Source organism: Miscanthus floridulus, chromosome 1 (assembly GCF_019320115.1).
Source record: "Miscanthus floridulus cultivar M001 chromosome 1, ASM1932011v1, whole genome shotgun sequence".
Taxonomy (NCBI): Eukaryota; Viridiplantae; Streptophyta; class Magnoliopsida; order Poales; family Poaceae; genus Miscanthus; species Miscanthus floridulus.
In genome coordinates this window covers 150,295,459-150,367,547 of record NC_089580.1, presented here as the reverse complement: position 1 = coordinate 150,367,547, position 72,089 = coordinate 150,295,459, and the positions used below count along the sequence as shown (strand labels likewise).

Here is a 72,089-nt window from a genome sequence, read left to right as displayed (position 1 = left end):
CTGCCTAATGTTGCCGACACTGACATCATAGGAGCCTTCTAGTCTGGGACCACCTATGAGTTCCTAGTTCACAAGCTAGGACATAAGGGCCTACGAACCACCAACGAGCTCCTCGACATCGCCACCAGCCATGCCTCGGGCGAGGAGGCGGTTGGGGTGATTTTTGAACCCCTCAAAGGCAAGGTGAAGCGGGACAAGGATGTTGGTGAAGGCGCCTCCAACTATCCCTACAAGAAGAAGAACAAGCAGTGACACAAGGGCAAGCTCGTGGCCATCGCCGATCGTAAGGGGGTCAGAAGCCCACCGAGGGTACCCCGAACCACTTCAAGAAGCTACTCGAATGGCCATGCCTGAACCATGCCTTCTCCATCAAGCATCTATACAAGGACTACGGCCTCATGAAGCAGTTCTTGTCTGGAGGCTCCAACAAGGGGGAGCATAGGGGGACCCCAAGCTAGTCGTAGATGACGCCAAGGGGAAGGACGGTGGCTTTCTGACACTAGATGGCTGCCTCATGATCTTTGGAGGGTCAGGGGCCTATGACTCCAAGCACCGCCAGAAGCTTGCGTGCCATGAGGTCTATACGGTTGAACCAGTCGTGTCCTCCTTCCTCTGATGGTCGGAGTCCGCCATAACCTTTGATCGAATCGACCACCCAAAAAGCGTCCTACAATCGGGATGATATCCGCTCATGGTCGACCCAATTATCGACACGAAGCGGCTCACCAAGGTACTGATGGATGGAGGCAGCGGCCTCAACATCATGTACACTAAAATGCTCAATGCCATGGACATCGACCGAGCACGCGTCCAGCCGACCAGGGTGCCTTTCCATAGGATCATGCCTAGAAAGTAGGTCATGCCACTTGGGCAGATCGATCTGCCCATCACCTTTGGGGATCCATCCAATTATAGGATGGAGACCCTTACCTTTGAGGTGGTCAAGTTCCATGGAACCTACCACGCTATCCTAGGACATCCATGCTACGCGAAGTTTATGGTCGTCCCCAACTACACCTATCTAAAGCTAAAGATGCTGGGTCCACGTGGGGTCATCACCATCAACACCTCCTTCCGGCGCACCTATGAGTGCGAGGTCGAGTGCTACAAGCATGTTGCGGTAATTGTCGCCATCCAAAGAGCTCGTGGCCATCAGGAAGGAGGTCGCCGAAGAAGCACCCGACCCTAAGCGGTCGGTCAGGTCTTTTGAACCTGTAGAGGGCGCCAAGGAGGTCCTCATAGACCCCAGCGGCTCCAAGGGAAAAGAGTGGTGCGCATTGGCACCATGCTTTCCTCCGAATAGGAAAGTGCGCTCGTTGACTTCCTTCGCGCCAACAGAGACATCTTCACGTGCAAACCCTCAGACATGCTAGGCATTCTGAGAAAAGTCACCGAGCATACCTTAAAGATCAGGCTAGACTCTAAGCCGATGAAGCAACGTCTGCATCACTTCGATGAGGAGAAATGCAGGGCCATCAGCAAGGAGATTGTGAAGCTTTTGGCGACCGGGTTCATCAAGGAAGTATACCATCCCGAGTGGTTAGCCAATACCGTTCTTGTATGAAAAAAGAGTGGGAAATGGAGAATGTGTGTTGACTAGACCGGTCTCAACAAAGCGTGTCCAAAGGATCCGTTTCCTTTGCCACGCATAGACCAAGTAGTCGACTCAACCTTAGGGTGCGAAACCCTTTGCTTCCTTAATGCGTACTCTGGGTACCATCAAATCGCAATGAAAGAGTTCGACCAGCTCGTGACATCTTTCATCACCCCATTCTGATCATTCTGCTACGTCACAATGCCATTTGGCCAAAAGAACACGGGGGCTACGTACCAACGCTACATGCTCAAGTGTTTTAGGGATCTCATCGGGTAGACTATTGAGGCCTACGTGGATGACATCGTGGTCAAGTCCAAATGGGCTGACCAAGTCGTAGACAACCAAGAGTAGACCTTCACAAAACTCCGAGCAAACGACATTAAGCTCAACCCCGAGAAGTGTGTTTTTGGGGTCCCAAGGGGTATGCTGCTAGGTTTTATTGTTTTTGAGCAAGGCATCGAAGCCAACCGAGAGATGATCTCAGCCATCATGAGGATAGGCCCAATTTAGAACATAAAGGGGGTACAGTGAGTTATAGGGTGCCTCGCCACGCCCAGACGCTTTATCTCACACCTTGGCGAACGAGGTCTCTCCCTCTATCGGCTCCTGAAGAAGGCCAACCATTTTGAATAGACGCCCAAGGCCTAGGAGGCACTTGACATGGCCAAGCAGCTTCTGATAAAGGCCCCGATCTTGCCCCCCCCCCCCCGATCGATGTGGAACCGCTTCTGCTCTACATCACGGCCTCCACGCAACTGGTCAGCGCCACCCTAGTGGTAGAGTGAGAAGAAGAGGAACATGCCCTCAAAGTGCAATGTCCCATATACTACATTAGCAAGGTCTTGTCCAATTCTAAGACCCACTACACCCAAATCTAGAAGCTCATATATGTCGTCCTCATCGCCAAAAGGAAGTTGTGTCACTACTTTGAGTCACATCCAATGACGGTCGTGACGTCCTTCCCTCTCGGTGAGGTCGTCCAAAATAGGGATGCCACAAGAAGAATCACCAAGTGGGCACTCGAGTTGATGGGTCAAGGCATTTCATATGCCCCCCGAACGGCCATCAAGTCCCAAGTGCTAGCTGATTTCATTGCAGAGTGGACCGAGGTCCAAATGCCGCCAGTAGTCATCTACCAGGAGTACTAGACGATGTACTTCGATGTTTTGTTGATGAAGAAATACACTGATGTGGTGCTTGTCTTCTTTTTGCCCTCGGGGTATGCATGAGATACATGGTTCGCATCCATTCCCCTCCTCCAACAATGTGGCCAAATATGAGGCGCTCATCAATGGCCTGTGCATCACCATCGAGTTGGGTATCCGATGCCTTGACGTCTGTGGGGGTATTAACCCCTATACCCTTACGGCTAGGCTTGGGCCAGCCCAGACCAGGGGGTCCGGCCCACTAGAAGACGACGTGTGGCCCAGCCAATCTACTCGGAGTCCCGCATAAGGAATCAAGGCAGACTTGGAGATCAAGCAAGATCCTGGTCGGTTAGAATAGGAATCCTTATCCGGCCACCTATGGCAATTGTAACTGGTTAGGATTAGTTTTCAGATCTGTAACTCTGCCCCCTAGACTATATAAGGTGGGCAGGGGACCCCTATCAAAAACATCTCTCATTGACATATAGCAATACAATCAGACATAGGACGTAGGTATTACGCCTTCACGGTGGCCTAACCTAGATAAAACCTCATGTCTGTCTTGCATTACCATCTTGTTTGTAGCTTGTGCATCTGTCTGCCGATAATCTACTACCTTGGGCATACCCCTAGGTAGACTGCCGACCATATTTCGTCGACAGTGGCACGCCAGGTAGGGGTGTGCGTACTGCTCCCTAGAAGAACAAGATGGTCATCATCCCCGGTTCCATGGCTATGCCGAATGGCCTCATGTTCACCATCGGCCAGATCACCTGGACCACTGGCTCCGACAACTTCATCGCCATGACCATGGAGGAGGCGCGGATCCAATCTGCATCGACCACTGCTTCACCGGCATCAGCTATGGCTCCGACCACGTTGGATCTAGCTCTAGCTACACCAGCATCATCTTTAGCCACGCCGACAACCCATCGTTCGCTTCCTCACTACAAAGGGAGGCAGATCGACAACACCGACCTGCTCGACTCCATCGATCGGGTCAGCACCAAGCTTGCTGAAACCCTAGCTCTGGTAGATTTGATACAAAATCAACCTGCCGAGCAGGTAACCACTATCCACAATAGATCTACCCGACCAGCTCAGGCTAGTCATCCTGCATGACTCGGTACGGATCTCGTGGTCACGTCTACTCCTGAAGGGTGCTCCGTTCATCGTCGATCAGCCCCCGCAATGGGTCTCCGGCTCTCCGAGTGCGAAGCCTTGATGGAGAATTACCAGGCTCAGCCCTACGACCTACACAACTTTGTCAACATGGTTCGGATTGAGGAGTATCAAGAAGGATCGGTCCACACAGTTTAAGAGGGCGGCTCAACCTCCCCGTTCGGCATCGCATCCAATGGCTCTGTCCACACTGAGCTCCAGCATCGTGATAATGAAGAAGTTGAATACGATCTGGATATCCTAGACCACTCCCCGGGGCTCCCACGATTCCCATCCTTCCCACCAAGGTGAGGAGGCTTGATCAATGTCATCAGCAATGACGAACCACCGGCAGTTGGCGAAATAGAACAAGAAAGGCTAGCACGCGAAGCACACAATATTGACCGGTTTAATCGCAGACAAGCCAAAGCCGAGGCAGAAGAGGAGGCACAACGCATAAGGTTCCAGCCATGTGACCTCAACAATGCCTTTGATAGGGTAGGGGAAAAGCATGTCTTCAGGACTCCAAGCCCTAATGTAGCTATTGTTATGGCAACAATGCAACGACTACCCAATACCCCAGAAACCCAGGCAATTCGTGATGATGTACAAGCCTACCTGACGGCTGCTATGGCCTAGACCACAGAGATTGCAAACCAAGCCCGGGCTCCATCTGTCTTAGTCGAATCAAGCCACAGTCACCAGTACTCAAGTCGCCCATAGTCACCCAACCAACATGGCTCGCGCAACAACGACCCACCAGACAACCGTCACGGTGGTCAAGATGGTGGTCGGGACGACAACCGCCATGACTACCGGGATGACAACCGCCGTGACTACCGGGACAACAACCACCGCGACAACCGCAACAATCGCCGTGATAACCACGGTTGCAGGGTCAACCAGGGTGGCAATCGGGATCGCCGTGATGGCAATAATGATCTCCGCCATTCCCTCGGAGAACGCAATCTGTGCGATCGCATTAACCAAAGATCCAACGATCGTGCATCCCATGAAAGCTATCGTCATATGGAATATGATACTACCCAAGGCCCTCCGGGTTTGAAGCAGTTCACTCCTCACCTTCACCAAGTCATATGGCCCAAAAACTTCAAGCTCGAAAAACTCTAGAAGTACGATGGCAAGGAGAACCCCGAGTTATCGGTCATGCTCTATGAAACCACATGTAGATCAGCCATGGCTAACGAGCACATCATATCTAATTACTTCCCAGTCGCCGTCGGCCATGCAGGCCACCAATGGCTGGTCAGCTTGCCGGCGAACTACTTTGATTCTTGGCAAGAGCTCAAGCAAGCATTCATCGACAACTTCATTGCTACTTGCGAACAACCCAGCAACAAATATGATCTATAGCGGATTCAAGATCGCAAAGATGAGCCACTGCGCGAGTACGTCCGACGCTTCTTAGAGATGCGCATCAAGGTCCCATCAATCTCCGACAATGAGGCAATCGAAGCTTTCATCACTAGTCTCCGATTCCACGATGCCCTAAGGGACAAGCTCCTCCGCAAAAGACCTGAATCGGTCACAGCGCTCCTAGCCACTGCTAAAAAATATGTGGATGCCGATGATGCTAAAAAGGTAATCATCGAAGAAGCAGCAAGGGTTCCACGCTCCGACCACCTCCCACACCGTGACGACTACCGCGGCAATCATGGTCAGAATGACAATTTTTATCGCCGCAACCAGCACAACGATTCCCGCGACCACCGCGACCAGCGTAATCAGCGGCGTAATCGCCGTGACGATTACAGGGGCAAGCATGCTCGGGAAGATGACGGCGAAGTCAACACCGTTAAAAAAAGTGGCGGACGTCGCAACTATGAAGAAGACTACGCCAAAGCATTGAAAGGACCCTGCCAGCTCCATCCCAAGTCAAACCATACCATGGAAAATTGCTGTGTTCTCAAACCTATCTACACACGCCAACAGGCTCCGGATACATCCAACAAGCCTAACGACGCAGGGGAGCAGCGTAACGAGGACAATGATGATGAAGACATAGATCCCCGTCACAAGTACATCAAGCCAACTGACCATGTCCACACCATCATTGGGGGCAGAGTGTCCACCAAGACCAAATGAGAACGCAAGCTGCTCGCCCGCGCTTGCTTGAATGTGGCCAATGCCGACAACCTCATCGCCGATCCGCGGCTCCCTCCTTGGTCTCACCGCGAGATCTCCTTTAGCAGAAAGGACCAATGGGCTACAATACCTAAGCCAGGGCATTTTCCTTTGGTTCTCGACCCTTGTATCAATAAGGTTCAGTTCGACAGAGTGCTGATTGACGGCGGCAGTTCCATCGATATACTATTCAAGAATAGTTTGCCAGCCCTGAAGATAACCTAGGCTGATCTCAAGCCATACGAGGCACAGTTCTGGGGTGTTCTCCCCGGACAGAGCTCTACACCTCTTAGGCAGATCACGCTACCTGTGCAATTTGGTACCCCAGACCACTTCCGCACCGACTACATCAACTTCGTGGTCACCGACTTCGAAGGCACCTACCATGCTATCCTTGGTCGACCAGCGCTCACCAAGTTCATGGCCATACCTCACTACAGGTATTTGGTGCTCAAGATGCCTACTGAGAAGGGGTTCTAACTCTCAAGGGCAACGTATACGCAGCTTACACCTGCGAGGATGATAGCTTCAAAATAGCAGAGGCTCATGACCTCTCTATTCGCATGGCCAAGACCACGCTCGATGCCAAGAAGACCCCAGCCGATCACCTAGAGATCCCAGAGCTCGAGGCCCCACGCAAGAACATCAAGTCCAAAGAGCACAAAGAGATCCAGCTGGTCGACGATGATCCCAGCAAAATGGCCCTTATCGGGGCCAACCTAGATCCTAAATAGGAAGACGCGCTCGTTAGGTTCTTGAGAAGCAACGTGGGTGTGTTCGCATGGAAACCCGCTGACATGCCCGGTGTACCTTGGAACTTGATCAAGCACTCCTTAAATGTCGATGGCAAGGCCAAACCCATCAAGCAGAAGCTACGACGGTTCGCTCGCGACAAAAAGGAGGCTATTAGGGTAGAAGTTACACAGCTTTTAGCAGCCGGATTTATCAAGGAAGTGTATCATCTAGAGTGGTTAGCCAACCTGATTCTTGTACGCAAAAAGAATAAGGAATGGAGAATGTGCATTGATTACACTGATCTCAACAAACACTGCCCTAAAGACCCCTTTGGCTTACCTCACATAAACGAGGTCATAGATTCAACTGCCGGTTGCGAGATGCTTTCCTTTCTCAATTGCTACTCTGGTTATTACCAGATCGCTCTCAAAAAAGGATGACCAGATCAAGACATCCTTCATCACACCCTTCGGCGCCTACTGCTACATGACCATGTCATTCGGGAACAAGAACACTGGGGCTACCTACCAACGTGCCATATAGGCCTGCCCAAAAGACAAGATAAAAGACGACCTCGTCGAGGCTTATGTTGATGACGTAGTTGTCAAAACCAAGGAAGCATATACCCTTGTCGACAACCTAGAATGCACCTTTGCAGCTCTTAACACATTCCAATGGAAATTAAACCCAAAGAAGTGCATCTTTGGTGTTCCATCTGGTATACTGCTCGGCAACGTCGTTAGTCATGACGGCATATGCCCTAACCTAGAGAAAGTAAAAGCTATCTTGGACATGAAGCCACTCAAAAAGGTGAAGGATGTTCAGAAGCTTACCGGATGCATGGCTGCCCTTAGTCATTTCATATCTAGATTAGGCAAAAAAGGACTACCTTTTTTCCAACTGCTCAAAGCATCCGAGAAGTTTGAGTGGTCGAAGGAAGCAGACGCTGCCTTTACACAGTTGAAACAATTCCTTACATCACCTCCGGTTCTCACTGCTCCCAGAGAAGATGAAACCCTCCTGCTTTACATTGCGGTAACTAATCGAGTGGTCTCCACTGGCATAGTGGTCGAGCACGATGAGCCCAGCCACGTCTACAAGGTACAGCAACCAATCTATTTCATCAGTGAGGTGCTCAATGAATCCAAGACCAGGTACCCATAGATTCAGAAACTGATCTACGCCATACTGATTACATCCCGAAAGTTGAAACACTACTTCGACGGATATTGTGTGGTGGTCATGACCGAGTACCCTCTGGGAGACATCATTCACAACAAGGATGCAAATGGGCGCATCGTCAAATAGGCAATGGAGCTATGCCCTTTCTCCTTGGAATTTGCAAGCCGTACTACAATAAAGTCTTAGGCACTTGTCGATTTCATTGTCGAGTGGACAGACTTAAGCACACCTGCCTCTCAGGGGCCCACCAAGTATTGGAAGATGTACTTTGACAGCTCTCTCAACATCGATGGCGCAGGAGCAGGAGTCCTTTTCGTATCACCATCCAAGGAGCAGCTCCGATATGTCCTCAGGATTTATTTCCCGGCGTCTAATAACGCCGCCGAGTACGAAGCATGCCTACACGGTCTGCGCATCATGGTTGAGCTCGGTGTCAAACGTCTCTATGTCTACGGAGACTCGGCTCTGGTCATCAACCAACTCAATAAGGACTAGGATACGACCAGCGAAAAGATGGACGCATATTGCAAAGCGATCAGAAAGCTGGAAGGCAAGTTCTATGGCATCGAGTACACACATGTGGTCTAGAACAAAAATCAAGCAGCAGATGCGCTATCAAAGTTAGGATCATCCCAAGCCAAAGTCCCACATGGCATATTTATTCAAGACCTGCTCATGCCCTCCATCAAAGAAGAAGATCCCGCGGTCGACAAGTCTCCAGACCAGCCATTGGTGGCTACAGTTCTGGCGTCAAACACCACAAAACCACTTCCAACCACTAAGGAGACCGACTAGAGAGTACCTTTCATCAAGTACCTAATAGATGGTAGTGGTTACACCGATCGGACAGAAAACGAACGCCTAATGTGTCGCAGTAAGTAGTATCTGCTCGTCGATGGCAAATTGTGGTGCAAGAATGCGAAGGAGGAAATCTTGATGAAGTGTATAACCCAGGAGGATGGTGAACGTCTCCTAGACAAAATCCACTCTGGCTCCTGTGGCAACCACACGGCCTCGAGAACGCTGGTTGGCAAGGCTTTCTGAGCAGGGTTCTATTGGCCGTCAGCCGTAGCCAATGCAGAGAAGCTAGTCCGCTATTGTGAAGGTTGTCAGTTCTTCGCCAAGAGAATCCACATACCAGCACACGAGATTTAGACTATACCAGCCTCTTGGCCCTTCGCATGCTGGGGACTAGATATGATCGGCCCTTTCAAACTGACCCCTGGGAAATTTACATGCGTCATTGTGCTGATCGACAAATTCTCCAAGTGGATAGAGTACATGCTCCTAGTCACGGCATCTTCAGAAAAGGCTGTCGCGTTCCTCGACCAGGTCATCCACCGCTTCGGCATACCCAACAGCATCATCACCAATCTGGTTACTCAGTTCACCGGGAATGCTTTTTGGGACTTCTGCGATGAAAGGAGCATAGTAGTAAAATACGTCTCGGTGGCACACCCTAGAGCTAATGGATAGGTCGAGCGGGCAAATGGTATGATCCTGGACGCACTTAAGAAGAGGATGTAAAGAGAAAATGACAAAGCTCTTGGAAGATGGCTCAAAGAGTTACCAGCCGTGGTCTGGGGTCTCAGAACCTAGCCCAGTTGTAATACCGGCGTATCACCATACTTTATGGTTTATGGCGCTGAGGCAGTACTTCCAGCAGATATAGCCTTCAGATCAGCATGGGTAGAGAACTTTGATGAAGACAAGGACAATGAAGTACGGGAGCTAGAAGTAAATAGTGCAGAAGAGAAGCGGCTCGACTCTTACGTATGTATAGCCAAATACCTTGCTGTTTTGCGCAGGTACTACAACAAGAACATCAAGGAGCGGTTCTTCATGGTTGGGGACCTAGTCCTGAAGTGGAAGACGAATTAGGTAGGCTTCCACAAACTCGCAACCCCATGGGAAGGACCCTTCATGATCAAGGAGGTTACACGCCCTACATCTTACAGGTTAGCTCACCTAGATGGCATAGACATACCCAATTCTTGGCACATCGACAAGCTTAGGCATTTCTATGCTTAGCTACTAAGATATGTACCCCTCTTGTACTATTGATTTATTTCAATAAAGCTATTATGATTTCTCCAACCACTCTAATGTGTCATTTCAAAGTCTATTGTTATTCTAACTCTACCAGTTAAAACCGACCATCATTCCTTCTCGGGTTTTCAGAGCAGGCCCTGTCTCTGGTTCCTCCCAACGCGTGCATGGGATCCGCTCTCTACGCTACGGGTGATCGGCAGGTGCTCTCTGGTTTGACTTGTGTGTTTCTACGTGTGCGTAAGCTACGCACCTCACACTCTGACCGCAAGACAAACCAGGGCCATACAAACCTTTTAGGATGACGTGTCGACTAAACTGGTACAACTAAACAGAACACCAACACGTTCTAACTTAGTTACATCAACACGATATCTGAGCTTAAACACGTTTTCTACAAAACAAACAAGCTCATGTTGATATACAGTTACGTTATTACAAACTTGCCTGAAAAGGTCCAAGTTTACAATAACACAACTACATCTTCTTCTACAGCTATAGCCTACACTAATGGCTGGTCGGGGCACGCGGCACCTGCTGCTCGCTGGGCCTGACATCATGCTCGGGTCTCGGGGACTCTAGCATTGATCGAGCTGAAGAAGATGGCCCCACCAATGCTTGGCTGGTCGAGACTGTAGGCTTCGCTGGTTGGCTTGAAAATAAAGGCGCTCCCAGCTGACTTGTTGATGGCTTTCCTTGAACAGGTGGTGTCGCACCTCCACATAGGTTAATGTTGCCAATTATTTTCGTCGACAAGTCCAGCTGGGTCATCGTAGCTCCTTGGCCTTGTCTGGATCTACCTCCTTCGGGTATCCAGCCTCTAGGCGCTTGAGATCGATCAGGGGGTAGTGAGCACATACCATGCTCAGCACATGTGTGCCTGCGTACTCTCCTGCCTCCTTCATGAACTCTTGGAACCATCCCCATGCCTTTTGGCATCTCTCGATCAATCCCAGCTATGGCGTCCTTGGCACATCTTCTGCTAGAGCCAGATCAATGAGGTTAAGGACCGGCAAAATGCCCTTTGCTACCTCCTAGCACTGGCTTTTCTAGGTGTCACGGTCCTTGGTGATCTCTTGGCATTGCGCCTTCTAGCCGTCATGGTCTTTAATCATGGCCTCCAGATGCTTCTTTGCATTGACTTTTATAACTGCAAACCGTACACGCTATTAAAATGTCAGACCACGCCAAACTACGATAGGCAACAAAAATGAGCAAAGGCGGTTGGACAACTTACCTTTCAGCTCCTCTATCATCTTGGTCGTGTGGTCTCAGAGCTACGACTAGTCTTGCGCCAGTTTTCTATTATTCTTGTTTAGGTGATCACACTCCACGATCGCACGACTGTTCTCCTCTCGAAGACGGATCACTTCAGCTTCTAAGCCTACACTACAGTTGTTACTACCAACAATGCAACAGCACTTGTCAGTAGTCGATATGATAAAATGGCTACTTACTTGTTCTTTCCCGCTCTTTATTACTGAGCTGGATGACTAGGTTCTGGTTCTGGGACTCTTGCAATGTCTTTTCATGATTGGCCACTTCAAGTTGCTAGCGCAAGCATTCCACCTCCGCCGTCAGCTCCTTGTTGCTTGCAGCGATCCCCTTGATCTGGTCGAAGCATTTCTTGCGGTACCTTGCGGTCTTCATTAAGTCCTGTGTGCAGATAGCTAAGTAAGACAACTACGACTAGACATCAAGACCAGGGGGTGAAGCAAAGCTTACCTGCACCTCTATCACAAGCCGTTTCGCCGCCTGTTCAACTTTCTTGGTTTCTTCGACCTCCGGGATTTCCTCATGGACAACCCATTGGTCGTTCCGCCAACGCGACACAAACACATGTTGTCGCTTGTCTTGCGGATGGCCTAGGACCTCCTCCACCTCGTCCTCTTTAGGCTCTTCTTTGGGTCCTGGTGCTGGCCCGGCGTTAGCAGCATCTGTGATCACCACAGCCTTCCCATGAGCTGCAGCGTCGGTAGATGTGGTCTGTGCTCTCACCTCTAGCCGCTTCACCTCGGTCTGCTCTGTTACCCTCAATGCTGAGGCATTGCCCTTAGTAGGTTTAGTGCTCGGAGCACTCTTGCCCGGCTCGGCTGGTCCCTCGACCACCTGCTCGAGGACTGTTGTCTGACTGCTTGATTGCTGAGGCCCCAACGGATCTTCTACTATGGGTTCCTTGGTGGTTGGCTGCTGGGCAGCCTGCTCGGCACTTATTGGTGGCGCCATGCCACTTCCAGCTAGTTGGTCTGGACTTTCGGTGGACGTCGAGCTAGTACATTTGAGATAAGTTTAGAAGGCAATCATATTAAATGCAAATTGCTAATTTATATCAAGATTACAAATACTTACATGTTGGAAGCACGGAATGATGTTGCGAAGGCACGTCTCTTCGGCCGTACTTGCTCCACGTGCTGTGCGGATGACTCCTGGTCTCCCTCTACATCCAGCACTGTCGCTGGGCCTTGGTGCTCGACTCCTCCACCGCTTGTCCTTCGTGCTACAGTGGTCGGTGGCATGCTCGGTTGAGTTGTCGCTCCCGTCGCCGGTCGCGTTCCTTGCTCAGATACTCCCGAGGTCGACCCGGCTGCATCCTTCACCGCCGTCAGCGATGTGGATCCCACAGGCATGGAGGACCCACCTTGCTTCATCGACTCTAGTTGCTTCCTCCTTTTTTGAGGGACAAGCTGAAAGGCGTCTGCATCTTCTCCCTCCTCTGCGCCATCGTCCGGCCAGGCAAAAATCGCCTGCCGATGCTTGCCGGCCAGATTCTCCTCCGGGTCCCCCTCGGGCTCATTGATATTTAGCGCCCCCCGGTGAGCAGGGTGGTTACTAATCTCTTCTTTGACTATTTGGGGGCAGCCGGCCGCTTACCAGCGGCTTTGGCCGCTCCCTCCTCTCTAGCTCCAAGCACCGCCTAGTCGACGTCCTCGTCCTTGATCTCGACGCTGGTCTAGGTGGTGAGATCAGCTCCTTGTGGCCACTCTACTCTAGGTAGTGGTGACACAAACATTATCGCTCTATCCCAACCATTAACCTAGGTAACAAAAGGGAGTGAACACAGTAAGTTTCCACTTATCCTACCACAATATAAGACTATGGCTACAAGGCAAGACGAGTTACCTTTGGGGGAGGTCGGGCAAGCTTGAAAGCATGCTCGATGTCGCTCAATCTGGCATAATTTGGATCGGCTAAGTTAAATAGCTCGCCAATTCTGGCTTTGACTTTGATTTTGTCAAGCACCCCCTGCCTTGTCCTCGTCGGGTCCGCGCTCCCTTGATACTCATAGCCAGGATGTACCCTCCTCTGGCAGGGCTGGATCCGTCGGCTGATGAAGCTCCTAACCACGCTCGGACCATCCAGTTTTTTCCACGGGATCATTCCAAATATTTCTAGAATCTGTTCTAGATGCTCAGGCTTCTCCGACCAGCTTGTTTTCTTCTCCAGAATGTAGCCCATGTCGCACAGCATGATCGTGTTTGGCTCTTCGTGGATGTAGAACCATTTCTTGTACCAGTCATTGAGCGACGTGTTCCATGGGCAGTGCAGGTACTGGGCTTTCATGCCGTCATGGAGGTTGAGGTACACACCCCTGGCTATCTTTGAACCACCGCTTCCTTTCTTCTGCAGACAGAAAAGATGGCGGAAAAAATCAAAATGGGGCTAGAAGCCATCATATGCTTCACAGAGATGTATGAAAGTGGCGACAAGGTGGATCAAGTTGGGATGTAGATTGCAAATCCCAATCTCGTAGTAAAGACAGAGCCCCTGAAGAAACGGATGTACCGGAACCCTAAATCCCCGTTTAAAGAAATCCTCGAACACCATGATCTCACTTGGTTGTGGATTGGGGTACCCCTCACCCTCTGTGGGGGTATTAACCCCTATACCCTTACGGCTAGGCTTGGGCCGGCCCGGATCAGGGGGTCTAGCCCACTAGAAGATGACGCGTGGCCCGGGCAATCTGTTCGGAATCCTGCGCAAGGAATCAAGGCAAATTTGGAGGTCAAGCAAGATCCTGGTCGGTTAGAATAGGAATCCTTATCTGGCCACCTATGGCAATTGTAACTGGCTAGGATTAGTTTCTAGATCTGTAACCCTGCCCCCGAACTATATAAGGCGGGCAGGGGATCCCTCTAAAAAACATCTCTCATTAACATATAGCAATACAATCAGACGCAGGACGTAGGTATTACACCTTTATGGTGGCCAAACCTGGATAAAACCTCATGTCTGTCTTGTGTCACCATCTTGTTTGTAGCTTGCGCATCTATCTGCCGACAATCTACTACCTTGGGCATACCCCTAGGTAGACTACCGACCATATTTCGTCGACAGTGGCGCACCAGGTAGGGGGTATGCGTACTGCTCTCTAGGCAAACAAGATGGTCATCATCCCCGGTTCCATGGCTATGCCGAACAACCTCACGTTCACCATCGGCCAGATCACCTGGACCACTGGCTCCGACGACTTCATCGCCATGACCCCGGAGGAGGTGCAGGTTCAATCTGCGCCGACCACTGCTTCACCTGCATCGGCTACGGCTTCGACCACGGTGGATCTGGCTCCGACCACGGTGGATCTGGCTCCGACCACGGTGGATGTGGCATAACCTCCTAAGAAATTGGGCCCATGTGCACCTATCATTGTCTTAACAGACCTCAGATAGTGTACACGAGTTCCCAACAACTTAACAGGTCTGTCAGGTGTCCTCGGAAAACCTGAATCATCCACGAATCTTTTCGAATAGGATCCCAATCACAGACATTGCAGATTACAACAGTTTATTCAAAAATATATAGCAGAGTAAAAGATAGCGGAAGTCTTAAGATAACATAATTTACAAACCAGTTGTTTCAAACTTACAATACCATAAGTGTCATACAACCATAGTAGCGGGATAATATTACATTAACATTATTTATTTCACACAAACTAGTGCCTTGTCCAAAGGCCATTCATCATTCCTCATCGTCATTGACTTCAAACACAGAGATGCAGCAGGGACCAAAACAAGCCTGCGCATGCAACTCACCTGCAACAAGGGTTAACAAACCCTGAGTACAAAAGTACTCAATAAGACTGACCCGACAAAAAAGGGATTGAAGGACTTTAGAGATGCAGGTGTTGGGTCAAGGTAAAGATGTAGCAAGATTCAAAAGTTCTTTGCCAAAAGCTTACTATTCTTGATCCTATTTTCACGTTTTACCCCTAAGTCTTCTTAGTTCATTATCTCAAACTAAGTGTTCATATCCCATGTTCCATTCCTTCTCATTCCATTCCTTTTCTCAAGTTTTAGTAATTCACCAGTCCTGCATTGCTTCTGTAATGAATCGAGTCTCCATATCCGCAGAGCACCGGCAATTCAAATTGATTCCTTATCACACAACATATGTAGAACCTAATCTTGCATATATCAACCTCGCTACCAGATCCTCCTATACTAAGTCGTCTCCACGCCACCCGAGAGCACAGCACACCTCAAATCTAGCCACATTCCAGCCACGAGGGTACACGCTACTCCCGCCATCTCTCCACTCCTAGTGCGTGGGCATTCGTCTTAGTATCGGATTAGCCGAAGTAGGCTTACCGGAGTATGTGACCAGTACTACAAAGTGTCTTGTTCAGAAGATCCACAATGAGTGGCCTTTAAGCGACATAGTCGGCAACATTACCCAACATTCAAGATAAGTCACCCGACTAGTCTCTAGTTCATTCTACCTTCTTTCTTTCTTTGGCCAGTATGTCATCTTTGATGGTACTGAAACTTTTACTTTGAAAGCCTACCATAAAGCATACTAAGCATTCTACGCTTTTGTAAAAGAAATCATCTTCAAGGATGGTAAACAATTAACAAGGTAGGCAATGCATCAAGTAGGTAACATTTGAATAAATCAACTTAATGCACTAGGTAACATAGGTGATAAACTTTTCAAAGTAAACAAGGTAAGGATTTAATGCATAAACCAGGGCTTGCCTTCGTTGACGATCTCGGGTTCCGGATTAGTACCACAATTATCGAATCCCATGACAACCGGGGATTCTTCCACAACTTGCTCAACTAGAATCGTTTCACTCTCGGATTCTACACAAAATAATAACATATGCTTCAACATGATGATAATGTAAACATGATGCTTTCATGGTGCATGAAATATAACAACACCTTGAATACAACTTTCCTTCACGGTACAGTTGCAACCCAACAAAACCAACTTGCTATTCTACCCTCGAGAACCACACAAGTGACTTGACCAAATCGATCTTGAAACCCTACTGGTCACAAAACATGACCAAAACAAGATCAAACACTAATCTAACACTTAGCGTTTGCTTTTATCCATTTTTGAATTAATTTGGAAATCAGCCCAAAAATGAACTTGTTCCAAATGACCTCAAAATTTTATGTAAGCTTCCTCATGACAAATTAGTGTACCTAAACAAATTTCATAATTTTTGGAGTTATACAGTGGCCTACAAAAATCATGGAAATTACATTTATCAATTAATTGACTGAATTATTAAACATTAAAAATTTATTCAAATTTCGAGTTTCATATTTTTAAACCATAATATAACATGTACAGAAGCTACACATAAATTTTCAGAATTTTTGGAGCTACAATTATTTTCTTATAAATTTCCAAAGTTATTGCACTATTCATAATTCAGAAAATATCAAAACCTCACTATTCTCTCTCTCTCTCTCTCTCTCTCTCACTGACGACCCGGCCCCGCTGTCAGTGACACAGACAAGGCACACGACGGCCTCTCGATATCAGGTTGTGCTAATACTGGTGCAGTTGTTAGCAACTTCTTTAATGTCTAAAAGGCCTTCTCATACTCTGTTGACCATACAAACTTAGTTTGATTTTTTAGCAGTCCAGTAATTGGCTTCGCAATTCTGGAGAAGTCAGGGATGAACCGACGATAATACCCTTCCAACCACAGAAAACTACGAACTTGATGAATAGTGGTAGGTGCTTTCCAGTTAAGGACTTCTTCTACCTTGCTCGGATCAACAGCTATACCTTCAGCAGATAACACATGACCCAAAAATTGTACTTCCTCTAACCAAAATGCACATTTACTAAATTTGGCATATAATTGGTGGTCTCTTAATCTTTGTAGAACAATGTGGAGATGTTCTGCATGTTCCTCTTTGCTCTTAGAATAGATAAGAATATCATCAATGAACACCATTATAAAGTTATCTAGCTCAGGCATGAAAACTGAGTTCATCAGGTACATGAAATGAGCTGGGGCATTGGTCAGCCCAAAAGACATGACTAGATACTCATATAGACCATATCGGGTAGTAAACGCTGTCTTCGGCACATCTTCTCATCTGATCTTAATCTGGTGATAGCCTGATCTCAAGTCTATCTTCGAAAACACCTTAGCTCCCGCAAGTTGATCAAAAAGCAAATCAATTCAGGGTAAGGGGTAATTTGTTCTTTATGGTGACTTCATTTAACGGCCGATAGTCAACACATAACCTTAAGGTTTGGTCCTTCTTCTTCATGAAGATAGCAGGGCATCCCCAAAGTGATGAACTAGGTTGAATGAAACCCTTGTCTAACAACTCTTGTAGTTGCATTTTTAATTTTGCTAGTTCTTTGGGTGGCATCCTATATGCTCTTCTGGACACAAGTGCCATTCCTGGTTTTAGATCAATTCTAAACTCTACATCTCGGTCTGGTGGCAGACCAGGCAGATCATTGGGGAAGACATCCGTAAATTCACATACCACAGGAATGTTCTCGGCTTCTTCAACAGTAGTTGCACAGACTGTTCCAACTGTACTCTTAGGAAAGGGAAGTTGAATGAGAAGTTGGGTTTTGCTGCCAGGTACATTTACTCTTATGGTTCTACGTAGAACATCTATGATAGCCCCATGTTGGGTTAACCAGTTCATACCAAGGATCACATCTATATCTTGATCCTTTAATATCAGCATGTTGGTAGGGAACTCATGTCCTTCCAAATCAATAGGTACATGCTGAACTAGCTCCCTTGTACAGATTCATCCCTCGGGCGACTGTATATGATATGGTTCTTTTGTTTCCCCAATGGGTATCCCATGCTTCACAACAAATGTACGATTGATGAATATATGGGATGCACCAGAATCAAATAAGGTAATTGCAGGATGCTTAGCAATGGGAAACATACCAATCATCACTGGTTCTCCTTCTGGAATAGCTTCCACCGGAGTATAGAAGACCCTTCCAGTTTTCTTCTCAGCCTAACCCTTCTGACTGTTCTGAGCATTGCCCTTGTACTGATTCTGAGCTTGAGTAACAGGGGCTTTAGGTGCATCAGGATTGTTCTTCCTGGGATATGGACATTCTCGGGAAAAATGTCCGGGTTTACCACAATTATAACATGGATAATTGTGATTCTAGGGAGTAGCAGTGCGGTTTGCATTATTTGTATTTTTTTGCTGCTGCGGTGCTTGATGAGGATAGGGCGTATTAGTTGCAGGGCGAATAAAGATTTGCTCCCTGCTTTGGCCTTGTTGTGGGCAGAATAGTGCACAGCAATGATTCTGAGGATGATAGACAATCTTTTGACGCTTCCCACTCGATGATCCGGAAGCAGATATTCTCTTTTTCTTCGCCTCCTTGTGTCAACGGTAATTCTCTTCCAAAGCGATAGCAATGTTGACCATTTCATGATAAGTTGTGTTACCACAAGTTGCCATCATGGTCTGAAGTTTGGTGTTCAGGCCTCTCATGAAATGATTCTTCTTCTTCCTGTCAGTATTCACATACTCTATAGCATACTATGACAGGTGATTGAAGCGCCCAACATAGTGCATCACCAGGTGCTCCCCTTGCTTAAGAGCCAAAAACTCTTCTAACTTCATAGTCATCACACCATCTGGAATATAGTGTGCCCTGAAGGCATCCTTAAACTCCATCCAAGTGATTTGGTGACCAACAGGCTATATAGCTACCAAATTTGCCCACCAGGCACCAGCAGCTCCTCGGAGTTGCTGTGCCGCAAACCTTGGTTTCTAAATCTTGGTACAGTGAATCAGCTCAAACTTTTGCTCTATTGTCCTAAGCCAATTGTCAGCTTCTAAAGGCTCTTCTGCCTTAGAGAATACAGGCGGATGTGTGTCAGTAAAATCAACATAGGTTGACTCATCATTTCCATTATTACGGTGGCCGCGATTAGGGTGTGGTGCCTATGATTCTGAGCCAATTCACTTAACAACCTAGCATTTTCTGCCATTGCATTGACGAGTGCGGCTATGGCATCTACCATAGTCGGAGGCATTGGTGGAGGATTTGGGATATCATCATTGTCATGCGAGCAACTAGCACTAGCTCGGGTGATAGGACGAGGCATCTATTAGAGAGACACGTTGATTTACATTATTCTTTATTGAAAGCAGTTAAAAGGCTTCATGCTACAAAGGGTTACTTATTTAAATTACATGTCTTGTATCCCACAAGACAACCCTAGTTTACTAGGAAAGCAGTAAAGTAACTATTACTACTCCAAGCTCTCAGTCATCGGCGTTTGTGCCCATACCGGATGAAACCTCATCTTCATCTGAGAAGTACACTAACTCCTCAGGATCCTCCTCCTCTTCTTCATTCTTGACTTCTCCTGGATCCACAATCATTTCTTCATCTATCACTTCACCATCCCCATGAGGAGGATGAAGTTGAGCGTACAGCATGTGGACATTCTCATGAAGAATGGCATTGTCCATCTCCAGGTCTTCTACGTAGAACTCCAACTCATGGACGCGTTCATTGGCCGCATCCTCTCGTGTCCAGGCTTCATTCTATAGCTCCATGGTCATAGTGATGCCCCTTTGCATTTCTGCTAGCTTCTCTTGATCTTTGGCATGAGCTCGACAAAGAGTGTTGAGTTCCTTGGTAAGGTTCTCGATGTTGGCGGGATTGCTTGAAGATCCTTCATCTCCTAGGGTCTTGGAACTTCCTTCACCAAGCTCATGGTTTCGTGGTGCCAACTGGTGATGAGGGACCCCGTGAGGTCTGGTGGACTTGCGTGCGGTTATCTTGGTGTTTGCCATAGCCTATAGAAGTTAGGGTAGGACTATGAGGATAGCTTGAGGATAATGGAGGTTAGCAAGAATGGGATTGACATTACTTACCCAACCACTTTTAAGGGGAATTATTATGCAAGGTGTTCAAACATGATGCATGAATCGATCTTACGAATCTAGGTACAAAAGATTTATATAATCAAAAGTACTAGATTTTTAGTACATAGGACAAACCTAACCATATTATCCGCCATGAACTTTCAAATAAGATAGGATTGAGACTAGATCAAAGGTAAGAAGAAAGAAATTTGAATTTTAAAATATCAAGTTTACTTTCTTTGATCCAAATCAATTTGAAGGTTTTCCAAAGTAACCTACAATGATCTTAGATAGGAACTGCTCTAATACCAGCTGTGGCAGAACCTCCTAAGAAATCAGGCCCATGTGCACCTATCGTTGTCTTAATAGACCTCGGATAGCATACACGAGTTCCCAACAACTTAACAGGTCTGTCGGGTGTCCTCGGAAAAACCGAATCATCCACAAATCTTTTCGAACAGGATCCCAATCACAGACATTGCAGATTACAATAGTTTATTCAAAAATATATAGCAGAGTAAAAGATAGCGGAAGTCTTAAGATAACATAATTTACAAACCAGTTGTTTCAAACTTACAATACCATAAGTGTCATACAACCATAGTAGCGGGATAATATTACATTAACATTATTTATTTCACACAAACTAGTGCCTTATCCAAAGGCCATTCATCATTCCTCATCATCATTGACTTCAAACACAGAGATGCAGCAGGGACCAAAACAAGCCTGCGCATGCAACTCACCTGCAACAAGGGTTAACAAACCCTGAGTACAAAAGTACTCAACAAGACTGACCCAACGAAAAAGGGGTTGAAGGACTTTAGAGATGCAGGTGTTGGGTCAAGGTAAAGATGTAGCAAGATTCAAAAGTTCTTTGCCAAAAGCTTACTATTCTTGATCCTATTTTCACGTTTTACCCCTAAGTCTTCATAGTTCATTATCTCAAACTAAGTGTTCATATCCCATGTTCCATTCCTTCTCATTCCATTCCTTTTCTCAAGTTTTAGTAATTCACCAGTCCTGCATTGCTTCTATAATGAATCGAGTCTCCATATCCACAGAGCACTGGCAATTCAAATTGATTCCTTATCACACAACATATGTAGAACCTAATCTTGCATATATCAACCTCGCTACCAGATCCTCCTATACTAAGTCGTCTCCATGCCACCCGAGAGCACAGCACACCTCAAATCTTGCCACATTCCAGCCATGAGGGTACACGCTACTCTCGCCATCTCTCCACTCCCAGTGCGTGGGCATTCATCTTAGTATCGGATTAGCCAAAGTTGGCTTACCGGAGTATGTGACCAGTACTACAAAGTGTCTTGTTCAGAAGATCCACAATGAGTGGCCTTTAAGCGACATAGTCGGCAACATTACCCAACATTCAAGATAAGTCACCCGACTAGTCTCTAGTTCATTCTACCTTCTTTCTTTCTTTGGCCAGTGTGTCATCTTTGATGGCATCAAAACTTTTACTTTGAAAGCCTACCATAAAGCATACTAAGCATTCTACGCTTTTGTAAAAGAAATCATCTTCAAGGATGGTAAACAATTAACAAGGTAGGCAATGCATCAAGTAGGTAACATTTGAATAAATCAACTTAATGCACTAGGTAACATAGGTGATAAACTTTTCAAAGTAAACAAGGTAAGGGTTTAATGCATAAACCAGGGCTTGCCTTCGTTGACGATCTCGGGTTCCGGATCAGTACCACAATTATCGAATCCCGTGACAACCGGGGATTCTTCCACAACTTGCTCAACTAGAATCGTTTCACTCTCGGATTCTACACAAAATAATAACATATGCTTCAACATGATGATAATGTAAACATGATGCTTTTATGGTGCATGAAATATAACAACACCTTGAATACAACTTTCCTTCACGGTACGGTTGCAAGCCAACAAAACCAACTTGCTATTCTACCCTCGAGAACCACACAAGTGACTTGACCAAATCGATCTTGAAACCCTACTGGTCACAAAACATGACCAAAACAAGATCAAACACTAATCTAACACTTAGTGTTTGCTTTTATCCATTTTTGAATTAATTTGGAAATCAGCCCAAAAATGAACTTGTTCCAAATGACCTCAAAATTTTATGTAATCTTCCTCATGACAAATTAGTGTACCTAAACAAATTTAATAATTTTTGGAGTTATACAGTGGCCTACAAAAATCATGGAAATTACATTTATCAATTAATTGACTGAATTATTAAACATTAAAAATTTATTCAAATTTCAAGTTTCATATTTTTAAACCATAATAGAACATGTACAGAAGCTACACATAAATTTTTAGAATTTTTGGAGCTATAATTATTTTCTTATAAATTTCCAAAGTTACTGCACTATTCACAATTCAGAAAATATCAAAACCTCACTATTCTCTCTCTCTCTCTCTCTCTCACTGACGACCCGGCCCCGCTGTCAGTGACACAGACAAGGCACACGACGGCCTCTCGATATCAGGTTGTGCTAATACTGGTGCAGTTGTTAGCAACTTCTTCAATGTCTAAAAGGCCTTCTCACACTCTGTTGACCATACAAACTTAGTTTGATTTTTTAGCAGTCCAGTAATTGGCTTCGCAATTCTAGAGAAGTCAGGGATGAACCGACGATAATACCCTTCCAACCCCAGAAAACTACAAACTTGATGAACAGTGGTAGGTGCTTTCTAGTTAAGGACTTCTTCTACCTTGCTCGAATCAACAGCTATACCTTCAGCAGATAACACATGACCCAAAAATTGTACTTCCTCTAACCAAAATGCACATTTACTGAATTTGGCATATAATTGGTGGTCTCTTAATCTTTGTAGAACAATGTGGAGATGTTCCGCATGTTCCTCTTTGCTCTTAGAATAGATAAGAATGTCATCAATGAACACCACTATAAACTTATCTAGCTCGGGCATGAAAACTGAGTTCATCAGGTACATGAAATGAGCTGGGGCATTGGTCAGCCCAAAAGACATGACTAGATACTCATATAGGCCATATCGGGTAGTAAACGCTGTCTTTGGCACATCTTCTCATCTAATCTTAATCTGGTGATAGCCTGATCTCAAGTCTATCTTCGAGAACACCTTAGCTCCCGCAAGTTGATCAAAAAGCAAATCAATTTAGGGTAAGGGGTATTTGTTCTTTATGGTGACTTCATTTAATGGCCGATAGTCAACACATAACCTTAAGGTTTGGTCCTTCTTCTTCACGAAGATAGCAGGGCATCCCCAAGGTGATGAACTAGGTTGAATGAAACCCTTGTCTAACAACTCTTGTAGTTGCATTTTTAATTTTGCTAGTTCTTTGGGTGGCATCCTATATGCTCTTCTGGACACAAGTGTCGTTCCTGGTTTTAGATCAATTCTAAACTCTACATCTTGGTCTGGTGGCAGACCAGGCAGATCATTGGGAAGACATCCGTAAATTCACATACCACAGGAATGTTCTCGGCTTCTTCAATAGTAGTTGCACAGACTGTTCCAACTGTACTCTTAGGAAAGGGAAGTTGAATGAGAAGTTGGGTTTTGCTGCCAGGTACATTTACTCTTATGGTTCTATGTAGAACATCTATGATAGCCCCATGTTGGGTTAACTAGTTCATACCAAGGATCACATCTATATCTTGATCCTTTAATATCAGCATGTTGGTAGGGAACTCATGTCCTCCCAAATCAATAGGTACATGCTGAACTAGCTCCCTTGTACAGATTCATCCCTCGGGCGACTGTATATGATATGGTTCTTTTGTTTCCCCAATGGGTATCCCATGCTTCACAACAAATGTACGATTGATGAATGTATGGGATGCACCAGAATCAAATAAGGTAATTGCAGGATGCTTAGCAATGGGAAACATACCAATCATCACTGGTTCTCCTTCTGGAATAGCTTCCACCTGAGTATAGAAGACCCTTCCAGTTTTCTTCTCAGCCTAACCCTTCTGACTATTCTGAGCATTGCCCTTGTACTGATTCTGAGCTTGAGTAACAGGGGCTTTAGGTGCATCAGGATTGTTCTTCCTAGGATACGGACATTCTCGGGAAAAATGTCTGGGTTTACCACAATTATAACATCGATAATTGTGATTCTATGGAGTAGGAGTGCGGTTTGCATTATTTGTATTTTTTTGCTGCTGCGGTGCTTGATGAGGATAGGGCGTATTAGTTGCAGGGCGAATAAAGATTTGCTCCCTGCTTTGGCCTTGTTGTGGGCAGAATAGTGCACAGCAATGATTCTAAGGATGATAGACAATCTTTTAACGCTTCCCACTCGATGATCCGGAAGCAGATATTCTCTTTTTCTTCGCCTCCATGTGTCAACGGTAATTCTCTTCTGAAGCGATAGCAATGTTGACCGTTTCATGATAAGTTGTGTTACCACAAGTTGCCATCATGGTCTGAAGTTTGGTGTTCAGGCCTCTCATGAAATGATTCTTCTTCTTCCTGTCAGTATTCACATACTCTATAGCATACTGTGACAGGTGATTGAAGCGCCCAACATAGTGCATCACCAGGTGCTCCCCTTGCTTAAGAGCCAAAAACTCTTCTAACTTCATGGTCATCACACCATCTGGAATGTAGTATGCCCTGAAGGCATCCTTAAACTCCATCCAGGTGATTTGGTGACCAGCAGGCTGTATAGCTACCAAATTTGCCCACCAGGCACCAGCAGCTCCTCGGAGTTGCTGTGCTGCAAACCTTGGTTTCTAAATCTCGGTACAGTGAATCAGCTCAAACTGTTGCTCTATTGTCCTAAGCCAATCGTCAGCTTCTAAAGGCTCTTTTGCCTTAGAGAACATAGGCGGACGTGTGTCAGTAAAATCAATATAGGTTGACTCATCATTTCCATTATTACGGTGGCCGCGATTAGGGTGTGGTGCCTGTGATTCTGAGCCAATTCACTTAACAACCTAGCATTTTCTGCCATTGCATTGACGAGTGCGGCTATGGCATCTACCATAGTCGGAGGCATTGGTGGAGGATTTGGGATATCATCATTGTCATGTGAGCAACTAGCACTAGCTCGGGTGATAGGACCAGGCATCTGTTAGAGAGACACGTTGATTTACATTATTCTTTATTGAAAGCAGTTAAAAGGCTTCATGCTACAAAGGGTTACTTATTTAAATTACATGTCTTGTATCCCACAAGACAACCCTGGTTTACTAGGAAAGCAGTAAAGTAACTATTACTACTCCAAGCTCTCAGTCATCGGCGTTTGTGCCCATACCGGACGAAACCTCATCTTCATCTGAGAAGTACACTAACTCCTCAGGATCCTCCTCCTCTTCTTCATTCTCAACTTCTCCTGGATCCACAATCATTTCTTCATCTATCACTTCACCATCCCCATGAGGAGGATGAAGTTGAGCGTACAGCATGTGGACATTCTCATGAAGAATGGCATTGTCCATCTCTAGGTCTTCTACGTAGAACTCCAACTCATGGACGCGTTCATTGGCCGCATCCTCTCGTGTCCAAGCTTCATTCTGTAGCTCCATGGTCATGGTGATGACCCTTTGCATTTCTGCTAGCTTCTCTTGATCTTTGGCATGAGCTCGACGAAGAGTGTTGAGATCCTTGGTAAGGTTCTCGATGTTGGTGGGATTGCTTGAAGATCCTTCATCTCCTAGGGTCTTGGAACTTCCTTCACCAAGCTCATGGTTTCATGGTGCCAACTGATGACGAGGGACCCCGTGAGGTCCGGTGGACTTGCGTGCGGTTATCTTGGTCTTTGCCATAGCCTATAGAAGTTAGGGTAGGACTATGAGGATAGCTTGAGGATAATGGAGGTTAGCAAGAATGGGATTGACATTACTTACCCAACCACTTTTAAGGGAAATTATTATGCAAGGTGTTCAAACATGATGCATGAATCGATCTTATGAATTTAGGTACAAAAGATTTATATAATCAAAAGTACTAGATTTTTAGTACATAGGACAAACCTAACCATATTATCCACCATGAACTTTCAAATAAGATAGGATTGAGACTAGATCAAAGGTAAGAAGAAAGAAATTTGAATTTTAAAATATCAAGTTTACTTTCTTTGAGCCAAATCAATTTGAAGGTTTTCCAAAGTAACCAACAATGATCTTAGATAGGAACTGCTCTAATACCAGCTATGGCAGAACCTCCTAAGAAATCAGGCCCGTGTGCACCTATCGTTGTCTTAATAGACCTCGGATAGCATACACGAGTTCCCAACAACTTAACAGGTCTGTCGGGTGTCCTCGGAAAAACCGAATCATCCACAAATCTTTTTGAACAGGATCCCAATCACAGACATTGCAGATTACAATAGTTTATTCAAAAATATATAGCAGAGTAAAAGATAGCGGAAGTTTTAAGATAACATAATTTACAAACCAGTTGTTTCAAACTTATAATACCATAAGTGTCATACAACCATAGTAGCGGGATAATATTACATTAACATTATTTATTTCACACAAACTAGTGCCTTGTCCAAAGGCCATTCATCATTCCTCATCGTCATTGACTTCAAACACAGAGATGCAGCAGGGACCAAAACAAGCCTGCGCATGCAACTCACCTGCAACAAGGGTTAACAAACCCTGAGTACAAAAGTACTCAACAAGACTGACCCGACAAAAAAGGGGTTGAAGGACTTTAGAGATGCAGGTGTTGGGTCAAGGTAAAGATGTAGCAAGATTCAAAAGTTCTTTGCCAAAAGCTTACTATTCTTGATCCTATTTTCACGTTTTACCCCTAAGTCTTCTAAGTTCATTATCTCAAACTAAGTGTTCATATCCCATGTTCCATTCCTTCTCATTCCATTCCTTTTCTCAAGTTTTAGTAATTCACCAGTCCTGCATTGCTTCTGTAATGAATCGAGTCTCCATATCCGTAGAGCACCGGCAATTCAAATTGATTCCTTATCACACAACATATGTAGAACCTAATCTTGCATATATCAACCTCGCTACCAGATCCTCCTATACTAAGCCGTCTCCACGCCACCCGAGAGCACAGCACACCTCAAATCTGGCCACATTCCAGCCACGAGGGTACACGCTACTCCCGCCATCTCTCCACCTCCAGTGCGTGGGCATTCGTCTTAGTATCGGATTAGCCGAAGTAGGCTTACCGGAGTATGTGACCAGTACTACAAAGTGTCTTGTTCAGAAGATCCACAATGAGTGGCCTTTAAGCGACATAGTCGGCAACATTACCCAACATTCAAGATAAGTCACCCGACTAGTCTCTAGTTCATTCTACCTTCTTTCTTTCTTTGGCCAGTATGTCATCTTTGATGGTATCAAAACTTTTACTTTGAAAGCCTACCATAAAGCATACTAAGCATTCTACGCTTTTGTAAAAGAAATCATCTTCAAGGATGGTAAACAATTAACAAGGTAGGCAATGCATCAAGTAGGTAACATTTGAATAAATCAACTTAATGCACTAGGTAACATAGGTGATAAACTTTTCAAAGTAAACAAGGTAATGGTTTAATGCATAAACCAGGGCTTGCCTTCGTTGACGATCTCGGGTTCCGGATCAGTACCACAATTATCGAATCCCGTGGCAATCGGGGATTCTTCCACAACTTGCTCAACTAGAATCGTTTCACTCTTGGATTCTACACAAAATAATAACATATGCTTCAACATGATGATAATGTAAACATGATGCTTTCATGGTGCATGAAATATAACAACACCTTGAATACAACTTTTCTTCACGGTACAGTTGCAAGCCAACAAAACCAACTTGCTATTCTACCCTCGAGAACCACACAAGTGACTTGACCAAATCGATCTTGAAACCCTACTGGTCACAAAACATGACCAAAACAAGATCAAATACTAATCTAACACTTAGCGTTTGCTTTTATCCATTTTTGAATTAATTTGGAAATCAGCCCAAAAATGAACTTGTTCCAAATGACCTCAAAATTTTATGTAAGCTTCCTCATGACAAATTAGTGTACCTAAACAAATTTCATAATTTTTGGAGTTATACAGTGGCCTACAAAAATCATGGAAATTACATTTATCAATTAATTGACTGAATTATTAAACATTAAAAATTTATTCAAATTTCAAGTTTCATATTTTTAAACCATAATAGAACATGTACAAAAGCTACACATAAATTTTCAGAATTTTTGGAGCTATAATTATTTTCTTATAAATTTCCAAAGTTACGGCTCTATTCACAATTCAGAAAATATCAAAACCTCACTATTCTCTCTCTCTCTCTCTCACTGACGACCCGGCCCCGCTGTCAGTGACACAGACAAGGCACACGGCGGCACTGCCATCACCGGTCGGCCAAAACGCACCGGCGGTGATGCTCCGGCAAGGCAGACCGCACAAGCATGACCTACACTACCCTGCGAATCTACCCAGTCCTCAAAATAGCAGCAGGCGCACAGGAGTGAGCTCTACGCCGGCCATGGCGGTGCGGGCGCGACGGCGCACGACACAACCCCGACCATGGTGCGGTAGAGGCTAAAGTGGAGCGAGCTTCACACTCAAGAGCTCACCACGATCACGTCGGTGTACTTGGTGAAGGTGGAGATGGGCTGGAACGACATGGCCACGGTGAGGTCGATGGTGGCAGAGCTCCGGACGGTCACGGGGAAGAACGTGTTGCGCCGGGCGATTCCGGCCAACCCAAGCGACGCGAGCAAGCCGAAGAGGAGTGCAAGGTCAAGGCCATCACGCTGGTGTAGCTAGGCACGACGGACACAGTTCGACGGTGGCTACGGCGAGCGGCGAAGCTGATCGGTGCGGAGCAGAGCAAAGAGGAAAACAGAGGAGGACGACGGCGGTGCTCCTATTTATAGACGGGAAGGATGCGTCCGGTGTCGACAACTCACGCACGAGCTCACCACGGAGCCTGCTGTGTGTCACCGCGCGAGAAAGCGGCGAAAACTGATCAGCGGCGGCAGCTGCGTGGCGCCGGCGGCAAGCAGGGAGGTGGCGCTCGGCTGTGTTTTGATTTTTTTTTTGAATTATTTACATAATTGCCACTGCATTTATTTTGCAAATTACTCCCAAAATTTCTATAGAAGTTGAAAATCTCCAAAAATGAAAGTTGCTCAACTTTTCAAACTCTACAACTTTGCTTCAAGGAATATTTTCAAATTCTGCCTCCATTTTGAAATTTGAATTTGGGGTGCATTTGAGCATTTGAATCATTTCAAAATTACTCCAAATTTTATATGTAAACTTTAAAAACTTTGAATACTAAAGTTGATCCTTATTAAATAAGCTTCAACTTTGTTTTTTGTCACAACCCCAAATTCCAAAAGGATTTTGAATTAGACAAAAGGGGCAAAAAGGACTATTATGGTTTGAATTTGAATTCAAATTTGATTTGTATACCTTTTTACTTAACTTTGATTTTTGACCAGTAACATGGCCCATTAGTGTTATTTGAGTCAATTGACACATGGTCTCACATGATCACATGAAATTTGACCCTTGTGGTCATGATCTTTATTTAGAGTTTTGAATCACATCACATAAAATAACAACATTATGAAATAAAGCTTATTTAGTGAATACATTCAAAATTTTCTACTTTATGAATGCTTTGCAATGCATATGATGACATGTCAAGTTTTAGTGCTAGGTCAAAACACCAGAGGTGTTATAACCCTTCCCCCTTAAAGAAATCTCGTCCCGAGATTTAAAACCTAAGGCTAAGTAATGGAAAAGGAAATGTGTCAAGCTAACACATCATAACTTTATTCAAAAGGCTAGTGAGGGGGTTTTCCATTCTTTAGACAAATGAGACAAGTTACAATATAGACAAGGTATTGCAACTAGATAGAAGCGAAGAAGTCAGGAAAGTTTTCTTCTAAGTAATCCTCGGACTCCCAAGTAGCTTCTTCTTCAGTGTGTTGGTTCCATTGTACTTTGTAGAACTTGATTGTACGTCTTCGAGTGACTCGATCTTTCTGATCTAAGACTCTAATGGGGTACTCAGCATAAGTCAATTTAGGTTCTAGTTCTACATCACCAAAGTCGATTACTTGGTCAGGTACTTGAAGACACTTCTTCAACTAGGATACATGGAAGATATCATGCACAGCTGACATGTGATCTGGTAGTTTGATGCGATAGGCGACTAGTCCACATCGTTGTTGGATTCGAAAAGGACCGACATAATGGGGTGCCAACTTTCCCCGAATCCCAAAACAATGAACTCCTTTCATCGGCGATACCTTGAGGTAGACATGATCTCCCACTTTGAATTCTAGTAGTCGTCTCCTCTTATCAGCATAGCTTTTCTGTCGGGATTGAGCTACCTTCATATTAGCTTGGATGAGTTTAACTTTCTCTTCAGCTTCCTTGACCACATCCGGTCCAAAGAACCAACGTTCTCCAGCTTCTGACCAATTTAAAGGTGTCAGGCATCTACGGCCATACAATGCTTCGAAGGGTGCCATTTTAATGCTATCTTGATGGCTATTGTTATATGAGAATTCAGCTAAGGGAAGGCATTCATCCCATTTAGCACCATAGGAAAGGACACATGCTCTTAACATATCTTCAAGAATTTGATTTACCCTCTCAGTCTGTCCATCTATTTGCGGATGATAAGCAGAACTACGGATAAGTTTGGTTCCCAAAGACTCATGTAGACTTTTCCAAAACTTGGATACGAACAATGACCTCTATCAGAGACAATGGTCTTGGGTGCCCCATGCAGAATGAAGATTCTATCAAGATAAAGCTTTGCATACTGTTCCGCTCGATATTTATCTCTGACTGGTAAGAAATGAGCTATCTTGGTTAGGCGATCAACAATAACCCATATTGAGTTGTAGCCTGCAGATGTCCTAGGCAATCCCATGATGAAATCCGTATAGATATCTTCCCACTTCCAAGATGGAACTGGCAATGAATGTAATGGACCTGCAGTCTTCATATGAACCGCTTTGACTCTCTGACAAGTATCACATTTGGCCACATATTGAGCTATTTCTATTTTCATTTTGGTCCACCAATATATCTTTCTTAGATCATGATACATTTTGTTGCTACCTGGATGAATGGAGTATCTTGTAGAATGAGCTTCATCAAGAATCTACTTTCCCAGCTCCGGATTTTTGGGTACTACCAATCTATCCTTGAACCATACAACATCTGATTCGTCAATCTTGAAACATGTTGGTTTTCTAGATCTGACTTTATCTTTGATATGGGCTATGCCCTTACTTTTCTGTTGAGTAGCAATGATCTGATCTTTGATAGTGAATTCAACTGCAATATTGGATAGGGAACCTTGTTCTATGATTTGTAAATTTAGATGCTCCATCTCTTGACACAATGTTCGTTGCATAGGTTCTACAGTCAGACAATGGCAATGACTCTTGCGACTCAGGGCATCGGCAACCACATTAGCCTTACCCGGATGATAATGCACTTCTAAGTCATAATCTTTGATAAGTTCTAACCATCTTCTTTGCCTCATATTCAACTCTGACTGAGTGAAGATGTATTTCAAACTTTTGTGATCCGTATAGATATGACAGATATTGCCCAATAAATAATGTCGCCAAACCTTGAGTGCATGAACAACAGTGGCTAATTCAAGATCATGGGTGGGATAATATTCTTCATGCTTCTTGAGTTGTCTGGAAGCATACGCTATGACTCTGCCTTCTTGCATAAGAACACAGCCAATACCAATTCCAGATGCATCACAATAAATATCAAACGGTCTCTCGATATCAGGTTGTGCTAATACTGGTGCAGTTGTTAGCAACTTCTTCAATGTCTAAAAGGCCTTCTCACACTCTATTGACCATACAAACTTAGTTTGATTTTTTAGCAGTCTAGTAATTGGCTTCGCAATTCTGGAGAAGTCAGGGATGAACCGACGATAATACCCTTCCAACCCTAGAAAACTATGAACTTGATGAACAGTGGTAGGTGCTTTCCAGTTAAGGACTTCTTCTACCTTGCTCGGATCAACAGCTATACCTTCAGCAATAACACATGACCCAAAAATTGTACTTCCTCTAACCAAAATGCACATTTACTGAATTTGGCATATAATTGGTGGTCTCTTAATCTTTGTAGAACAATGTGGAGATGTTCCGCATGTTCCTCTTTGCTCTTAGAATAGATAAGAATGTCATCAATGAACACCACTATAAAGTTATCTAGCTCAGGCATGAAAACTGAGTTCATCAGGTACATGAAATGAGCTGGGGCATTGGTCAGCCCAAAAGACATGACTAGATACTCATATAGACCATATCGGGTAGTAAACGCTGTCTTCGGCACATCTTCTCATCTGATCTTAATCTGGTGATAGCCTGATCTCAAGTCTATCTTCGAAAACACCTTAGCTCCCGCAAGTTGATCAAAAAGCAAATCAATTCAGGGTAAGGGGTAATTTGTTCTTTATGGTGACTTCATTTAACGGCCGATAGTCAACACATAACCTTAAGGTTTGGTCCTTCTTCTTCATGAAGATAGCAGGGCATCCCCAAAGTGATGAACTAGGTTGAATGAAACCCTTGTCTAACAACTCTTGTAGTTGCATTTTTAATTTTGCTAGTTCTTTGGGTGGCATCCTATATGCTCTTCTAGACACAAGTGTCGTTCCTGGTTTTAGATCAATTCTAAACTCTACATCTCGGTCTGGTGGCAGACCAGGCAGACCATTGGGGAAGACATCCGTAAATTCACATACCACATGAATGTTCACGGCTTCTTCAACAGTAGTTGCACAGACTGTTCCAACTGTACTCTTAGGAAAGGGAAGTTGAATGAGAAGTTGGGTTTTGCTGCCAGGTACATTTACTCTTATGGTTCTACGTAGAACATCTATGATAGCCCCGTGTTGGGTTAACCAGTTCATACCAAGGATCACATCTATATCTTGATCCTTTAATATCAGCATGTTGGTAGGGAACTCATGTCCTCCCAAATCAATAGGTACATGCTGAACTAGCTCCCTTGTACAGATTCATCCCCCGGGCGACTATATATGATATGGTTCTTTTGTTTCCCCAATGGGTATCCCATGGTTCACAACAAATGTACGATTGATGAATGTATGGGATGCACCAGAATCAAATAAGGTAATTGCAGGATGCTTAGCAATGGGAAACATACCAATCATCACTGGTTCTCCTTCTGGAATAGCTTCCACCTGAGTATAGAAGACCCTTCCAGTTTTCTTCTCAGCCTAACCCTTCTGACTGTTCTGAGCATTGCCCTTGTACTGATTCTGAGCTTGAGTAACAGGGGCTTTAGGTGCATCAGGATTGTTCTTCCTGGGATATGGACATTCTCAGGAAAAATGCCCGGGTTTACCACAATTATAACATGGATAATTGTGATTCTAGGGAGTAGCAGTGCGGTTTGCATTATTTGTATTTTTTTGCTGCTGTGGTGCTTGATGAGGATAGGGCGTATTAGTTGCATGGCGAATAAAGATTTGCTCCCTGCTTTGGCCTTGTTGTGGGCAGAATAGTGCACGGCAATGATTCTAAGGATGATAGACAATCTTTTGACACTTCCCACTCGACGATCCGGAAGCAGATATTCTCTTTTTCTTCGCCACCATGTGTCAACGGTAATTCTCTTCCGAAGCGATAGCAATGTTGACCGTTTCATGATAAGTTGTGTTACCACAAGTTGCCATCATGGTCTGAAGTTTGGTGTTCAGGCCTCTCATGAAATGATTCTTCTTCTTCCTGTCAGTATTCACATACTCTATAGCATACTGTGACAGGTGATTAAAGCGCCCAACATAGTGCATCACTAGGTGCTCCCCTTGCTTAAGAGCCAAAAACTCTTCTAACTTTATGGTCATCACACCATCTAGAATATATTGTGAACTGAAGGCATCCTTAAACTCCATCCAGGTGATTTGGTGACCAGCAGGCTGTATAGCTACCAAATTTGCCCACCAGGCACCAGCAGCTCCTCGGAGTTGTTGTGCCGCAAACCTTGGTTTCTAAATCTCGGTACAGTGAATCAGCTCAAACTTTTGCTCTATTGTCCTAAGCCAATTGTCAGCTTCTAAAGGCTCTTCTGCCTTAGAGAACATAGGCGGATGTGTGTCAGTAAAATCAACATCGGTTGACTCATCATTTCCATTATTACGGTGGCCGCGATTAGGGTGTGGTGCCTGTGATTCTGAGCCAATTCACTTAACAACCTAGCATTTTCTACCATTGCATTGACGAGTGCGGCTATGGCATCTACCATAGTCGGAGGCATTGGTGGAGGATTTGGGATATCATCATTGTCATGCGAGCAACTAGCACTAGCTCGGGTGATAGGACGAGGCATCTGTTAGAGAGACACATTGATTTACATTATTCTTTATTGAAAGCAGTTAAAAGGCTTCATGCTACAAAGGGTTACTTATTTAAATTACATGTCTTGTATCCCACAAGACAACCCTGGTTTACTAGGAAAGCAGTAAAGTAACTATTACTACTCCAAGCTCTCAGTCATCGGCGTTTGTGCCCATACCGGACAAAACCTCATCTTCATCTGAGAAGTACACTAACTCCTCAGGATCCTCCTCTTCTTCATTCTCGACTTCTCCTGGATCCACAATCATTTCTTCATCTATCACTTCACCATCCCCATGAGGAGGATGAAGTTGAGTGTACAGCATGTGGACATTCTCATGAAGAATGGCATTGTCCATCTCCAGGTCTTCTACGTAGAACTCCAACTCATGGACACGTTCATTGGCCGCATCCTCTCGTGTCTAGGCTTCATTCTATAGCTCCATGGTCATGGTGATGCCCCTTTGCATTTCTGCTAGCTTCTCTTGATCTTTGGCATGAGCTCGACGAAGAGTGTTGAGCTCCTTGGCAAGGTTCTCAATGTTGGCGGGATTGCTTGAAGATCCTTCATCTCCTAGGGTCTTGGAACTTCCTTCACCAAGCTCATGGTTTCGTGGTGCCAACTGGTGACGAGGGAGCCCGTGAGGTCCGGTGGACTTGCGTGCGGTTATCTTGGTCTTTGCCATAGCCTATAGAAGTTAGGGTAGGACTATGAGGATAGCTTGAGGATAATGGAGGTTAGCAAGAATGGGATTGACATTACTTACCCAACCACTTTTAAGGGGAATTATTATGCAAGGTGTTCAAACATGATGCATGAATCGATCTTACGAATCTAGGTACAAAAGATTTATATAATCAAAAGTACTAGATTTTTAGTACATAGGACAAACCTAACCATATTATCCGCCATGAACTTTCAAATAAGATAGGATTGAGACTAGATCAAAGGTAAGAAGAAAGAAATTTGAATTTTAAAATATCAAGTTTACTTTCTTTGATCCAAATCAATTTGAAGGTTTTCCAAAGTAACCTACAATGATCTTAGATAGGAACTGCTCTAATACCAGCTGTGGCAGAACCTCCTAAGAAATCAGGCCCATGTGCACCTATTGTTGTCTTAATAGACCTCGGATAGCATACACGAGTTCCCAACAACTTAACAGGTCTGTCGGGTGTCCTCGGAAAAACTGAATCATCCACAAATCTTTTCGAACAGGATCCCAATCACAGACATTGCAGATTACAATAGTTTATTCAAAAATATATAGCAGAGTAAAAGATAGCGGAAGTCTTAAGATAACATAATTTACAAACCAGTTGTTTCAAACTTACAATACCATAAGTGTCATACAACCATAGTAGCGGGATAATATTACATTAACATTATTTATTTCACACAAACTAGTGCCTTGTCCAAAGGCCATTCATCATTCCTCATCGTCATTGACTTCAAACATAGAGATGCAGCAGGGACCAAAACAAGCCTGCACATGCAACTCACCTGCAACAAGGGTTAACAAACCCTGAGTACAAAAGTACTCAACAAGACTGACCCGACGAAAAAGGGGTTGAAGGACTTTAGAGATGTAGGTGTTGGGTCAAGGTAAAGATGTAGCAAGATTCAAAAGTTCTTTGCCAAAAGCTTACTATTCTTGATCCTATTTTCATGTTTTACCCCTAAGTCTTCTTAGTCCATTATCTCAAACTAAGTGTTCATGTCCCATGTTCTATTCCTTCTCATTCCATTCCTTTTCTCAAGTTTTAGTAATTCACCAGTCCTGCATTGCTTCTATAATGAATCAAGTCTCCATATCCGTAGAGCACCGGCAATTCAAATTGATTCCTTATCACACAACATATGTAGAACCTAATCTTGCATATATCAACCTCGCTACCAGATCCTCCTATACTAAGCCGTCTCCACGCCACCCGAGAGCACAGCACACCTCAAATCTGGCCACATTCCAGCCACGAGGGTACACGCTACTCCCGCCATCTCTCCACTCCCAGTGCGTGGGCATTCGTCTTAGTATCGGATTAGCCGAAGTAGGCTTACCGGAGTATGTGACCAGTACTACAAAGTGTCTTGTTCAGAAGATCCACAATGAGTGGCCTTTAAGCGACATAGTCGGCAACATTACCCAACATTCAAGATAAGTCACCCGACTAGTCTCTAGTTCATTCTACCTTCTTTCTTTCTTTGGCTAGTATGTCATCTTTGATGGTATCGAAACTTTTACTTTGAAAGCCTACCATAAAGCATACTAAGCATTCTACGCTTTTGTAAAAGAAATCATCTTCAAGGATGGTAAACAATTAACAAGGTAGGCAATGCATCAAGTAGGTAACATTTGAATAAATCAACTTAATGCACTAGGTAACATAGGTGATAAACTTTTCAAAGTAAACAAGGTAAGGGTTTAATGCATAAACCAGGGCTTGCCTTCGTTGACGATCTCGGGTTCCGGATCAGTACCACAATTATCGAATCCCGTGACAACCGGGGATTCTTCCACAACTTGCTCAACTAGAATCATTTCACTCTCGGATTCTACACAAAATAATAACATATGCTTCAACATGATGATAATGTAAACATGATGCTTTCATGGTGCATGAAATATAACAACACCTTGAATACAACTTTCCTTCACGGTACGGTTGCAAGCCAACAAAACCAACTTGCTATTCTACCCTCGAGAACCACACAAGTGACTTGACCAAATCGATCTTGAAACCCTACTGGTCACAAAACATGACCAAAACAAGATCAAACACTTATCTAACACTTAGCGTTTGCTTTTATCCATTTTTGAATTAATTTGGAAATCAGCCCAAAAATGAACTTGTTCCAAATGACCTCAAAATTTTATGTAAGCTTCCTCATGACAAATTAGTGTACCTAAACAAATTTCATAATTTTTGGAGTTATACAGTGGCCTACAAAAATCATGGAAATTACATTTATCAATTAATTGACTGAATTATTAAACATTAAAAATTTATTCAAATTTCAAGTTTCATATTTTTAAACCATAATAGAACATGTACAGAAGCTACACATAAATTTTCAGAATTTTTGGAGCTATAATTATTTTCTTATAAATTTCCAAAGTTACTGCACTATTCACAATTCAGAAAATATCAAAACCTCACTATTCTCTCTCTCTCTCTCTCTCACTGACGACCCGGCCCCGCTGTTAGTGACACAGACAAGGCACACGGCGGCGCTGCCATCACCGGTCGGCCAAAACGCGCCGGCGGTGATGCTCCGGCAAGGCAGACCGCACAAGCATGACCTACACTACCCTGCGAATCTACCCAGTCCTCAAAATAGCAGCAGGCGCACCGGAGTGTGCTCTACGCCGGCCATGGCGGCGTGGGCGCGACGGCGCACGGCACAACCCCGACCACGGTGCGGTAGAGGCTAAAGTGGAGCGAGCTTCACACTCAGGAGCTCACCACGATCACGCTGGTGTACTTGGTGAAGGCGGAGATGGGCTGGAACGACATGGCCACGGTGAGGTCGATGGTGGCAGAGCTCCGGACGGTCACGGGGAAGAACGTGTTGCGCCGGGCGATTCCGGCCAACCCAAGCGACGCGAGCAAGCCGAAGAGGAGTGCAAGGTCAAGGCCATCACGCTGGTGTAGCTAGGCACGACGGACGCAGTTCGACGGTGGCTACGGCGAGCGGCGGAGCTGATCGGTGCGGAGCAGAGCAGAGAGGAAAATGGAGGAGGACAACGGCGGTGCTCCTATTTATAGACGGGAAGGATGCGTCCGGTGTCGACAACTCACGCACGAGCTCGCCACGGAGCCTGCTGCGTGTCACCGCGCGAGAAAGCGGCAAAAACTAATCGGTGGCGGCAGCTGTGTGGCGCTGGCGGCAAGCAGGGAGGTGGCGCTCGGCTGTGTTTTGATTTTTTTTGAATTATTTACATAATTGCCACTGCATTTATTTTGCAAATTACTGCCAAAATTTCTATAGAAGTTGAAAATCTCCAAAAATGAAAGTTGCTCAACTTTTCAAACTCTACAACTTTGCTTCAAGGAATATTTTCAAATCTACCACCATTTTGAAATTTGAATTTGGGGTGCATTTGAGCATTTGAATCATTTCAAAATTACTCCAAATTTTATATGTAAACTTTAAAAACTTTGAATACTAAAGTTGATCCTTATTAAATAAGCTTCAACTTTGTTTTTTGTCACAACCCCAAATTTCAAAAGGATTTTGAATTAGACAAAAGGGGCAAAAAGGACTATTATGGTTTGAATTTGAATTCAAATTTGATTTGTATACCTTTTTACTTAACTTTGATTTTTGACCAGTAACATGGCCCATTAGGGTTATTTGAGTCAATTGACACATGGTCTCACATGATCACATGAAATTTGACCCTTATGGTCATGATCTTTATTTAGAGTTTTGAATCACATCACATAAAATAACAACATTATGAAATAAAGCTTATTCAGTGAATGCATTCAAAATTTTCTACTTTATGAATGCTTTGCAATGCATATGATGACATGTCAAGTTTTAGTGTTAGGTCAAAACACCAGAGGTGTTACAGTGGATCTGGCTCCGACCACGCCAACATCGTTTTCAGCCACGCCGACAACCCATCGTTCGCTTCCTCGCTACAAAAGGAGGCAGATCGACAACACCGACTTGCTCGACTCCATCGATCGGGTCGGCACCAAACTTGCCAAAACCCTGGCTCTGGTAAGTTTGATTCAAAGTCAACCTAATGAGCAGGTAACTACAACCCACAACAGATCTACCCGACCAGCTCGGGCCAGTCGTCCTGCACAACTCGGTACAGATCTCGTGGTCACATCTACTCCTAAAGGGCGCCCCATTCATTGCCGACCAGCCCCTGCGACGGGTCTCCGGCTCTCCGAGTACGAAGCCTCGATGGAGAACCACCAGGCCCAGCCCTATGGCCTGTGCAACTTCGTCAACATGGTCCGGATTGAGGATTATCAAGAAGGATCGATCCACATAGTTCAAGAGGGTGGCTCAAGCTCCTCATCCGGCATCGCATCTAATGCCTTCGTTCACACCGAGCTCTAGCATCATGACGATGAAGGCGTTGAATACGATCTGGATATCCCAGACCACGCCCCAGGATTCCCATGATTCCCATCCTTCCCACCAAGGTGAGGGGACTTGATCAATATTGTCAGTAATGACGAACCACCGGCAGTTGGCGAAATAGAACAAGAAAGGCTAGCTCGTGAAGCACGCAATATTGACTGGTTCAATCGCCGACAAATTGAAGCCGGGGTAGAAGAGGAGGCATGACGCATTAGGGTCCAGCCACGCGACCTTAACAATGCCTTCAATAGGGTAGGGGACAAACAGGTCTTTAGGACTCCAAGCGCCAACGTAGTTGTTGCTATGGCGACAATGCAACGACTACCCAATACCCCAAAAACCTAGGCAGTTCATGATGATATACAAGCTTACCTGACGGCTGCTATGGCCCAGACCACAGAGATTGTAAATCAAGCTCGGGCTCCATCCGTATCAGTCGAATCAAGCCATAGCCGCCAGTACTCAAGTCGCTCACAGCCACCCAACCAACGTGGCTCGCGCAACAACGACCCATCAGACAACCATCAAGGCGGAAACGGTGGCCATGATGGTGGTCGGGACGACAACCGCCATCGGGATGACAACCGCCGCGACTACCGGGACGACAACCGCCGAGACAACCGTGATAATCGCCGCAATAACCACAGTCACAGGGTTAATCAGGGTGGCAACCAGGATCGCCGTAATGGCAATAACGATCTCTGCCATTACCTCGGAGAACGCGATCTGTGCGATCGCATTAACCAAAGAGCCAATGATCGTGCATCCCACGAAAGCTATCGCCGTATAGAATATGATACTACCCACGGCCCTCCGGGTTTGAAGCAGTTTACTCCGCACCTTCGCCAAGTCATATGGCCCAAGAACTTCAAGCTCAAAAAACTTCGGAAGTATGACGGCAAGGAGAACCCCGAATTATGGGTCATGCTCTATGAAACCGCATGCAGATCAGCCATGGCTGATGAGCACGTCATGTCTAACTACTTCCCAGTCGCTGTCGGCCATGCAGGCCACCAATGGCTGGTCAGCTTGCCGGCGAACTACTTTGATTCTTGGCAAGAGCTCAAGAAAGCTTTCATCGACAACTTCATTGCTACTTGTGAGCAACCCGGCAACAAATATGATCTACAGCGGATTCGAGATCGGAAAGATGAGCCACTACGCGAGTACGTCCGGTGTTTCTCGGAGATGCGCATCAAGGTCCCGTCAATCTCTGACAACGAGGCAATTGAGACTTTCATCACTGGTCTCTGCTTCCACAATGCCCTATGGGACAAACTCTTCCGCAAGAGACCTAAATCAGTCATAGCGCTCCTGGCCACTGCCAAGAAATATGCGGATGCCAATGATGCTAAAAACATAATCATCAAAGAAGCAGCAAGGGTTCCATGCTCCGACCACCCCCCACACCACGACGACTACCGCGGCAACCGTGGTCAGAATGACAATTTTGATCGCCGCAACCAGCACAACGACCCCCACGACCACCGCGACCAGCATAATCAGCGACGTAATCGCCGTGACGATTACAGGGGCAAGCATGCTCGGGAAAACGATGGTGAGATCAACACCGTTAAGAAAGGTGGCGGACGTCGCAACTACGAAGAAGACTATGCCAAAGCATTGAAAGGACCTTGCTAGCTCCACCCCAAGTCGAACCATACCATGGAGAATTGTCGCGTTCTCAAGTCTATCTACACGCGTCAATAGGCTCCGGATACGTCCGACAAGCCTAACGACGTAGGGGAACAGTGCAATGACGACAACAATGATGAAGACACAGATCCCCGTCACAAGTACGTTAAGCCAACCGATCGCGTCCACACCATCATTGGAGGTAAAGTGTCCATCGAGACCAAACGAGAACGCAAGCTACTCGCCCGCGCCTGCTTGAACGTGACCAACACCGACAACCTCATCATCGATCCGCGGCTCCCTCCTTGGTCTCACCGCGAGATCTCCTTCAGCAGAAAGGACCAATGGGCTACAATACCCAAGCTAGGACGTTTTCCTCTGGTCCTCAATCCTTGTATCAACAAGGTTCAGTTCGACAGAGTGCTGATTGACGGAGGCAGTTCCATCGATATACTATTCAAGAACACTCTGCTAGCCCTGAAGATAACCTAGGCGGATCTCAAGCCATACGAGGCACAGTTCTGGGGTGTTCTCCCCGGACAAAGCTCTACACCTCTCGGGTAGATCACGCTACCTGTGCAATTTGGTACTCCGGACCACTTCCGCACCGACTACGTCAACTTCATGGTCGCTGACTTCGACGGCACCTACCATGCTATCCTTGGTCGACCATCGCTCACCAAATTCATGGCCATACCTCACTACAGGTATTTGGTGCTCAATATGCCTACCGAGAAAGGGGTTCTAACTCTCAGGGGCAACATATACGCAGCTTATACCTATGAGGACGATAGCTTCAAAATAGCAGAGGCTCACGACCTCTCTATTCGCATGGCTGAGACCATGCTCGACGCCAAGAAGACCTCAGCCGACCACCTGGAGATCCCAGAGCTCGAGGCTCCATGTAAGAACATCAAGTCTAAGGAGCACAAGGTGATCCAGCTGGTCGACGGTGATCCCAGCAAAATGGCCCTTATCAGGGCCAACCTGGATCCTAAATAGGAAGACGCGCTCGTCAGGTTCTTGAGGAGCAACATGAGTGTGTTCACATGGAAACCTGCTGACATGCCCAGTGTACCTCGGAACTTGATCGAGCACTCCTTGAATGTCAACGGCAAGGCCGAACCTATCAAGCAGAAGCTACGACGGTTCGCTCGCGACAAAAAGGAGGCGATTAGGGTAGAAGTTACACGGCTTTTGGTAGCTGGATTTATCAAAGAAGTGTATCATCCGGAGTGGTTAGCCAACCCAGTTCTTGTACGCAAAAAGAATAATGAATGGAGAATGTGCATTGATTACACTGATCTCAACAAACACTGCCCTAAAGACCCCTTTGGCTTACCTCGCATAGACGAGGTTGTAGATTCAACCGCCGGTTGCGAGCTGCTTTCCTTTCTCGATTGCTACTCTAGTTCTCACCAGATCGCTCTCAAAAAGGACGACCAGATCAAGACATCCTTCATCACGCCTTTCGGCACCTACTGCTACACGACCATGTCGTTCAGGCTCAAGAATGCCGGGGCTACCTACCAACGCGCCATACAGGCCTGCCTTAAAGACGAGATAAAAGATGACCTCGTCGAGGCTTATGTTGATGATGTAGTTGTCAAAACCAAGGAAGCACATACCCTTGTTGACAACCTGGAATGCACCTTTGCAGCCCTTAATACATTCCAATGGAAATTAAACCCAAAGAAGTGCATCTTTGGTGTTCCTTCTGGTATACTGCTTGGCAACATCGTCAGTCACGACGACATACGCCCTAACCCAGAGAAAGTCAAAGCTGTCTTAGACATGAAGCCGCCCAAAAAGGTGAAGGATGTTCAAAAGCTTACCGGATGCATGGCTGCTCTCAGTCGTTTCATATCAAGATTAGGCGAAAAAGGATTACCGTTTTTCAAGCTGCTCAAAGCATCCGAGAAGTTTGAGTGGTCGGAGGAAGCAGATGCTGCCTTCACACAGTTGAAATAATTCCTTACATCACCTCCAGTCCTCACTGCTCCCAGAGAAGACGAAACCCTCCTGTTTTACATTGCGGCAACTAATCGGGTGGTCTCCACTGCCATGGTGGTCGAGTGCGATGAGCCCAGCCATGTCTATAAGGTACAGCGACCAATCTATTTCATCAGTGAGGTACTCAATGAATCCAAGACCAGGTACCCACAGATTCAGAAACTGATCTATGCCATACTGATAACATCCCAAAAGTTGAAACATTACTTCGACGGATATCGTGTGGTGGTCATGACCGAGTACCCTTTGGGAGACATCATACGCAATAAAGATGTGAACGGGTGCATTGTCAAATGGGCAATGGAGCTATGCCCTTTCTCCTTGGAATTTGCAAGCCGTACTACAATCAAGTCTCAGGCACTCGTCGATTTCATCGTCGAGTGGACAGACTTAAGCACACCTGCCTCTCAGGGGCCCAATGAGTATTGGAAGATGTACTTCGACGGCTCTCTCAACATCGACGGCGCGGGAGCAGGGGTCCTTTTCATGTCACCATCCAAGGAGCAGCTCCGATATGTTCTTAGGATTTATTTCCCAGCGTCTAATAACGCTGCCGAGTACGAAGCATGCCTGCATGGTTTGCGCATTATGGTCGAGCTCGGTGTCAAACGTCTCTATGTCTACGGAGACTCGGCTCTGGTCATCAACCAACTCAACAAGGACTGGGACACGACCAGTGAAAAGATGGATGCATACTGTAAATCGATCAGAAAGCTGGAAGGCAAGTTCTATGGCATCGAGTACACACACGTGGTCTGGGACAAAAATCAAGCAGTAGATGTGCTGTCAAAGTTAGGATCATCCTAAGCCAAAGTCCCACATGGCGTATTTGTTCAAGACCTGCTCACGCCTTCCATCGAAGAAGAAGATCCCACGGTCGACAAGCCTCTAGACCAGCTTTTGGTGGCTACGGTTCCGGCGTCAAACACCATCGAACCACCTTTGACCACTAAGAAGCCTGACTGGAGAGTACCTTTCATCAAGTACCTAACAGATGGTAGCAGTTACACCGATCGGACAGAAAACGAACGCCTAATACGTCACAGTAAGTAGTATCTGCTCGTCAATGGCAAATTGTGGCGCAAGAACGCAAAGGAGGAAATCTTGATAAAGTGTATAACCCAGGAGGACGGCGAACATCTCCTGGACCAAATCCACTCTAGCTCCTGCGGCAACCACGCGGCCTTGAGAATGCTGGTTGGCAAGGCTTTCCGAGCAGGGTTCTATTGGCCGTCAGCCGTAGCCGATGCAGAGAAGCTAGTCCGCCATTGTGAGGGTTGTCTGTTCTTCGCTAAGAGAATCCACATACCAGCACACGAGATTCAGATAATACCAGTCTCTTGGCCCTTCGCATGCTGGGGACTGGATATGATCGGGCCCTTCAAGCCGGCTCCTAGGAAATTTACATGTGTCTTTGTGCTGATCGATAAATTTTCTAAGTGGATAGAGTACATGCCTCTGGTATAGGCATCTTCAGAAAAGGCTGTCATGTTCATCGACCAGGTCATCCACCGTTTCGGTATACCCAACAGCATCATCACAGATCTGGGTACTCAGTTCACCGGGAACGCTTTTTGGGACTTCTACGATGAAAGGAGCATAGTGGTAAAATACGTCTTGGTGGCGCAACCTAGAGCTAATGGACAGGTCGAGCGAACAAATGGTACGATCTTGTAACACCTCGGGTGTTTAAATACTAAAACATGCCATGTCATCATATGCATAGCACATCATTTATGTGTTAGTAAAAATTTTGATATGCATACACTAAAACAAGTTTACCTTTATGTTACATGTGTTGACTTGTATGGCTTGAATTGAGTTAAAATTCTTTGTATTGGATTGAATTTCTGAAAACTCTGATTTTCAGTATTTAAATTCTACCCTGAAAACCCATTTCAAAATCTAAGTATATTTTGGGGTTGAGCCTAAAAGCAAAAGTGTAGAGCTTGTTGAGTTGTACAAAGTTTGTTTTTGGAGATTTCAAAGTTGTTATGAAAAATTTGAAGTAATTTGAAAAGGCGAGATTCTTTAAATGTTCCCTTTTTAAATTCAAATTTGCATTTCAAAATGTAGACTGAATTAGGGGGTGGTTATAAAAGCAAAGTTGTAGAACTTTAAATTTGGAGCAACTTTTATTTTTGGAGATTTTTGAGTTGTTACATAAATTTGGGAGTAATTTGGATTTTTAAATCGAATGGCAGTTTGGTAATTTTGATGAACAGTAACCGCGAAAGCCAACTCACCGTCTACGGTCTTCCTTCTGCTTCCAGACGCGACGGTGGCTACCCTTGGCTTCGCGCTGGCATGGGAAAGGCTCCTTCATGGCTTCTCCTTGCTTCTGAGCCGCTCTATAAGGACTTCACCGTCGCCGTTTTTTGCCACTCTCCTCCTCTGTTTTCCAGTCGCCATCGCCGCTGCTTCGTCGTGAGTTTGCCGTCGCCGTAGTGCCTTCGCCGTTTCAGCAAAGCTTGTTCTAGCTCCGCCTACTCCTTGCGCACCTAGCCAACTGAGTCTTGGTGCCTGATTCCACCAGGAACCTGCTGTGCGCGCCTTTCTTCCTCGTGGCCGGCAACCTCACCGTCGTGCTTGCGCCGTCGTGGCCAGCGCTTTCCAGTGAGCTGTTGCTCTTGCTCAGTGTACCTCTAGCTTCGCCTTGATGTCGTGGTGCTTAATACCTTGTTGCTTGATAGTTTTGTCCACCGCAGTCGCCGGAGCACCGCCACCGTCGACGTTTTGCTCCACCGTGGTTGCTCGGATCATCGACCTGCTTCACCGTTGCTTCTCTAGCCCCGTTCTTTGCTCCATCGAGCTCAGGGTGAGCTACCGGTGCTTCCTGTGCACGTCGAACTACTCATTCGTTGTTCTTCCGATCCAGCTTTATGCTCCAGTGCATTCGGGGTGAGCTCCTGGTTCTTTCCGAGTTGTTTATGTGAGCTCCTAGTTCTTTCCGAGTTGTTTATGTGAGCTCCTGGTTCTTTCTGAGTTGTTTATGTGAGCTCCTGGTTCTTTCCGAGTTGTTTATGTGAGCTCCTGGTTCTTTCCGAGTTGTTTGTATGAGCTCCTGGTTCTTTCTGAGTTATTTGTGTGAGCTCCTAGTTCTTTCCGAGTTGTTTATGTGAGCTCCTAGTTCTTTCCGAGTTGTTTCTATGAGCTCCTGGTTCTTCTGAGTTGTTTGTGCGAGCTCCTAGTTCTTTCCGAGTTGTTTATGTGAGTTCCTGGTTCTTCCCGAGTTGTTTGTGTGAGTGGGTGATTTGAAAATGAATTTTTCCTTTTTAGAAATGATTGAATAGTGCTATAATTTGTTATTTTTGTGTAGATTTATTTAAAGCTCCAAAAATTATGAAAATTTTTGTGTGACCTCTATGTGATGTATATTATTTAGGAAAAATATGAAATGTTGTTTTTCAGTAATTTTTGAATGTGATAAATTGCTCAATTAATTAATAAATGAGTTTCCATGATTTTTTTAGGCTTATTTATGTATCCAAAAGTTATGAAAATTGTTTTTCCACTTAGTTATCATGTGATGAACATTTACAAAAATTTTGAGGTCAATTGGAACAAATTGATTTATTTCTTAATTCTTAATTAATTCATAAAAGCAAATAGTAACCTTTAGTGATTTAGGTTTTGTTTGAATTTTTGATTGAGTGATGTCCTTGGGTCATTAGTTGATAATGATCCTTGGCAATTGAATTAGGTGTACGAAAAGGTTTAGTTAGTTTGACTTGTAATTGTACCGCGAAGGAAGTTGTATTCAAGTTGTTAATTTTGCATCCATCATCGAGCATCATATTTTGTATCTTGCATCATGTTAAACATGGCATTGTTACTACGTGTAGTGAATGAAGGTGGGCACGTGGTAGTTAATCAAGTTGCGGAGGAGGTTAATCCGTCGGTTGAGGTCGGATCTGATACTTGTGGAACGTCGCAGGAACCGGACTTTTCCATCAACGAAGGCAAGCCCCGGATGCATTTAAACATACCTTGTGCTTTACAAATTGTTTTCGCTTTTGCTTTTCTATACTGCATTAAGTGATTAGAAGTCGGGTGGAACCAAATTGATGCATTACCAACCTTGTTGTTCCATCTCAACCTTGTTAACCATTTTTACTTCGGCAATGTCCATTTATGCTTAGCCATGCTTAGGCCAATAAAAGTCAGGTGATTACCTATCACCTGCGAGTTTAATTGGAACTTTGGTTACTCATTTTTTTATCATGTGATATGGAAATGTGAAGTAATAAATCTAGACCGGGCGGACTCGGTGTGTGTGAGCCACAAAACATGGAGGTCTTGTGAGCGGGTTCTTTCCGCCTGTGTCGATTAAGGCCCGTACCGTTGTTGACCTGTGTGAGTTGAGACTTTGTAGTACTAACCACATACTCCGGTAAGCCTTAACTTGGCTATTCTATTACGAGAATAGCTACTCGCGCACTAGGAGTGGAGAGATGGTGGGAATAGCATGTACCCACATGGCAATGGGCTGGATTGGTGGTGTACTATATTCTCGGGTGGCGCGGACCCATTCTTGTTTAGAGGATCCAAGGGTAGGTTGATATATGTAAGTCGGCGACCTGCATATGTCGTGTGGTCTAGAATCCCCAGCTGGGTTTTAATCAGTTTGAATCATCGTTGCTCCTCGGTTATAGAGACTCAATTCTCTGATCATCATCGTAGATTAATAACTAGAACTTGAATAAGGTTTGAGAAAGAGATTGATATGAAGTTCATGATCTCATTACGGATCATGGCAGATTCATATGTGGTACTTATAAAGTTTTACCTTTGAAGTAAAGAATTTTGTTAAAGAGCTTTTACGCAAAAGAACTTTGATTATTGCCAAAGCCATACCTTGAATCCCTGAGCCTGCATTCCTGAGTTTATCAGTTTTTATTTCGGTTAAGTCTTGTTGAGTACTTTTGTACTCAGGGTTCGTTGACTCCTATTGCAGGTGAGCCTCATGAGCAGATCTGTTTTGGATCGTGCTGCATGACTATTGTTCGATCTGACGATAAGAAGTAAATGTGTGGCCCTTGGGCAGGGCAGTTTCATTGTGTGTTTTGTATTATATTATAATGCCACTCCACTATTTCGTTTTGTAATAATCATCGAACTTAGTTGTGAGGTTTGAAACTACTGTTTTGTAAATTATGTTATTGTAAGACTTCCGCTGTTTTTACTCTGGTGTAGATATTTGAATAAATGTTGTAATACTGCAATGACTCTGTAATGTCATCCTGCTCGGAAATCGTGGATGATTCGGGGTTCCCCGAGGACACCCGATAGTCTTCTTAAGTTACCGGAAACATATGCATAGATGTCAAAGGTCGTCGGACAGTGACAGGTGCATGTGGGCCCTATAATTTAGGAGGTTCTGCCACAGAATGTTATCAGAGCGATCGTTACAAAGTCTTTGTCATATTGGTTTACAAAAACTTCAAAATGATTTGGGATGACTAAACTTAACTTGTTCATTTGGTCCAAATTGCTTCTGACTTATCTTATTTCTTTCTCACCATTTCTTATTTGATTAAAAAGGTTTTGTGTGGTGGAGTAGTAATCTTACTATGCCCTATATAAAAACAAATGTTGTTTATGTGCATTATAAGCTTTGATGTTTTTGTTCGTAAGAACGATTCATGCATCATGATTAATCCATTCGTTACTTTCCCTCTGAGTCTGGAGTTGAGTAGTGAGTCTGGTTTGAGTAATGTAATCTATTCTACCTGCTCTTTAGACTTTGATCAAGTGGTCTTACTTGGATTAAATTAGCTTCCTACAGTATGGCTCGTACTAAGATGACGCCCCGTAAGTCCACTGGACCCAAAGGAGTTCCTCGTCACCAACTTGCCCCTAGGAATGACGGTGCTAGCGGTAGCAGCTCTAGGCCTAATCCCCAGGCAGAGATACAGAGGATTTCTACAGAGTTAGCACAAGCTACTAGAGATAGGGCTTTGGATGCTATACAGGTAGGAGAATTACAAGATCAATTGAGGCGTCTCACCACCACGCACAGGAACTGCGAAAGCATGTTAGTTCGTACGGTGGAGGGAAGGAATGAAGCTTGGCATAGGGAAAATATAGCTAGAGCTAGAACTCATGAGCTAGAATTCTATGTAGAAGATCTAGAAGAACATAATACCTATCTACATGAGGAAGTTCATAGGCTAAGCAATCTCCTAGATCCAAATCATGAACCCTAAGCTGATGCCATGGATCTCGGTGTCATCTTTGCCGATGATGATGAATCAGAAGAAGAAGAAGAAGATCCTGAAGAATTAGTAATGATCGATGAAAGTGACAATGAAGGCGGTAATATTTCTGGAATGGATACCGAGCCAGAAGTTTAAAGTGATCAAGGAAAGGAGTAGAGTTGTATAATAGTTAGTTCTAGTTAAGTTATGTAGTCTTGTTTTGGTACTTATAGGTTCTGGTGTTTATATTAGTAAACTCTATGTAATGTGTCTGGAGTAAGCTTTTGTGCAATTCAATAAAGACTTGTGAGTAAAGTTTGGTTTGTTATGAGCAGATGCATCATACGCGGGGTTCGTATATTTCGGGAACTTCACAAGATGAGGACGGTATTCCAGATCTGCCACCAGTTCCAACAAATCTGGCTGATGCTATAACCGCACTTATCAATGTGACGGCCGAAAATTCTCGTTTGCTTCATGAGATAGCTCAAACTAATCAGAATCTGTAGTGGCGAACCCTGTTTGTAAAGGAACCTCAGCTATTTTATGAACAAGTTGTGAATGTTTTTGGATAGACACATTTCTTTTTCCATTACTTACCCTTGGACTTTGAATCTCGGGACGAGATTTCTTTTAGGGGGAAGGATTGTAACACCTCGGGTGTTTAAATACTAAAACATGCCATGTCATCATATGCATAGCACATTATTTATGTGTTAGTAAAAATTTTGATATGCATACACTAAAACAAGTTTACCTTTATGTTACATGTGTTGACTTGTATGGCTTGAATTGAGTTAAAATTCTTTGTATTGGATTGAATTTCTGAAAACTCTGATTTTCAGTATTTAAATTCTACCCTGAAAACCCATTTCAAAATCTAAGTATATTTTGGGGTTGAGCCTAAAAGCAAAAGTGTAGAGCTTGTTGAGTTGTACAAAGTTTGTTTTTGGAGATTTCAAAGTTGTTATGAAAAATTTGAAGTAATTTGAAAAGGCGAGATTCTTTAAATGTTCCCTTTTTAAATTCAAATTTGCATTTCAAAATGTAGACTGAATTAGGGGGTGGTTATGAAAGCAAAGTTGTAGAACTTTAAATTTGGAGCAACTTTTATTTTTGGAGATTTTTGAGTTGTTACATAAATTTGGGAGTAATTTGGATTTTTAAATCGAATGGTAGTTTGGTAATTTTGATGAACAGTAACCGCGGAAGCCAACTCACCGTCTACGGTCTTCCTTCTACTTCCAGACGCGACGGTGGCCGCCCTTGGCTTCGCGCTGGCACGGGAAAGGCTCCTGCGTGGCTTCTCCTTACTTCTAAGCCGCTCTATAAGGATTTCACCGTCGCCGTTTTTCGCCACTCTCCTCCTCTGTTTTCCAGTCACCATCGCCGCTGCTCCGTCGTGAGTTTGCCATCGCCATAGTGCCTCCACCATTTCAGCAAAGCTTGTTCCAGCTCCGCCTACTCCTTCGCACCTAGCCAACCGAGTCTTGGTGCCTGATTCCACCAGGAACCCGCTGTGCGCGCCTTTCTTCCTCGCGGCCGGCAACCTCACTGTTGTGCTTGCGCCGTCATGGCCAGCGCTTTCCGGTGAGCCGTTGCTCTTGCTCAGTGTACCTCCAGCTTTGCCTTGATGCCGTGGTGCTTAATACCTTGTTGCTTGATAGTTTTGTCCACCGCAGTCGCCGGAGCACCGCCACCGTCGATGTTTTGCTCCGCCGTGGTTGCTCGGATCGTCGACCTGCTTCATCGTTGCTTCTCTAGCCCCGTTCTTTGCTCCATCGAGCTCAAGGTGAGCTACTGGTGCTTCCTGTGCACGTCGAACAACTCATTCGTTGTTCTTCCGATCCAGCTTTATGCTCCAGTGCATTCAGGGTGAGCTCCTGGTTCTTTCCGAGTTGTTTATGTGAGCTCCTGGTTCTTTCTGAGTTGTTTATGTGAGCTCCTGGTTCTTTCCGAGTTGTTTATGTGAGCTCCTGGTTTTTTCCGAGTTGTTTATGTGAGCTTCTGGTTCTTTCCGAGTTGTTTGTGTGAGCTCCTGGTTCTTTCCGAGTTATTTGTGTGAGCTCCTGGTTCTTTCCGAGTTGTTTATGTGAGCTCCTGATTCTTTCTGAGTTGTTTATGTGAGCTCCTAGTTCTTTCGAGTTGTTTGTGCAAGCTCCTAGTTCTTTCCAAGTTGTTTATGTGAGCTCCTGGTTCTTTCCGAGTTGTTTGTGTGAGCGGGTGATTTGAAAATGAATTTTTCCTCTTTCAGAAATGATTGAATAGTGCTATAATTTGTTATTTTTGTGTAGATTTATTTAGAGCTCCAAAACTTATGAAAATTTTTGTGTGACCTCTATGTGATGTATATTATTTAGGAAAAATATGAAATGTTGTTTTTCTATATTTTTTTAATCTGATAAAAATTGCTCAATTAATTAATAAATGAGTTTCCATGATTTTTTAGGCTTATTTATGTATCCAAAAATTATGAAAATTATTTTGCCACTTAGTTATCATGTGATGAACATTTACAGAAATTTTGAGGTCAATTGGAATAAGTTGATTCATTTCTTAATTCTTAATTAATTCATAAAAGCAAATAGTAACCTTTAGTGATTTAGGTTTTGTTTGAATTTTTGATTGAGTGGTGTCCTTGGGTCATTAGTTGATAATGATCCTTGGCAATTGAATTAGGTGTACGAAAAGGTTTAGTTAGTTTGACTTGTAATTGTACCGCGAAGGAAGTTGTATTCAAGTTGTTAATTTTGCATCCATCATCGAGCATCATATTTTGTATCTTGCATCATGTTAAACATGGCATTGTTACTACATGTAGTGAACGAAGGTGAGCACATGGTAGTTAATCAAGTTGCGGAGGAGGTTAATCCGTCGGTTGAGGTCGGATCTGATACTTGTGGAACGTCGCAGGAACCGAAATTTTCCGTCAACGAAGGCAAGCCCTGGATGCATTTAAACATACCTTGTGCTTTACAAATTGTTTTCGCTTTTGCTTTTCTATACTGTATTAAGTGATTAGAAGTCAAGTGGAAACCTAATTGATGCATTACCAACCTTGTTGTTCCATCTCAACCTTGTTAACCATTTTTAGTTCGGCAATGTCCATTTATGCTTAGCCATGCTTAGGCTAATAAAAGTCAGGTGATTACCTATCACCTACGAGTTTAATTGGAACTTTGGTTACTCATTTTTTTTATCATGTGATATGGAAATGTGAAGTAATAAATCTAGACCGGGCGGACTCGGTGTGTGAGCCGTAAGACATGGAGGTCTTGTGAGCGGGTTCTTTCCGCCTGTGTCGATTAAGGCCCGTACCGTTGTTGACCTGTGTGAGTTGAGTTACCGGAAACATATGCATAGATGTCAAAGGTCGTCAGACAGTGACAGGTGCATGTGGGCCCTATAATTTAGGAGGTTCTACCACAGATCGTGGACGCACTTAAGAAGAGGATGTACAGAGAAAACGACAAAGCTCCTGGAAGATGGCTCAAAGAGTTACCAGCCGTGGTCTAGGGCCTCAGAACCTAGCCCGGTCGCAATACCGGCGTATCACCATACTTTATGGTTTACGGCGCCGAGGTAGTACTCCCAGCAGATATAGCCTTCAGATCAGCATGGGTGATATAGCCTTCAGATCAGCATGGGTGGAGAACTTCAACGAAGACAAGGCCAATGAAGTGCGGGAGCTAGAAGTGAATAGTGCAAAAGAGAAGCGGCTCGATTCTTGCGTACGTACAGCCAAATACCTTGCTATTTTGCGCAGGTACTACAACAAGAACGTTAAGGAGCGGTTCTTCGTGGTTGGAGACCTGGTCCTAAAGTGGAAGATGAATCAGGCTGGTGTCCACAAACTCGCAACTCCATGGGAAGGGTCCTTCATGGTCAAGGAGGTTACGCGACCAACGTCTTACAGGTTATCTCACCTAGACGGTACAGACGTACCCAATTCATGGCACATTGACAAGCTTAGGCGTTTCTATGCTTAACTACTTTTAATTTAATTCAATAAAGCTATTATGATTTCCCCGACCACTCTAATGTGTCACTTCGAAGTCTATTGTTATTCTAACTCAACTAGTCAAAATCGACCACCATTCCTTCCTGGGTTTTCGGAGCAGGCCCTGTCTCTAGTTCCTCCCAACGTGTGCATGGGATCTGCTCTCTATGCTATGGGTGATCGGCAGGTCCCCTCTAGTTTGACTCGTGTGCGTCTACGTGTGCACAGGCTATGCACCTCACACTCCGACCATAGGACAAATTAGGGCCATACAAACCTTTTAGGATGACGTATTGACTAAAACTGGTACAATTAAATAGAACGCTAACATATTCTCACTTAGTTACACCAACACGAGATCCAAGCTTAAATACGTTTTCTACAAAACAAATAAGCTTACACTGATATACAGTTACGTTATTACAAGCTTGCCTAAAAAGGTCTAAGTTTACAATAACACAACTACATCTTCTTCTACAGCTATAGCCTATCCTATTGTCTGGTCGGGGCACGCGGCACCTACTGCTCGCTGGGCCTAACATCGTGCTCGAGTCTCGGGGACTCTTGTACTGGTCAAGCTGAAGAAGATGGCCCCGCCGATGCCTAGCTGGTCGAGACCGCAGGCTTCGCCGATTGGCTTAAAACTGACAACGCTTCCAGCTGACTTGTTGATGGCGTACCCTGTACAGGTGCTGTACCACCTCCACATAGGTTAATGTCGCCAATTATTTTTGCCGACAAGTCCAGCTAGGTCATCCAAAACTCCTCAGCCTTGTCTGGATCTACCTCCTTCGGGTATCTAGTCTCTAGGCACTTGAGATCGATCAAGGGGTAGTGAGCACGCACCATGCTTAGCACATGTGCGCCTGTGTACTCACCCGCCTCCTTTATGAACTCCTGGAACCATCCCCATGCCTTTCGACATCTATCGACCAGTCCGAGCTATGGCGTCCTTGACACGTCCTCTGTAAGCGCTGGATCGATAAGGTTGAGGACCGGCAAAATGCCCGTTGCCACTTCCTGGCACCGGTTTTTCCATGTGTCCCGATCCTTGGTGATCCCTTGGCACTGCCCCTTCTAGCCGTCACGGTCTTTTATCACGGCCTCCAAATGCTTCTTGGCATTAACTTTTAAAACTGCAAACCACACAAGCCATTAAAACATCATACCACGACAAGATAAGGCGAGCAACAAAAGTGAGCAAACAGGTCTAGAAAACTCACTTTTTAGTTCCTCTTTCATCCTGGTCATTTGGTCCCGGAGCTGTGACTGGTCGTGCACCAATTTGCTGTTGTCCTCTTTCAGGCGATCACACTCTATGACCGCACGACTGTTCTCCTCTCGGAGACGGACCACTTCGGCTTCTAAGCCTGCACTACAGCTGTTACTACCAATAATGCAACAACACTTGTCATGCACTCGTTGTGATAAAGTGACTACTTACTTGTTCTTTCCTACTCTTTGTTACTGAGCTGGACGACCAGGTTCTGGTTCTAGGACTCTTGCTCCGTCCTCTCATGGTTGGCGGCTTTAAGTTGGTGTTGCAAGCGTTCCACTTTGGCTGTCAGCTCTTTATTGCTTGCAGTGATCCCCTCAATCTGGTCGAAGCATTTCTTATGGTACCTTGCGGTCTTCATTAAGTCCTGTGTGCAAAAAGCTAAGTAAGAAAGTTTGACTAGACAGCAAGATCAGGTGGTGAAACAAAGCATACCTGGACCTCCGTTACCAGTCGTTTCGCCGCTCGTTCAACTTTCTTGGTCTCTTCGACCTCTGGGATTTCCTCATGAACAACCCATTGGTCGTTCCGCCAGCGCGACACATATACATGTTGTTGCTTGTCCTGTGGACGGCCCAGGACCTCCTCTACTTCGTCCTCTTCGGCCTCTTCTTTGGGTATCGGTGCTGGTCTAGAGTTAGCAGCTTCTGCGATCACTATGGCCTTCCCATGGGCTGTAGCATCGACAAACATGCTTTGTGCTGTCACCTCCGGCTGCCGCTCCTTGGTCTGTTCCGTTACCCTTGGTGCTGAGGTGTTGCCCTCAGCAAGGTTAGTGCTCGGAGCACTTGTGCTTGGCTTGGCTCTTCCCTCGGCCCCCTACTCGGGGACTGTTGTCTGACAGCTTGTGTGCTGAGGCTTCGGTAGACTTTCTGCTATAGGTTCCTCCATGGCCGGTTGCTGGGCAGCCTTCTCTGAAATTGCGGGCGGAGCCACACTGCTCCCGGTTAGTTGGTCTGGATTTTCGGTGGACGCTGAACTGGTATATCTGAGATAAGTTCAGAAGACAACCGTAGTCAATACTCTGGCACCAAGGAAGAGACCGGCACGCCCCGATGTAACCCATGGCCACGAGAGGTCATCCTAAGGATTCACATCAGGAACAACATCGGGCGTACCGATGATGTTCTGCCTAACCCCCGTACAGACACTGACAGGCGCGTCAGCTCACCACGCCGTCCACTACGACGGAATGGAACGCCATGACCGACAGACGACATCTGCGCATGGCGCCAGTGACGGACTGGGCCGCGACGTGGGGCTGTCCCTGTTAACATCTACAGGGTCGGTGGGACCCACATGAAGGATAAGAAGGATCCGACGATCCTGAAGGACTCTTTCTCTCTCTTATTCTTCTCTTTTCCTCTTCTATAACATGTGCTTTTCCTTGGCCTATAAAAGGAAAAGCAAGGCGTCCCATGAAGGGGACCGGATCCGACCCTGAACCGATTAGATCTAGATACACACAAGAACAACAACCGAGCTATCAGCACCCTTTCACTTCTTTCACTAGAGACTTAGGACATGTCCCTCTCTCGCCTGTTTGTAACCCCTACTATAAACTTTCAGTGCTAGTAACACGAGCAGCAGCGACGAACTGGACTTAAGGACTTTCTGCCCGAACCAGTATAAACCTCGTGTCCTCTAAGCACACCATCCGAGCCAGACATGCAATACTAGAAATTTACTTGTCGGTGGTAACTCGAAACACCGACAGCGACGTTATTTTCCAACTCGCACGGCCATCACGGCGTTCCCCACCGCTCGCCCGCCGCTCGCCTTTCTCCAGCGCGGTTGCCGCTCACCGTGGCTTTCTCCAGCGCTGAGGTGCCTCGCCGCCGGCACAGCACTTGCCCAACCGCTACTGCCGCCTCCACCATGGGTGCCACTCGTCGAGGGCACCGCACGCGCCCTATCGCGAGGGCAGCGCAGCAGCTCACCGAGGGCCCGCAACCCTCCTCCTAGACCTGTCGCGGCCTTCTCCACCAGAGTGGCGAGCTCTACACCATTGAACTCCACACACCGACGAGTCTCCATTCCCAAGCAGCAAGGAGAGGTTGCACTAAAAGCGCGTGTTGTAAATATATGGTTAGGTGTTTTAAATGTTTCAGAGGTATGTTACAAGTGTTTCGTATCGACATTGTAAAAGTAAATCAGGATGTTGCACATGTTACAATGGCTATGCACGTATGTTTCAAGGGTACTCCCTCAGTCCCAAAATAAGTGTCGTTCTTGTTTCTCGAGGAGGCTTTCAACTTTGACCAAATATAAAAAAAGATATTAATATTTATAGTATATAATTATTATCATTAGATAGATCGTTGAATCTAATTTTATAATAGATTTGTTTGGATATATAAGTGTTGTTAATATTTGCTACAAAGCTATACAAGCTTAAAAAAAAGTTTAACCAGCACGATTACAATAGCAACATTTATTTTAAGACGGAGAGAGTATGTTCAAATGTTTTATCCGTATCAGACATATGTTGCAAGTATTTTCAGCAAAAGTAGATCTGGATGTTGCATATACATGCATATTGCAACCGTATAATTCAAGAGTTTCAGATATTTCGTACGTCTGTTGCAAGCGTTTTATCTTAATATTGTATATGTTTGCATAATTTTTAATTATTTTTTAGGTGCTTTTATAAGTGTTTGAGATGTATATTTCGTGTACGTATATGTTGTGTGGGTGTGCTGCTGAGGCGTTCGCTCGCAATGTCGACGTGCTGAGGATGCTAGCGTTCTGGATTGAGTCCGGCGCTAGCAAGTCCGATTTTAAAAATATGCATTCAGGAGATTTGCCTGTGGGGTTGCGTTGCGTGCTTGCGTTTGCCAACGCCAACACCAACCTGCTGAGGCGTTCGCTCGCAATGTCGACATGCTCGTTCTGGATTGAGTCCGGTGCTAGCAAGTCCGATTTTAAAAATATGCATTCAGGAGATTTGCCTGTGGGGTTGCGTTGCGTGCTTGCGTTTGCCAACGCCACCACCAACCCTCCTTTTTCTTCCTCCGCTCCAACCTCTCCCGCTCTCTCTCTCTATCTCTCTGCGGCCTTTCTTTTCCTAGCGGCGCCGCCATTCGATCAGTCTTCGCCGGCCGCTTCGCCGACGACAGCATACTCCAGGTATGCCGTCCCTTCCGTTCCTCTGTGAGAATTCAAACACCCCGAACTCTCCCAATCTACTATTTGTATTCGGATCTGACCATTTTCACTGGGCCCGCCCCTGATTCGCAGGTCGGTTGGTTTCGGCACTTCGGACCGGCGGCCATGGCTTCCGACGGCATCGCGCCCAGAGGTATTATTTTTTCGTCTCTTCTTCTTGTGTTCAAACAGACAGACGTCAAGCTGCCGAGAGGTACAAAGATAGATTTTTTGGGCAATGAGCACGCCATTGCGCTTCCAGCGATCTGATATGTTGGGAATTCTGTTTTTTTTTTTTTTTTTGTAGCTTGAAGGTCGAAATTTGTCGCTTTTCCGTGTAATTCTAGTGCCTTTCTGCATCCATTAGGGCATTCTAGCTGCTCCATGGTCTTGATCTCGTCCTTGTAATCCCTGATCCGTTTGCTTGATTGAATCCATTGTTCTCCAATGTTTGTTGGTACTAGAAAGTTACTGCGAAATACAATTATTACCACAAGTTGTGTTTTTGCCTTTTCGGGTTGCACAGAAGGGAGTGCTACACACATGTTTACACATTACTATAGATATACTGTGAGGTGCATACTAGATGGTTCTGATCTGTTCTACAGTCAGTAACTTTTCCTTTCTTGCTCACAGATGTATGTGTTGTCGGGGTCGCACGCACCCCTATGGGTGGTTTCCTTGGTGCCTTGTCTTCCTTGCCTGCTACGAAACTTGGCTCTATAGCAATTCAAGGTGAGATCCAAATCTTCTCTGCATTTACATCTGAGCTCTGAACAAGCTATATTTGTTTCGCCCCGATAGCACTGACATGGCCATGGCTGGGGCTCTTAGCTGCTCTGGAAAGAGCAAACGTGGATCCAGCCCTCGTGCAGGAGGTCTACTTTGGAAATGTCTTGAGTGCTAATTTGGGACAAGCTCCTGCAAGGCAAGCTGCTCTGGGTGCCGGGATACCAAACTCTGTTGTTTGCACCACTGTTAACAAAGTCTGTGCATCTGGCATGAAAGGTTTGAATCGAATTTATCTTTCTGTCCTTGTATACTCTGTTCAAAGTTCGCAGAAGTGACAGATTATCTGACCATGTTCTTGTTTTTCTTTCCTATATGCAGCTACTATGTTTGCAGCACAGTCAATTCAATTGGGTATCAATGATATTGTTGTGGCAGGTGGCATGGAAAGCATGTCCAATGCCCCAAAGTACATTGCTGAAGCTAGGTATGCAATTATTATTTGGTGGATACATCAAATATCGAGCTGCATAAACCAAATTATAATCTTAAGTTATTTGGTGGATACATGCATGTTTACTTATTTGCATTGCATTTTCTAAATTTGTTTGTAAGATATGTCGATTCACCAGCGGCGAGGCTATTAATGAAGTGACCAGTTTTATTGTGAAAGTATATTATGTTCCTGTTTAAAGTGGATTTCAACTGCTTTAATACAATAAGCTTGCTAATTACAAATGCAGGAAGGGGTCTCGTTTTGGTCATGACACACTTGTTGACGCCATGCTTAAGGATGGGCTTTGGGATGTATACAATGATTGTGCCATGGGAATGTGTGCCGAGCTTTGTGCTGACAATCATGCCCTCACAAGAGAAGACCAGGTCTCTTGATACAGACAACAGTAAATGCCGTTTGTTATAATATATTAATATATTCCCCTATCTATCAAGATATAAGTTGTGGTATTCAACAGTTGTCAATGCTGACAATTCTTTTGAGAGTGCCCTGGATTCTTCTTGCTTTATCTTGGTTATCATCCTAAATGGTCTAGACCAGCATCTGCATTCCTTGTCTGATGAACTAGTAACTTGGATCCTTTCGGGCAATGATTTTCTGTCAGGTTGTGGCATGATTAATAGGGTGGGCTTATGCATGCTCTGGGTCTGTGAACTAACCATTCATTTGCTTCCAAAGATAGAAGTAGATGTGCCAGACAAAGGGCCTGTTTGGTTTATGTCCCAAACTTGCCGAACCATAAGTCTGGTGTGCCACGCTCGCTCCAGCCACTGTTTTCTTTTTGACGCATCTCTGGCATGCCGCACTTCTATATGTTTGTATGTCGTGCTCAACGCCAACTTTTGACGCCAAATGTTGAGCGAGCAAAACGGACGCCAGACTTTTGGCGCGGCCAAAGTTCAGTTATGGCAACCTGCGGTCACAAGCCAAACAGAGTAAAAAATGAGCACCCCTTTTGTATTCTTGTTAGAGCTATATAAATATTAATCTCTTAAAAGCTGCTCATCAGTACACAACATTACAATTTTATACCTTGATGATTTTCCTGTGTCTGTTTACGTAATTCTTCTTCTTAATAAATTTGATATAGTATTAATTAAAATTGTCAGTTTCCTTCGAATTTTCATCTACCTGTTGCAATGCATTTTTGTCTGTATTGCAATAAATATATTTCCAATTTATGATATATTTGATTTTACTTATTCTTGCATAGGATGCATTTGCTATCCAAAGCAACGAGCGTGGAATTGCTGCTCGCGACGGTGGTGCTTTTACATGGGAGATCGTTCCGGTAATTTTCTCCCTCATTGATGATACTAGACATTATGTGCTTTGCTTAGTTTTCTTATGTTCAATGTTTTGTCCCCCAGGTTCAAGTTCCTGTTGGTAGAGGAAAACCCCCAACACTCATTGAGAAAGATGAAAGCCTGGATAAGGTGATTTTTTCTGATGTAACAAAATATTTTGAACAAAATAAAACTTGTAGTTGGTCAAAGGCAAAAAGACTGGCAGGCACTTGATTCATTATTCTTGCTTCCTCCAAATGCAACGTCCCTTACATAATGAGCTTGTTAACAGTTATTGTAAGATCAATGCATGACAGTTTAATTTATGTCTTGTGCTATTTCTTTGTCTCTTAGTTTGACCCAGTAAAACTAAAGAAACTTCGCCCAAGTTTCAAGGAGAATGGTGGTACAGTTACAGCTGGAAATGCTTCTAGTGTAAGGTAGCTGCTTGAATTATTTCTGAGACCTTTTTGTCCTACAAAAGGCTTTCTGAGACCTTGTTTTTCTGACATATGTTGTTTAGCTGACAGGTCTGAAGGACAGCCTATTTCATTGTTAACAGTTAAATTATATTATTTATATTATGCATGCATTTTGTCGACTTCATTACTTCTCTATTTGTTTTTAGACTGCTTGGGTATGCTCTACTTTGTTAAATAAATGATAACGTTTTCTTCAGAATTGCTACCGAAATCGGTGTAAATGATTTATCACATAAGTAAAATCATTTTTTAATGTCTTATTATGTCCATTCAAAAAAAAAATGGACTACCTTTTAAATTTCTTCATGGTTGTCCTAGACCTGGTTCATTTCACTTTAAAGGGCGTACCCAGTGCAGAGAGCTCCCGCTCTGTGCGGGATCTGGGGAAGGGTGTCGGTGGCAAGCCTTACCCTTGCCTGTGCAATGCGAGGAGACCGCGACTCGATGTTCATTTCACTTTGTACTGTCTATTTTTAGCTGACCAATAGTGTCCAGTGTACTGCCTACTATTGCTTGTGTAGCCTTCTGCAACCAGGCATATCTAATTTGTTTTATATGGATCAGTGATGGAGCTGCTGCATTAGTTTTGGTGAGTGGGCAGAAGGCTCAAGAGCTTGGCCTGCAAGTCCTTGCAAGGATCAAAGGATATGCTGATGCAGCTCAAGTAAGCCACAGTAACAGTTGTTAGCTCCCTTAAGACTAGAGTGCGCTTATTCTAATTTACAGTGTGATCTAAATATTTTAGGATATAAGAAGTTATTTTATCTAGAACGGTTTTATGTTTTTATTTTAGATATCAAAGTTTATCAACTATTGGAATTTAATCTGGAATATTATTATGTAAATATGGATGTTGTTTATACAGGCTCCAGAGCTTTTTACAACTACTCCAGCACTTGCAATACCAAAGGCTATCGCAAATGCTGGATTAGAGTCATCCCATGTTGATTTCTATGAGATTAATGAAGCCTTTTCGGTATGTATTGAGTTTCTTTTACTCACTACTTAATTTTTTGTAAGACTTTTTTGTTATGCATTGAGAGTTTGTTTTACTGATTACTTTTTTTTGTAATAATATGTCTTTTTACTTATCAATACAGGCTGTTGCACTTGCAAATCAAAAGCTTGTCGGGATTCCTTCAGTAAGTGTCACCTGTACTAAACTGCCATTCTTTGTGTATTTTAAAAGTTAAAACATAATTTTTCAGAAAGTACACATTGGCTCTTTTGTTATTTGCTATCCAGCAGCAACATGTAATTGCATGATAACAGTATTCTCTGTACTAATAACATATGTGTTTGCAGGAAAAGATTAATGTTCATGGAGGAGCTGTATCTTTAGGACATCCTCTCGGGTGCAGTGGTGCTCGCATTTTGGTTACCCTTATTGGCGTAAGTTCTATCTTAAGATCCTTCTTTTATCTTCTGAGTTACAATCCCTTTTGTTTAAAGATGTGCAATGTTTTTTCTAGTAAAACATTAGATGCTGGTCTTTGAGTAAATAATGAATTCTGACAGATACTTTAGCATATCATCATAGGGTTCGCGATGAACGGTAAACGTCTCCGCTATTGCTATTGGGTTCTTTGTGGGATCGAGCCACCCCATCCCTATACCGAACACTACCTTAGTGATTTTCAATGTGCAAATTATCTGCAAATAGGATCTTGTATAAACCTGCAAATGTAGAGTTCACATTGATATTTGACTCGGATTCCCTTGTTTCACTTCTTGCCGGCGATCAGTAGTTTCTTCATTTTCTTTAAGCAAAATATGTTATCATTTTGGGACATCAAATATAGGGTGCTCGACCCTCATAATCCCTGTTTCTCTTTAACAGGTTCTCAGGGCGAAGAGTGGCAAGATCGGAGTTGCCGGTGTCTGCAACGGTGGAGGCGGAGCATCAGCCCTTGTTCTCGAGCTCGCATAAGAAATCTAGACCTTGTAAGATTGAACACACTGAATATATCTCAACCCAAATGGATCCTTTTACTACATGACGAAGTATTAAAAAGGCGCTAACCAATATCAGTCGGTATTGTCAACTTGTAATATGATTGCATATTCAGCTGAACCTAATTGAGTAATATTTTCTTTTTACAATTGTTCTACAATTTCACTAACTGCTGGGACTTGATATTGCAGGTGCAATCTTTTCAGTAGTTAGCAACAGCTCCCTGAGGTGCTCTTGTAGTCTTATGTTGATGTTTATTTTCCATTGTAGTAGTCCATAGAGCTTGATTTGGCAATAAATCAAGGTTGTGCTTCTGTTGGTTGCATAGTATCCTGTAATAAGAGAAATGGGGCAGCCCGTTTCCTCAATTATCATAAGGAAGCTCTACATCTGTTCAGATGCTTCATAGACAGCTTTAGATGTTTGTGTGAAACTGAGGATGCTACAAGACATGCCGGGTTCCAGTCCAGTAGAGCAGGACTGGGAACCCATAAGGCCCTCCACAATGGGCAGTGATGCCGGAAAAGAAAAACGGGTCCCACAGCAAGAATGGGCATCGGATCATGGAAGGCCGCAGCGTGGGAAAACAGAGCACCGGTGCCCTCTGCAAACACTGGCACCCACGTGAATCAAATAGTGTGTCCTGGCTGCCAAGAATAGTACAGGTCAGTACTAGAGGAAGTCATTTTTCTCATTTCTTTAGTAAGTGGGCATCGGCTTCTCATTTCTTTAGTAAGTGGGCATCGGCGCAACTAGTTGATCCGCTCCTAAAATTTCTAGCATCGGCATCACTTATTGTAGTGTGCGGAGCTACTCTTCAATAGTCTCTCTCCTGTTCTGGCACTACTAAGCCCCACGCTGTGGAGGGCCTAACAAGCCAATTGCTACGGTGGCTGCTTTATTTGTGGTTCATCGTACTTTGTGATTGGGGGGATGTCATGGTCGGATCTTGTGTGATGAACATAGGCAAGAGGCTGCATCTATGCACGTCGTTCGTACCTTTTTTTGGACAAAGGGAGTACTCACTTAGGCCAGTGGCCACTCTCACTCTCTCAGCGAGGAGTTTTGTGGCGTTGCTTTCACGCCACGAAGCACATGATGTTCACCGCAGACATGGCCGCGATCAGAAAGTTGTAGAGGTCGATCTGTCGATGCACCGCTGTTCGGGCCCTGCGGCCAGTCATCTGGTGCACCACGGCCACCATGGTGGCAGCAGGCAGGCGTGGCGGGGTGCTGGTGAATGGTGGTAGGGAAGCCCAGGAACAGCAGCGCGCCAAACGCCTTGAGCCCCAGCATGTTGAACACGACGAAGGAGCTCGCCGTCGCCGGGATCTGGAACTCCGACCGCCCCACCGGGCCCAGACGCGCTCCGCGTGGCATGGAGAGGAGCACGTACGCAATCCTGGCATCCTGCCGCTGTCCAAGTGCCCTCGGTTATCGGACTTCACATGATCGATGATTTCTGAACACTGACACATTGTCCAGATCCATCTCCGAGCTTCCCCAAGTTCAACTTTCATCAGCGCAGCGGATTCTGTCAAATAAAAAAACTCATCAGCGGGCCATTTGCGAAAAAAAGAGGTGCGTAACCGCAGAATGGAACAAGGCCGAAAATGCTTCAGGATACGGAGGGGGAAAGAGGAGCCCATCGGTGCGGTCACCACGAACCATGCTTGCTCGGCCCAGCCCAGAAACATAGCCCTTGGGTAATTGGCTTGTTCTGGGCCTCTACCGGTCGTTGACCGCGACATTTGTACAGCTTCGCGCTTGTTGAGAGAGCCGTGGACGCCAAAAGTGACTTCAAAGTCTGTCAGAAACGACACCAGCGTAGACGTCCTAGTCGACGACTGGTGCCCAGACGGACGACAGTGAGACAGGTCACGAAGATTATGAATTTGACCGTCTAAAAATCAACATGGGAACACTCCAATATCCTGAAGCATTTTCGGCCTTAAGCACACCCAGACAGTTTGCGATCGCTGAAAATTCCGCCTCCGGTTCTCAGAGCCTGCTATGCCATGGTGCAATAAGCCGGGCCATCGTATCAGCTGAAGCCGGAAGGGCAACTGCATCACGCACCCCTCAACTGCAGGGTCTTGCCCAACAAACATCGAATGAAAAGACAAGCCTCAGTTCAGGTGCACAGCTTTGTTTCTCGATGGCAAGAGAGTAAAGATCACCGAGGACAGCACGCAAGCACATGTGAACCGGCACAGCAAGCATTACAAGCGGACGGCCAAAGTTCAGAGAAGCTCGAGTCTCAGTTACAGGGACATCTGGAAAGCAGGTGTACAATTAGTGAGGCTAACCAGGAACTCGAATAATGCAACCATGGCAAAACGCCTTCTCCGCATCAAAACTTCTGCCAGGCACGTCCAAGGCCAGCTACATGAAAAAACAAGAACGAAAGAATCACACGCACACAAGGGGGGGCTATGACCTATGAGGGACTATATCTACATCCACATCGAGAGATGTGGAGACGTGATGTTATACTACGTAGTCAGCAGCATTCAGGAAGCCCTCGTACTGGGTACCCTTGAGAGCACTGTAGACTTCGTCCCAGTTCTCAATTTGCTCCGACAGTGGCTTTGTGTGTATCTTCACATGCCGGCTCACCAGATTCCTCCTTGGCACTTTGAGGAAATCCAGGACATCAAAAAGCTTCTGCAACATGCAATGCTTGTAAGCATAAGCAACACAATGAAAGGAAACAGAATATATAAACAATGAATCAGTGAGAACTCACTGTTCTGTTGCGAACGACATCCTCGTAATAGACAGTGATGTGGCGGGTGTTATTTAGGTTTTGAAGAGCATCACGAGTGTATTCGTCAGCTTGTTTCAGTTGCCATATTAGTGATGTAGTGTTGAGCCTGGGCTTGTATCTTGCAAGTATATGAGCCTGTGAGGGAAAACAACACATCAAGCATAGAGAATCAACTCAGAGACTGCTGACATAACTGAGGCAGAGTTGAGCCATTTCTTGTATAGCATTACCTCATGCTTTGTGTGAACATGGGCCTTATGTGTTCCATTTAATTGCTTAAGGAGTCTGTCATGATTATTCGCTAGTTGTGATACCAACTGACGGAGCAGATTCCTTCTAAAGAGAAATATCGCAGAGACTCCTCTTTGATTGAAGTAGTCGACTACATCCACATGATTTGTCACAAGACCCTGAAAACATACACTGTCAGAAGAATGCTTGTTTGTTTCCAGTCTGTGTCTGCCAGGAAAACATTAGTTTTCAGACAAATTAGATGAAGTCCTGAAAGAAATATGCTTTCCATGTAGATTATAATTGGTCTACTGGACACACTACAAAAACTATCAAATATATACTCCATATGCATTTGCAGTATACTCTCTTTCATTGTTCAAAATGCATCTAACAAACTAGATGTAACAAACTCTCTTCTTAATGCAATGACATTCAATTCTCATGCATGTTTGATTAAAAAAAAATTGTCTAAAATGCAGGATCCGGGGGGCAGAATATTTACATCTTTCAGATTGATGAAATTAACACAAAACTACAAAGAATAGTATACTGCACAGGAGTACAGGGCAATCATGCCATGTTCAAGATCTAGTCGGAAATGACCCATTTTAGAATCACACATGAGGTTCACAAAAAAAGGTATATAACAAATCATTCAAGCATTCAGCGGTTCAGCTCAAGTAAGAGCCTGCATTTTTCTAGCTCTACACTAGAACCACAAACAGTCAGCCTACTTAGATTTACGAAAATCATGAAAAACAAATCTACGAAGGGTGGGCCTGGTGCAAGCGGTAGAGTCTTACCGCCTGTGACCAGAAGGTCCCGGGTTCGAGTCGCGGTCTCCTCGCATTGCACAGGCAAGGGTAAGGATTGACACTGACACCCTTCCCCCAAACCCCGCACAGAGCAGGAGCTCTCTGCACTGGGTATGGCCTTTTATGAAAAACAAATCTAGGAAATGCTGCCTAAACAAGGCACCAGAGCATTTAGCCCACCACCCACCTAGCCCTGGGTGTGGATCAGTAACCATGCATAAGGTATTTCTGACAGCAAGTCAGAAAACTAAACAAGGTATCCAACAGTCCCATAAAGGGGATTCAACAACAACAACAACAACAACAAAGCCTTTAAGTCCCAAGCAAGTTGGGGTAGGCTAGAGTTGAAACCCAGCAGAAGAGTCCCATAAAGGGGATTCCCCAAAAAAAAATTCCATAGTGGGGAAAAGTTTGGTGCAATATGCAATAACAACTAGCATCTACAGTTGAGAACCTGTCTGCCCTTTAGGAGGCTACAGATTCGATAATTGAAATATATATAATACTGGAACTAAATGAAAAATAAATGAAAAGGTTTCCCAAGAACCCTTCAGATATCATATATGTTGCCCTATCATTCATGCAGAAGTGGTGTCTGCTACTCAAGGAGGACGATCGTCAGCGCTACACGCAATTGAAGGATGAGGTCATGCGCTGGATGAAGAACTTTAAGCCAGGCTCTCTGATGTCCACAGACATTTGCGAAATTTAGTGGATGTTTTAGGATTTTCCTGTTTCGTTCATGCTGTTATGTAAACTGGTATCCCCAGTATGTACCGAACTTTGCTTTCTTAAAAGCTGAGGTTAATCCTCCTTTAAAAAAATAAATGAAAAGGATCATCCAAATAAATCATCTAAACTGCATGTTTTAGTCCTCACCTGATTTAGCATCCACTTGAAGCCAATAGCAGCAGTGCACTCATTCTTGGAAGCACTACTGTTCCAATCCAAGTTGTACACTCTATCCAAGGTATTTATTATAGCGGAAATGTTACTTCTCCTTTCTTTTCTAGAGAAAATTTCACCATTGGAGCTAACATTCATGTGGCTGTTAAGAAGGGTTTCAAACCAGCCACTTCCAGATCGCTGTGATGATATAATTGCAAAGAATCGGACAGCATTGCACTTGCACTCCTCCCTAGAAATTAAAATTATATTAGGCATTAAACAAACCAGATTGCTCAATCTTGCTTCAGGGCAAATCTCACCTGCTGTAAGTTATCGGTTGGGGATAATGCACAAATTGAACCCCGGAATGAGGAACTGTGGACTTATTACATGGTTGTTCCACAACTTCAATCTTGACAATTCTTGACCAGCCATCACTCCCTAGTTGCTTCATACACATTGAGCAAATAGATATCCCGCATAACATAGTCATAGCAAAGACAACCATTCTCAATGCGAGTGGTGACTTTTTCGGGGCCTTCAAGTCAAATGCATTCTGCAAACAGATTCCGGCCAGTACAAAACCAATCAGCAGGTGCACAATGCATATGCCGTTCAGTGCCCGTATATACATTGGAGCCCTTTTTTGAGGTAAGAAGATCTGTTATTTTGTAACCTTGTGCTACAAAGTAACAAACCTTACAGCAAATAACACAAACAAGAATATTTCTATGTTGGAACGAGGTGAGTTGAGAAGCATCCATTTGGCTACATCTATCTATATAATAAATAAACAAATAAAACTTCAAGATCTATCTGATCCTTCTTCTCAAACCCAGTTGTGTCCCCCAGGGGAGTTAAAATGGGCACCTACTATTCAAATCAGCTACTAGCCATTACCAACATGGAAGACACGGCAAGGGATGAAAAGGCCCTTTTCTGTGAAGTACATTCTCAGATTCTGTCGCCGAACTGCCTTAATAAATGAATCTATCCCAACGAGGAGTATGACAGCTTTCGTTCTCATTCTCATCAAGGAAGACAAAAAAAACACTGATGGCCGAAAATGCTGGAAGTACTAATAATAAAGAGAGAAACAAATGCAAGCCGAGATGCATATTACAGCCGGAAAATGCAGTCACCATCAACATGACACATCTGAGGTGACACAAGCATAATAAACCGACTAAATCAAGTGGATTCCTATTCTGCAACTCATACTGCACCCAGAAATGGAACAGAGGAACAACAGATTCCTCCTAACTTCTCCCGCAATAAAAAGGATTGGACCAAAAACAAAGGGATTGTAGAACAAAAACAGAACTTAATAAAACAGAGAACGGAAACGGCTCCAAACTTGGAACTAGCAGGCACATAAAAAGGGGAAACAGAAACATAATAAAAAGGGAAAAACAGAAATAGGAAACGATTCAAAACAATGGGATGCATCACCATTGGTATAGTGACATTTCAAATCAGGGTTCCGCGGGACAAGAATGTTGGCCACAGAGAGTGTGGCTGCTGAGGGAAGCCCGCTGAGACGGATTTGGAGGGTGAACCCCAAGGAAATGATCCCAAAGGGCAACGCCAAAGGCACTCCGCTCCATTTTCCTTGAGATTTGTCAGCCTAACCTCGCCGCCCAGGCAAAGCGGAACCCGAAAACGTGACCCAGGATCGCACAGGGCAACAAGTGGTGAAGAAATCCAACCTTGTTTCCAAACTGGTAGCACCAATCGTCTGCAGCGGCGACGGCGGCGGGCTTGTCCTCCGCCTTGGCGCCCCCCATGGCCTTGCCACCTCACCGCCCCGAACCGCCTCCCCCTTTCTCCGCCTCCCGCCGCCTGGTCCCTCGCGGCGCCGCCTCGAGAGACGGCGGGTTTAGTTAACCCGCCACCGTCGCTCGACGCCGCCTGTCACGGGCGCATTAACTGACCTCCAGTCCAGCCGCCGCGCAGCGCGGGGAGAAGAGAACGGTGGGGCCCCGGGTCCGTCGAGGGCGGCAGCAGGCGCGCGCCGGCTCTGGCTGGGGTCGCAGAGCAGCGCAGATGGCGGCAGGGAGCGAGCGGGGGCGGCAGGTGAGGAGCAGGGGCTCGAGGTGGCCTCTGTGACTCGGTGGGGACGGTGTACTCGCTCGACGCGTCTCGCCGTCTCGGTGGTTTTTGACGGGTATTCGGCAAGCCAAAAGGGGCAAGGAACGGGATTTCCCGCTTTTGCAGCGCCGTTTCTTCGTACGGCGTTCATTAAATGGCACATTTCAGTTTCTTTCATTTTGTGTGCGGAGACGGAAAGGATAATTATTCAGTAAAGAGTAGTGCTCGCGTACAGTACTGTGTTGCATTCTTTGGTTACGTATCACAAGAGGCAATCTCATCCCGAAAATTAGGATAATTTCTATGACTATTAATTAAAATATTAATTAACTAACTAAAATAATGCTGTGACACTAGAAATAAAAAAGAAAGAAGAGAATAGTTTCTTTTTATTGAAACCTATATTTTCACGAGAATTAATATAGGAAGAGATGAGATAGATGATAGGAAAGAGAAGACAGGTGATTGGACAAAAACATATTTGGAAGAAACCATAATGTATCTGTGTAGTCAGCCTGTTCGGTTGGCTGGTTCGTATTGTTGCTGGTTCGTTTATGTGTGAGAGAAGTACTGCTGGCTAGTTTATGTGAATAGTGTCTATGTGAGGGGGCTGGCTAGCCAGCCAAGCCGATCAAGCTCAGTGTCTATGTGACTTAACGAGTATAAAACATCACGTTACAGTCTCTAGATTGGGACTAAATGTTTTACAAACTCTCTGGCTTTGTTATAAAAAATATATAAACTGCCATATTGTTGAAAGAAATAAGGAAATGTACTTTTTTTTATCTATCAACTGGAGCTTATAGTTACTCCCTCTGTTAATGTCATAATATAGTTTTTATAAATCAAATTTCTTTAACTTGAATAGAGTTTATTAAAAAAAAGCTACACTACAACGCCAAGTTACCTTCATTAAATTATGTATAAAAGATGTGTTAGTAAACGTTTATTTCAACTTGCAGATGATTCTTTTCTCAAAAAAAAAATGTAGTCTCAGCTAGATGTTGGACTTGGACCGCCTATTGTTACTAGTACCAGTAGTACGTATAAAGAGAGTGTGATATGCAAAGGGCGTGTGGATGTGCTGTCCTGCCTACCCTCGGAGTGATTGCTCAGTAGTTGCGTTTTTTTTTTTTGTTTGACAGAGGGAGTACGTAAAAAGGTTCGTATGGAACACTGTGTGAAGCAACCAACCACACGGCATGATGAGTAGCGTGATCGAGTACGATCTGTTGTACACCGGCGTGGCGTGTTCCAGGAAGGAAGGCGATGCGCGCGATGAAAAGAAAGGTCTCCCATCCATTGCCGTTCTTGAGCGGGTCGTGTCGCGTGGAGACGTGTGACGCGTGAGAGCAGATAGAAGGTCGCTGTTTGTAGTGTTGTGCCTGCCGTGCACGGTCGTCCGGATTCGGATTGTAGTCCGTCGGGCCGCTGCAGGTTGTTCGGAGCGCCCGAACCCCCCCCCCCCCCCCCCCCACCCCCACCCCCACCCCCCACCCAAAGCCTCGGACTCGTCAACCTCAGCCCGTTCGCTTGTTCGTAAATGATCGTAAATTTCTAGCTAGGAATAGTGTTTTTCTCTCACACTAAACCACCCAGCAATAAATAATTCATGATCGTTTATGTCCTCCCGAAAAGACTTGCGTCCGGTCAACAGAAACAACGTACGGACCGGACGCCCCCCACACCCCACCAGAGAGAGAGAGACCCCAACGACGTTGACTTTTTGTTCGAAGAAGAAACCGGTGCGGGTGCGGGTGCGGTGGAGTAATCGCGCGGGCGGTGGTGTGCTTACCTTTCGAAACAAAACTATCAACCCGCGCGGCTCTTCTTCCTCCGAATTGACTAGAGTAATAATAAATACGTGCTCCAGTAGTAGTACCACGCTCAATCAAGCGCTACCTATTCTTTCTCTTCTTTTCTTAATCTCCTACAACTAAAAAAATAAAGTATGGATGTTTTTTTTTGTGCGATATTTGTTTTGGTTTGTCCATCTACCTGCGCCTGTAATCCCACGACATCTTAATTACTGATTGATCGTGTCATTTTTCTTGATTGAATATTGTCTGTCATGTGATAGAGGAATCACGGCAAAATAGGAAGTATAAAATTATTGTGCTATCCATATACACATTGCATGTTTACATGTGAAAGGATCTAACAATGCCTAGAGGGGGATGAATAGGCGTATCTAAAAATTTACTGCAAATGCTAAGTTCAAATCTGTCAGTCAATGTCGGAAGTCTCGGCGTTTGGGTCGAAACTCCCGGCGTTGTCAGCAGTTTCGGCGCAAACGTCAGCAGTTTCGACGCCTACGTGAACTACAAAAGCAGTGTCAAATTTAACTTTACGGATAAATAATCTTACAACCTCACTTCCTAGTGGTTTGGTGAAGATGTTGAGTCACTCCCTTGACCGTAATGCCTCCAAACCGTAGATCGAGTCCAAACCCTAAAATAGAAGTTTGGGAGA

The 72,089-nt window shown here is 44.8% G+C and overlaps 2 protein-coding genes across 2 annotated transcripts; one reads left to right on the top strand and one right to left on the bottom strand.

The window, feature by feature from the left end:
• The first annotated feature begins 57,657 nt into the window (after positions 1 to 57,657).
• On the top strand, positions 57,658 to 63,720 carry LOC136543860 (acetyl-CoA acetyltransferase 2-like). Its single transcript, XM_066536200.1, has 15 exons — positions 57,658 to 57,833; positions 57,945 to 58,005; positions 58,488 to 58,586; positions 58,686 to 58,859; positions 58,962 to 59,067; positions 59,324 to 59,462; positions 60,311 to 60,388; positions 60,468 to 60,533; positions 60,738 to 60,823; positions 61,430 to 61,529; positions 61,731 to 61,841; positions 61,966 to 62,007; positions 62,171 to 62,257; positions 62,706 to 62,809; positions 63,011 to 63,720. The coding sequence occupies exons 2-14, from the start codon at positions 57,978 to 57,980 to the stop codon at positions 62,793 to 62,795; spliced, it is 1,206 nt and encodes a 401-aa protein (XP_066392297.1). The 5' UTR covers positions 57,658 to 57,833; positions 57,945 to 57,977; the 3' UTR covers positions 62,796 to 62,809; positions 63,011 to 63,720.
• A 1,136-nt stretch (positions 63,721 to 64,856) lies between these two features.
• LOC136543852 (uncharacterized) lies at positions 64,857 to 69,687 on the bottom strand. The gene is made up of 6 exons (XM_066536191.1): positions 69,236 to 69,687; positions 67,847 to 68,082; positions 67,518 to 67,776; positions 65,820 to 65,999; positions 65,569 to 65,724; positions 64,857 to 65,486 (listed from the first exon to the last, which is right to left on the bottom strand). Exons 1-6 carry the CDS (start codon positions 69,311 to 69,313, stop codon positions 65,310 to 65,312), a joined length of 1,086 nt encoding a protein of 361 aa, XP_066392288.1. The 5' UTR covers positions 69,314 to 69,687; the 3' UTR covers positions 64,857 to 65,309.
• Positions 69,688 to 72,089: the final 2,402 nt, after the last annotated feature.

Bases quoted from the DNA above. Each gene is read 5' to 3' on its own strand.
- LOC136543860 (XM_066536200.1), top strand. From the start codon at position 57,978: ATGGCTTCCGACGGCATCGCGCCCAGAG. The intron at 59,068-59,323 runs GTATGCAATTAT...TTACAAATGCAG, and splicing joins AAGTACATTGCTGAAGCTAG to GAAGGGGTCTCGTTTTGGTC. The intron at 61,842-61,965 runs GTATGTATTGAG...TTATCAATACAG, and splicing joins AGATTAATGAAGCCTTTTCG to GCTGTTGCACTTGCAAATCA.
- LOC136543852 (XM_066536191.1), bottom strand. From the start codon at position 69,313: ATGGGGGGCGCCAAGGCGGAGGACAAGCCCGCCGCCGTCGCCGCTGCA. The intron at 67,777-67,846 runs GTGAGATTTGCC...TTTAATTTCTAG, and splicing joins CAACCGATAACTTACAGCAG to GGAGGAGTGCAAGTGCAATG. The intron at 65,487-65,568 runs GTGAGTTCTCAC...TGCATGTTGCAG, and splicing joins ATGTCGTTCGCAACAGAACA to AAGCTTTTTGATGTCCTGGA.